This window comes from Leopardus geoffroyi, chromosome D1 (assembly GCF_018350155.1).
Source record: "Leopardus geoffroyi isolate Oge1 chromosome D1, O.geoffroyi_Oge1_pat1.0, whole genome shotgun sequence".
Taxonomy (NCBI): domain Eukaryota; kingdom Metazoa; phylum Chordata; class Mammalia; order Carnivora; family Felidae; genus Leopardus; species Leopardus geoffroyi.
Genome location: NC_059329.1, coordinates 12,187,968 through 12,260,056, shown reverse-complemented (window position 1 = coordinate 12,260,056; position 72,089 = coordinate 12,187,968). Strand labels below are relative to the sequence as shown.

Genomic DNA, 72,089 nt, shown 5'->3' with positions numbered 1-72,089 from the left:
CAGAATCCGAAATAGGCTCCAGGCTCTGAGCTGTCTGCACAGAGCCCGACGCGGGGCTCGAACTCACAGACCGTGAGATCATGACCTGAGCCAGAGTCGGACGCTTAACCGACCGAGCCACCCAGGCGCCCCGAGAACTACATTTTTAAACCAGCCTGAGCAGCCTGCTATATGCATGGATTCACAAAGAAAAAGACAGCTATCATAGAAAAAAACTAACATACAAAACACAAAAATACATACAAAACAAACAAAGACAGGGGCGTCTGGGTGGCTCAGCCCATTAAGTGTCCGACTTCGGCTCAGGTCATGATCTCGTGGTTGGTGAGTTTGAGGCCCGCATCGGGCTCTGTGTTGACAGCTCAGAGCCTGGAGCCTGCTTCGGATTCTGTGTCTCCCTCCCTCTCTGCTCCTCTCCCACTTGCGCTCTGTCTCTGTCTCTGTCTCTCTCTCAAAAATAAATAAATTTTAAACACAAAATTAAAACAAAACAAGCAAACAAAAAAAGACTGTCAAAAGATAACGAAAAAAGGAGCCCAGTAAAATCAAACCAGTGATCTGGAAGTACACACGAATTCAGTCCTTTCCTAAAACCTAAAAAGATAATAAATGCAGAAAACACTTGTAACATTAGAGTTTTCTTCTCTCTAAATTTACTTAGGGGGACTTCCAATTACAAACCCATTTTCCCAATGCCCTGATGCTGGAAAAAGGGATGCCTCAGCACACATTAACAGGGTTATCTCGCTTATTAGAAAAAAAGATCCCAATGTAAACTGACCAGCGTTCAGAATTACACATTAGTCCCTTGGGTGTGTGACCAGAACACTTCCCTTCTTAAGGGACTAGTGGTGCACTGATGAAATCAGATTTCTGGGCCTATAACCCTCAGGAGCCCAGATCTGTGTACCAACTGAGTCATTACTCAAGAGTCTGAGTTGACCAGTTGACCATCATCCCCAGCGATACCCATCTCACTCATGATCACCTTCTTTCACCCTGCAATAAGGGATTTGGTATGCAGTAATGATTTGCCAGAATCGAGGCTATGAAAATCTTACGCTCATTCATTCATTCATTAAGCAAATACTTACAAAAAGAACCTGGAGTATTCCCCTCTCTTTCACCTCACTGAGTTCCATCCAAGCTGACTTTCTGACAGTTTCAGAATACGCTACACCCCTTACTACCCTCAAGGCGATAGTCTCTGTGCCTCCCACAGCCTCCCTCTCAACTTTCTGGACCAGACTAAAATGCTGTGCAATCAAGACAATCTTGCACTAGCCGCCTTATTTAAAGGAGCCCAGGGGCACCTGGGTGGCTGAGTCGGTTAAGCATCTGACTTCCGCTCAGGTCACGATCTCACAGCTCATGAGTTCGAGCCCTGCGTCAGGCTCTGTGCTGAGACTTCTGAGCCTGGAGCCTGCTTCAGATTTTGTCTCCCTCTCTCTCTGACCCTCCCCTCCATGCTCTGTCTCTCTCAAAAATAAAAATAAACATTAAAAAAAATAATAAAGTAAAATAAAAGAGCCCTTCCTCCCCCTTAATCCCCACTATGCTTTGTCCTTACCACAATACCTTTTTATTTAACAGCACAATTATTTATTTATCTAATGTCTGTCTTGCTCACTAAAACATAAACTCCATGAAGGGAGGGAAATGTAAGTTTTGGCTAGATCCCCAATTTTTATTTTATTTTATTTTTTTTAATTTTTTTTTCAACGTTTATTTATTTTTGGGACAGAGAGAGACAGAGCATGAATGGGGGAGGGGCAGAGAGAGAGGGAGACACAGAATCGGAAACAGGCTCCAGGCTCTGAGCCATCAGCCCAGAGCCTGACGCGGGGCTCGAACTCACAGACCGCGAGATCGTGACCTGGCTGAAGTCTGACGCCCAACCGACTGTGCCACCCAGGCGCCCCAGATCCCCAATTTTTAAAAGATGCTCAGTACTGAGGCGGCTGGGGTAACATGGTGGAGTGAGGGGACCAGACTCCTCTTATCCCACAGACACAACTACATCCACAGCAACTAACTCTGAAAGTGACTTGAGCACTAGCAGAACAGATCTTCCACAGCTGGTCGTAGGGAGAAGGCCACAAAGAAGGGGGTAGAAGGGCTGAAGACACAGTTAGGAACCAAATCCCTGGTGCACTCAGAGGGGACAGACTATACACAGGGCACCTCCAGCCCTGGGGACCCACACTGAGAAATGAAGTCTCCCTTACATCCAGCTGTGAAAAACAGCAGGGCTTACCTCCAGGAGACCCAGCAGGTGGGAGGAAACTGAGTCCCCACCCTTAAAGGGCCAGCATACTAAATAACTTAGCCCTGGACACAGCAGATATGGCACTTTGAAAAGTGTCTGGGGTATACGTGAACATTTATTAACCTAGCTTAGAACGTGTGCCAGAGGGACAGAGATCTGCAGGGGCTCTCTCTGGGAACAAAAGTGCCAGTGGGTGCCATTTTTCTTGCCTTCACCCAGCCTGTTCCCCTGCAGACCTGCCCCACCCAACCCACCCACCCCAGCGGGTGCCCCTCCAAAGCAGCTCCTGCCCCACCACACTTCAGGCAGCCCTGGCCAGGATGAGCACCACTCCAAAGAGACTCCTGGGGTGGGAGTGGGGAGGGGTAAGTCAACCTGCCAGCATGCCCACAGTTCCTGTGGGTGAGCCCTTCCATTGGCTGTGCAGGGGGTGAGGCCTGCCACTTGTGGGCCTGAACTGTGGCAGAGGTTAACTACAGGTGGCTAGGCAGAATGCCAGCCCCAGCAACCAATAAGCCCACAGCAGCTACAGCTGGGCCTTCCCACAGCCTGCAGAGCAAACTCCCGCACAGTGTGGCCCGCAGCTGGTGAAGTGTGTCATTGCAGTCAACTGGGCTAAAAGCTAGCCCACTGACAAACATGCCCACACAACAGTGTCTCAGCCAAAACAGAACTTGCAACCCACTGAGGACACTGTGGAGCGCCCAGTCTTGGTGGCCACCAGGGGGCACTGTGCTACAGAGCAACACAGGAGCTCTGCACAATGCCCCCACTTTCAAAAGCAGGGAACAGAGCTGACCCACCTAATACACAGAAACAGAGTTAGACAAAATGAGGAGACAGAGGAGTATGTCCCAAATGAAACAAACAGGACAAAATCACAGAGATAAGCACTATGCCAGATAAACAGCTCAAAGTAATGGTCATAAAAATAAGAGATTTGAGAAAGGAGTGAGCTCAGTAAGAAGTTCAACAAAGAGAAAATATAAAAAAATAACCAGTCAGACCCCAAAGAATACAGTAGCTAAAAAGAAAAATGCACTAGAGGAAATCAAAAGCTGATTAGAGGATGCAGAAAAACAGATCAGAATCTGGAGGACAAAGTAAAGAAGCAGCAGCCAAGCTGAACAACAGCAACAAAAAAGGATTTAAAGCATCACTATCAGGGCACCTGGGTGACTCAGTCGGTTGAACATCCAACTTCGGCTCAGGTCATGATCTCATGGTCCATGAGTTCGAGCCCCGTGTAGGGCTCTGTGCTGACAGCTTGGAGCCTGAGGCCTGCTTCAGATTCTGTGTCTCCCTCCCTCTCTCTGCCCCTCCCACACTCATACTCTGTCTCTGTCAAAAATAAACACTAAAAAAAAAGTTTTTATAGCAGCACTATCAACAATAGCCAAAGTACAGAAAGAGCCCACATGTCCATCAACAGATGAATGGATAAAGATGTGGTTTATATATACAATGGAGTATTACTAGGCAATCAACAAGAATGAAATCTTGCCATTTGCAAGGACATGGAGGGAACTGGAGAGTATTATGCTAAGCGAAATTAGAGAAAGACAGATATCGCATGTTCTCATTCATATGTGGATTTGAGAAATTTAACAGAAGACCATGGCAGAAGGGAAGGGGAAAAAAGTTACAAACTGAGAGGGAGGCAAATCATAAAAGACTTGCAAATACAGAGAACAAACTGAGGGTTGCTGGAGGGGAGGTGGGTGGAGGAGGTGGGTGGGCTAAATGGGTGATGGGCATTAAGGAGGGCACTTGTTGGGAGGAGCACTGGGTGTCATATGTAAGAGATGAATCACTGGGCTCTACTCCTGAAACCAATACTAGACTGTAGGTTAGCCAACTTGAATTTAAATAGTTTTTTAAATAATCAAAAAATAAAATAAATAAAAAAATTTTAAAAAAGAATGATTTAAAAAACTGAGAACATGTTAAAGGACCTCTGTGAAACCACCAAGCATACTAATATTCACATGATAGGGATCCCAGAAAGAGGAGAGAGAAGGGGGCAGACAACTTATTTGAAGAGATAATAGCTTAAAACTTTCCTATTCTGCAGAAAGAAACAGACATCCAAACCCAGGAAGCACAGAGATCCCCAACAAGATGAAGCTGAGGAGGTCTGCAGTAAGATACATAATAAATAAAATGGTAAAAATTAAAAAACAGAGAATCTTAAGAGCAACAAAAGGAGCAAAACAGCTACATACAAGGGAATTCCCCTAAGTTTATCAGCTAATCTTACAGCAAAAACTTTGCAGGCCAAGTGGGAGTGGCATGAAATATTTGAAGTGCTGACAGAAATAAAAAACCTACAACCAAGAATACTCAATATGGCAAGATTATCATGCAGAAATGAGAGAGAAATCAAGAGTTTCCCAGACAAAACCTAAAGGAGTTCATCACCACTAAACCAGCTTTACAAGTAAAGTCAAAGGGAATTTTTTAAATGAGAAAAAAAAAGGGGGGGGGGGGCATGGATGGACATAAGTATAAGAAATTATGAAGAAAAAAAATTTCACAGGTAATGGCAAACATGTAGTAAAGACAGTATCTTAACCACTAACAAAACAAAGCCAGTGTGGAGGTTAAAAAACAAAAGTAGGAAAAGCAATTATATATACAAAAATCAATCAAAATAAATACACAAAATAAAGATATATAAAATATAACATCATACACAAAAAACTTGGAGGGGGAGTATAAATTCAGTGTTTTTACAATGTGTTTGAACTTAAGCAACCATGAAACTAATATGGGACATCATATATGAATCCAGTGGTAACCACAAAACAAAAACCTATAAATAGATATGCAAAAATACATTCAAACAAATCCAAGCACAACACTAAAGACAGGCATCAAACGACAAAGGAAGAGAGTAAAAGAAGAAAGGAACAGAGAAGAACTACAAAAACAACCAAAAAACAATTAACAAAATGAGAAGAAGTTCATAACTATCAATAATTACTTTAAATGTAAATGGACTTAATGCTACAATCAAAAGACACAGAATAACTGAATGGATCTTTAAAATAACCTATTTATATGCCGCACAAAAAAGACTCATTGAAGTCCTACAGACACATAGACTCTGAAAGTGAATGGATGGGAAAAGATATCCCGTGCAAATAGAAGGGGGCGGGGGGGGGGGGGGGGGCGGAACCAGGTAGCAATACTTACATCAGACAAAATAGACTGTAACAAGATACAAAGAAAGAAGGGCAGAACATAGTGATAAAAGGGTCAATCAAACAAGAGAAATTAACAATTACAAATATCTATGCACCCAACACAGAAGCACCTAAATATATAAAGCAAAAATTAACAGACATAAAGGGAGAAACTGACAGTAAAACAACTCTAAGATGGAATTTTAACATCCCACTTGTATCAGTGTATAGATCATCCAGGCAGAAAATCAACAAGACAACAGTGGCTTTGAATAACTTATCAGACTAGATGGACTTAGAAGAGCTACATAGAGAACATCCCAATCAAAACAGAATACACACTCCTTTCAAAGCCACATGAAACATTCTCCAGGGCTTATCATATGGTAGACCACAAAACAAGTCTCAATAAATTTAAGATTGAAATCACATCAAGCATCTTTCCCAACCAAAATAATATGAAATTAGAAATCAATTACAAAGAAAAAAACTAGAAAAAAACAGAGATGTGGAGGTTAAACAACAAGATACTAAACAACCAATGGGTATAAAGCAATTTAAAAAAAAATGAAAAAATACATGAAGACAAATAAAATAGAAACACAATGGTCCAAAATCTTTGGGACAGTGAGAGCAGTTCTAAGAGGCATATATATCGTGATACAAGCCTACCTCAAGCAACAAGAAAAAGCTCAAATAACAAGCTAACCTCACACCTAGGGACCAGAAAAAGGGGAAATAAAACCAATAGAAGGAAAGAAATAATATGGATTAGAGCAGAAACAAATGAAATAAAGACAATAAAATTAGAAAAAAATCAGTGAAGCCATGAGCTAGTTTTTTGAAAAGAGAAACAAACTGGATAAACCTGTAGCCAGTCCCATCAAGAAAAGGAGAGGGTTCAAAATCAGAAAGGAAGGAGGAAAAAAAAAAATGTGGATACAAATACAGAATCACAAAGAATTCTAAGAGAGTACTACAAAAAATTAAATATCAACAAATTGGACAAATCAATTTCTAGAAATATATACTCTTCCAGAACTGAATCAAGAAGGGATATAGAAAATCTGCACAGACTGACTGCTAGTAACAAGATGGAACTGGTGATCAATAACTCCCAACAAACCACAGTACAGGTCTATATGGTTTCACAGGTGAGTTCTAAAAACATTTAAAGAAGAGTTAATACCTATTCTTCTCAAACTATTCCAAAAAATAGAAGAGGAATAAAAACTTCGCAATTCATCCTCGTGAGGCCAGCACTACTCTAATAACCAAAACCAGACAAAAAAAAAAAACAAAACAAAACAACTGTGGGCCAATATCCCTGATGAACATGGATACAAAAATCTTCAACAAGTTATCAGCAAACCACATTCAACAATGTATTAAAGGGGTCATTCACCACAACCAACCTGGATTTATTCCAGGATGTAAGAGTGGTTTCAATTTTGCAAATCCATGTAATACATCATATTAACAAGAAGAAGGATAGAAACCACATGACCATTTCAACAGATGCAGAAAAAGCTTGTGACAAAATATAACATCTGTTCATGATTTAAAAAAAAAAAAACAACTCTCAACAAAGCGGGCTTAGAGAAAATATAACTCAACAAAGACCACATATGAAAAAATCCACATCTAATATCATACTCAATGGTGAAAAACTAAAAGTTTTTCCTCTAAGATCAGGAACAAGACAAGGATGTCCGCTCTCCCCACTTGCATTCCACACTGTACTATAAGACCTAGCTGCAGCAATTAGACAAGAAAAAATAAAAGGCATCCAAACTGGTAATGAAGAAGTAAAATTGTCACTGAGGGCAGATGGCATGATTACACACAGAAAACCCTAAAGACCCCAACAACAACAACAACAACAACAACAACAACAACAACAAAACCCTATCAAAGCAAATTCAGTAAAGTTGCCAGATACAAAATTAATATACAGAAATCTCTTGCATTTCTATATACTAGTAACAAACTAACAGAAAGAGAAATTAAGAAAACAATCCCATTTACAATTGCACAAACACACACACACACACACACACACACACACACACACACCCTAGGAGTAAATTTAACCAAGAAGGTCAAAGACTTGTACTCTGAAAACTCCAAGACATGGATGTAAGGAATTGAAGACAACAAATAAATGGGAAGATATACCATGCTCATGGATTGAAACAAATATCATTAAAATGTCCACATTACCCAAAGCAATCTACAGATTCAGTGAAATCCCTATCAAAATACCAATACCATTTTTCACAGAACTAGAATAATCCCAAAATTTGTATGAAACCACAAAAGATCTTGAACAGCCAGAGCCATCTTGAAAGAGAAGAAAGCTGGAGGAAGCGCAATCCCAGATTTAAAGATATACTGGAAAGTTACAATAATCAAAATAGTTCAGTACTGCACAAAAAAAAAAAAAAAAAAAAACACCACCAACAACAGATGAACAGAACAGGACAGAACGTAGAAATAAACCCACAATCCTAAGGTCATAAGCAGCAAAAAGATGCAAGAGGGAAAAGACAGTCCTTTCCAAAACTGGTATTGGGAAAACTGGGGCAGTTTACACGCGAAAGAATGAAAGTTGAGCACTTTCTTCCATAATTCACAAAAGTAAAACTTAAAAGGAGTTAAAGACCTAAATGGGAGACCTGAAACCATAAAACTAAAGGAAAACAAGGGCAATAATCTCTTGGACATTAGCCTTAGCACCATATTTATGGATCTGTCTCCTCAGCCAAGTGAAATAAAAGCAAAAATATTAGGACTACACCAAAATAAAAAAGCTTTTGCACAGCAAAGGAAACCAACAATAAAATAAAAAGGCAAACTACTGAATGGGAGAAGACATTTGCAAATGATATATCCACTAATGGGTTAATATCCAAAATACATCAAGAATTTATACAACTCAACACCAAAACAAAGAAACAATCCAATTAAAACATGAACAGAGCACCTCAACATACATGTTTCCAAAGAAGACATACAGATGGCCAAGAGACACATGAAAAGATGATCAACATCACTAATCATCAGGGAAATGCCAACCAAAATCATAGAGACATCACCTTACACCTGTCAGAATGGCTAGCAAACAAAAGACAAGAAATAACAAGTGTTGGGGCGCCTGGGTGGCTCAGTCGGTTGAGCGTCTGACTTCAGCCAGGTCACGATCTCGCGGTCCGTGAGTTCGAGCCCCGCATCAGGCTCTGGGCTGATGGCTCAGAGCCTGGAGCCTCTTTCAGATTCTGTGTCTCCCTCTCTCTCTGCCCCTCCCCCGTTCATGCTCTGTCTCTCTCTGTCCCAAAAATAAATAAACATTGAAGAAATAACAAGCGTTGGTGAGAATGTAGAGAAAAGGGAACAGTTGCACAGGGTTGGTGAGAATGCAAATTGGTACAACCACCGTGGGAAACAGTACAGAGGTTCCTCAAAAAATTAAAAGGAAAAATAATACATGACCCAGTAATTCTACCGGATCCCAAAGAAAACATCCCCCCCTCCAAAAAGAAAACACTAATTTTAAAAGATATATGCACCCTTATGTTTACTGCAGCACTGTTTGCAATAGCCAAGATATGGAAGCAGCCCACGTGTCCACTGATAGATGTGTGGATAAACAAGATGTGGTATATACATCCATGACAGAATTATTACTTAGCCATAAAAAAAGAGATCTTGCCATTTGCAACAACATGGATGGAAGTAGAGGGTGTTAGGATGAGTGAAACAGGTTAGAGAAAAACAAACACCGTATGATTTCACTTATATGTGGAATCTAAGACAAATACAGAGAACAAACAGACGGCTGTCAGAGGGGAGTTGGGTAGGAGAATGGGCAAAATAGATGAAGGGGATTAGGAGGTACAAACTTCCGGTTATATAGTAAATAAGGCAGGAGGATGAAACGTACAGCATAGGGAATATAGTGGATAGTACTGTAATGACGTTATGTGGGGGCGGAGGGTGGCTGTACTTAGAGTGAGCACCAAGTAATGTGTTGTGAAGTCACTGTGTTGTATACCTGGCTCTGTAGCCTAACACTCTGTGTGCAAGTATACCTCATAAGGAAACAAACAGCACAATCGGAATCTTCAACACACGTATTGAAACACGTAAAAAATTTTTTTCGTAAAATTGTCATTTTCTCACTAAATAAGAGCTAATTTAATTCTCTAGAACTATGGAGGTATGCTATCACATTTAGGTAGTGGAAGCTGTATATTTCCAGAGAAGAAAACCCCTCCCAAAGCATGGACCATTCTCCCACCTAATTTTAGAACTATTTTTATCAATGATCTGTAACACTGCATATCCGAGGGTCTTACAGAAGCTCAGTATTTAAAAGTAGTTGTCACACTTTTCTCAAAAACCAGTGTTAAACACAGGAAACTCTTATCTATATTCTTCAAACTTAAACTAGATTTGGGATTTACTTTGAGTGAAATTATTTTTTTAGCTTTTGAGGCTTTGTCGGAAACTCAAGTAACTTTAAAACTCGTGCCTGTCCCCACCCGTCTGCAGAAAGTCAGTGTCTGAACATCAAAGACTTTGTAGCTAAAGGTCACACAAAAACAATTTCAGAATGTCAAAACTGGAAAAACAAAGTTTCAAATAACAAAAGAATTCACAGCATTCTGAGAATCACCTGGAAAGACCGTACAAGATCAAGAATAGAATAAAACACATGGACAAAGCCCTTGCTTTGATGTTCTGATCATTAACCCATCCCACAACTTCACCTCAATATAGACCACGGCAAGTCTTTTTGCCTATCTTTCAATTCCTTTCACTTAATAGCTGTCAAAAAAAAAAAAAAAAAAAAGAATTATTTGGGTAGTACAGAATGTACCTTCTTTCTCTCTTCTCTCTTCCAGGAGTGCTTTGGACAGATGTCCCATGCATAAATACACCAGTGACTCCCAAACTCCAATCTGGGAACTGATACAGGCCAAGGATGAAAATGGTGTGTTTTTTTAATCAATCTAAAGTGCAATGAAAACAAGGACACAATTGGATTTTTCACAAAGCTAAATGTATTCCACTTAAAGTACCTGTCCCTTATCCTGAAAGTACGTACCTTTGTTAGGTTTTAAAATGACTTTTCTTTTATGAAATGATGGATAGAAGATGGTATTTTTAACATCCTCATCTGGCAAAATAAAACTTGGCGATCTCTAGAGAGGGTTAAGAATAACTTAACATTTTTACTGTTTATAAAACCAAAACCGTGTAAAACAAACACTGACGGTCTGAGGGAAAAAAACAAGGTTTTCTAGTATGAGCAGGCCCTGGAACATGTAATGCCAACCAGACATTTCTGGAAGCTTCTATTTAACACATAGTTCTAACAGGCGCTCCCTTTGCCCCTATTCCCTTCTAGGGATGGCTAGGAATTCCCTTCACCATGTCTCCAACATTTGTCCTACTTTTCTTCTGAAATTGCTTTCTGCTAGTTGTTAAATGCGAACATAAAATGATGGGGCTACCCTATCGACCTATCTCACGAAGCACGCTAAGGACAGAATAAGGTAGAAGGTAGAATAAAGTGGTTTAGAACCCCTAGAATAGTACACAAGTGTGTAAGAAAAATAAATGAATGACCTGGGCAGACAAAGTACAACCAAGGGAGAATCAAAGTATTTACTGGATACAGTCTCTAATTTAACAGTGAATCCTATTGCCCAGGGCAGAGAGCTGGTGAGGCAGAATGAAAAGTGGAAAAGGTTTCCCTCGGAAGCAAAACAGGCCTGGACGCCAGGGCAGCCTCCGTGAATGCACAGGACGTCCAGCTGACTCAGGAAGCAGAAGCATCTCTCTGCCACCTCATGTGGCGGGAAGAGGGCTGGATGCTCCTAAACAGTATTTGTCAAATTTCCTTTGTCCGTAAATTATAACAGCCATCCCTTATGGCACCTGGATGCACACCTAAGAGAACGCAGCTCCCTAAACTGTCCACTTCCTGCCATTCCAAACCAGGAAAGAAGTTCTTCTTCCCAAGGGGGAACTTTGTCCCCAAGCTCAGCTCCTCCAGGCCGGCTTTCATCCACACATTCGTCCTTAGACAGGATCATTCTGAAAATGGGTTGTGTCAAGCTACTCATCTTTGTGTGTGTGTGTGTGTGTGTGTGTGTGTGTGTGTGTGTGTGTGTGGTAAAATATACCTAAAATTTACCCTTTTTGCCCTAAATGTAGAGAGTTCAGTGACATTAAGTACAGTTGACTCTTGAACAACACATGTCCGCTTATACTGAAATGAATATGTTGGACAATTTTTGGAGATTTGCTACAATTTGAAATAACTCACAAGTGAACTGCATAGCCTACAAATATCAAAAAAATTAAGAAAAAGTTATGTCCCAAATGCGTAAAATATACATAGTTTTCATCCTTTACTACAAAATGTATACAAATCTATTATAAAAAGTTAAAATTGTCAACACCTACACACTTACAGGTTGTACACAGCACCATCCATAGTTGTATGAATGTATTAAATCATAATTGCATAAAACTGTACTACTGTGGTAATTCCACAGCCATCTTGGCTATCGTGGTGAGCTCCAGCATTGCGAGTATCCACGCAGAATGTTGTGTGGCACTCAACATCCCTGCATGAGTTCTGGAACAAAAAGTGACCTCTGGAGATTCTATTAGTAAAGTTGTGGGGCAGTAAAGAGTTATATGCAGATTTTGGCTGGGCAGGGGTTGGCGCCCCCAAGCCCCGTGTTGTTCGAGGGTCAACTGCACATTCATATTGTTATGCAGCCCAAATTGTGCAACTTATCGTGGGTCCCCAAAGATTCCACAGGCTGCCGGTGGCAGGATTTCATTTGCACAGGAACGTGTTTTTAGTTCACACTCCCCAACCTTCCCATTTCCAAGGGCTTATTTCTAAATGACACACTCTTGTTTTCTGTATCATAGAATACCAGTGGTATTACAACTCCTGAGCAAAACTCAACGGATTAAATTATCCTGGAGGCCAAGTCAAGTCTCAGGTCAGATGCACTCAACATGACAAGTCAGTTAGGAAAGCAACTCTTCTGTCTGTCTGCATTCTGGCGGAATGGAGATTTAGAAATCCCTTCTTTTTGGCAGCCTTTTAAACATATACCTATCAGCAACTTTATTAAGATCTCTGACACACAGGAATGATATATTGAAGGGGTACATCTTTGTATTTTTATATATATGTATACATTGTGAAAAAAACACTGTCAAGCTAAATATCCATACACAGTAACCCTTCTGTGTGTGTCGAGTAGACTGAAGATCTGTCCTCCTAGAAAATTTCAAGGATTCCTCTACTCAGTACAAAATACTCAACTAGGGAGAAACTCTTCATTTACATTACCACCACGGCTGTGGAATAAATCAGGAGCCACATAAAATTAAAAGGCTTTGTTCACATAACCAAAACTCAATACTCACAACACACAGCACACATCAAAGTATACAGCATTAGTTTTTGCCTCATCAAAGACATACATTAACAGCTTTTGCTTCCATCAATCTGCTACAAATGGCTTATCCTAAAAATCAATTCTCCACTGTCCCTGCTGCTTATTAATTTTTCAAGATGTAAACACCCGAGTGTACCTAAGACTCTCATGCACTATCACAAGGCAATCAATATATCAAAATTTATTGAACGACAAAATTGCACATGAACATTACAACTAGCTATTCTTTATTTTTTTTTCTTTTAGGCTTACGTATCTGAGAACACCACTTCTCCCAAAGGAAACTATCAATTTCCCCTACGAATTTGTTAGCTGGTTTATTGATAAAGAGATCTACTGTTTTGTAAATGAGGAAGCACAGGTGTCTCAGGCTGCATTCTTATCTCCTATGGCTAAGCCACTGGAAAAAAAGGTGTCTTTCCTGCCCATACACTCACTCTAAGGGCAAGATTACCATGAGCACTCAAGGAATGCTGACTGGAGACTATCACCACTGTACTAATTCATTCACCTCAGGAGTTTAATGCAGGGGATATATACCTGAATAATCCTAAGAATATAGCTTGCAGGGTAATTATAGCACAGCCCCAAGAACCACCAAATGAAAAGCCCTCAGGGGCACTGGAGCAGCAAACTCTGCTCAACAAACATACTGATCATTCTTAAGGCTGTAGATATATTTAAACCAATTTGCATGGCAGTTCATTTCACAGAAATTACTTCATAGCTTCAGGAATCCCCTGTGAAATCAGTTACCAGCAATACAAATTTAAATTTCTTCTTCTTCTTCTTTTTTTTAAAGCCGACTAATAAATAATGAACAAATCACTGAACCATCATGCCTTCATACAGACCTGCAGCAGACCAGATTTGCTCCTCTCCCAGGCTGCCAATTATTTTGCTAAAACTTAACGTGTGCTCGCTCCATTAGGAGGAGACACTGCGACATTATGGAGATAAAGAACAGAGGATTAAATCGGTGAGCAGGGTCACTTACGTGATGGAAGGTTTAAAATGAACACCAGGAGTTAAAATTCTTAAGGAAGCCAAACAGTAGGGCTCAAACCATTAACCTGCTTCCTATGAACGTTGCTCAAGCCCAGTGTTTACATACCCATCCTTGCACTAGAATCTGTAACGTTCCTGAGAGCTGAGTAAGGACAAAGACTCTCTTGCCAAATTTCAGCTGGAAGCCCGAAGACGAGGCAAGGTCACACTGGTAGTGAAACGATCTTCAGCAGCATATAGTCAGTCATAGGTCATTTGAGTGAATACCGATTTACAGTAATGCCCCCAACCACCATAGCTCATCAATCACAGCACCTTCACTCTGCATTAGCTATCACGCGTGCTCCCTGCACACCAAGCACTGAGCCCAGAACAATAAGAGAAGTATTTCATTCTAACATTATTCTTTGAGTTAGGTACCATCATTCTCATTTTATAAATAAAAAAAATTAAGGCTTAGAGAAATGAACCTGGCAGAGCCACTCAGTAAGTCTCAGAGCTCGGGTTTGAAGCCAGAGTTTGATTCAAGAACCCTGTCTTCAACTATCATACAATCCTGTCGTCCAAACCACTGAAGTCGGCACATAGGCTGAAACCCATGCTACTCCAGACCGCAGAAAGAACACTGGTCAGAAAAGTCAGCAGACTTATGTTTTCATCAGCTTACACTTAACTGCACTTATGAGTTTGAGAATTAACTTATTCATTTGGAAAAAGTAACACTAAAGGCTTTCACCACTCATAAGGTTGTTGCAAAGCTCAAACAACTTGGTAAATAAAGTTATGATAATTCTGTTCTACATTCTAGTGATTTCTTTATCTTCAACTTTCACACATTAAGATCACGCTGCTACCTATGTTCACATAATGGCCATAATGGACTTAGAAATGCAATTTGAGTCTGCCATGGAAAGTCGTTCAAGTACAGTGGTTCTCTAGGTCAGGCAGAAATCACCTGTAGGCCTTTCCCAATTCTGATTTCTTGCCTTAAGAGGAGTTTGTCAGAATGAGTTGCGTTCTACAGACAGATGATTCTGATATAGCCTCTGGCTAAGGATTCACCTTAGCATCGTGCTGTATAATAGGCAAATCCAGAGTTAGCATATTCAGACTGAAATCCTTTCTCAAATACTTACTGACCATGAAACCTAGGGCAGTCGACGTTCCACAAAACTAGCAGTGATTGCCTTACACACAGTATCTGTTCAATAAACCTTAGTTATTACTTACAGAATCCCCGTGGGACGACTGACTTGAATTTCTCGGACGCCGTTACAAGTAGCTATTGCAGAGCTCTGTTAGTTTGGTAACTGTAACAATGAAATTTGCTTCTCTGGATCTATCTCCAGTTATTCTAGTCTTGATGTATGAAGCAAGACAGAACAAGTTCACTTCCTGTTTAACATAAGAGAGTTAATCCATTCCTAACGTCATTACGAGAATTGAAACATTAGCCATACCACTTAGCAAACGCCACCACTTTCCAGTAATCAAACTATGAAAGAATAGATGGTACAAAAAGGTTTGCATTTCAATAGAACTAGCTTTATTATTCTTATTATTATTATTATTATTATTTTAAACAAAAGAAATGGTCTAAAAGCAAATGCAGATATGTACCAAGGGATGGACATGACCCGGTACTTACAAAGGAGCTGCTGTGTCATAAATGAAAACAGAGTGTTAGGGGAAAAGTAAGATTTCAGGTGCTGTCTGTTTGGATAATCTGAAGACGCAAGGTAACTGAAAGAAGGCGCTGTACCAAGCAATCAGCAGGAACAGAAAACAAAATGAAACAAAACCGCCAGCAGCTGCTTTTCCAGAGAACTACGTGCTGGCAGTGTGAGAACTGGCATCAACTCACGGTCTTCTCATTTTCCCCATTTTCTATAATTTTCCTCTTCTTCTCATCTGTTTTCTTCTTGAAGATGTTATTGCGGTAAAACTGAAGCTCTTTGATGCTTTCGCTAATGTCATCCAGTGCCCTACAAGCAAACACATCACGCTGAACTGAAATGTCCACGGAGGTTATGAGCAATGGACTAAAGAACTTAAGAACAGGTATTACTGTAAATGCCACTATCTGATATCATTAAGAAGAGGAACATTTCAATAAAGCAAATTTAAGGGCTTCATCTAATAAAAAAATAAGTTTGCTTAAAAATATTTTTCTAGGGGCGCCTGGGTGGCGCAGTCGGTTAAGCGTCCGACTTCAGCCAGGTCACGATCTCGCGGTCCGTGAGTTCGAGCCCCGCGTCAGGCTCTGGGCTGATGGCTCAGAGCCTGGAGCCTGTTTCCGATTCTGTGTCTCCCTCTCTCTCTGCCCCTCCCCCGTTCATGCTCTGTCTCTCTCTGTCCCAAAAATAAATAAACGTTGAAAAAAAAAAAATATTTTTCTAAAATATATCACATGATAAAGTCTCCCAAACTGTCCTAGAAAATGGTGGGGGGTTCCATGGGGAAAAAAGAACTCTGGGGTCAAGTAAGTTTAGTTGAAAATCTAGGTTAAGTATTCCTTGTCTGAACTTCTTTGCAAAGCATTTCATGCACCCACGTGTACCGCGAATTTCCAAAGGGAGGCTGTACTACATACACAGTGTTTCTAAAACTGAATCGGCCACATTTGTGGAACACTCATTAACAGCTCATGGAACAAAGTCTGGGAAACACTGTGCAATACTTAATGACATCCCTACACCAAATATATACTGGCATGCTCAAACATAACTCGTGACTCAGTCATAATGCACATCGATCACCAGACAGCACCTAACCATAAAAGATCTACTTCTCTCTCTGGTGGAGATTTGTGCTCTAACCAGTGGCAGCCTGACTCCATCTAACAGCCTCTCTTCTCCTCCAACATGCTGCTTCTCGTCTGTCGTAGCCTGAGAAATCGGGTAACCGAGATTATTAGAACAGTGTGCAGGTCAATCAGTAAGCCCTGAATGATAAGCCAAGAGCTTCTTCTAGAGAATAACCTGCACGAACGTTAGAGCAGGAGTTTCACAGCGGTTATTGTGGCTAACCTAACAGTTCTGCTTTCTTCCCAGGTCTTGGATATCCAGTGGAGAGCTGAAACCATCAAAAATAAAGCCTCTGACTAAATCAAGGTATACAACATCTTATCCACAACACTTAAGTCCATAAAAGATCTTAAAACCCAAAGTACTTTTATGACTCACTATGTGGCAAAACCTGATTAATCTTGATACAAGGCTATTCATACTCAGTAGTTAGGCTATTTGGTGTGAATATCCCTATGTTTCACTGCAGAAATATCAATGTGTTTGATTAGGGGATGCTTCCTCTGACCTTGTTAGGCATGTTATATAATAGTAACCACTACAGATACACTATTACCTTTCTAAAGCTTGAAAAATTCTGAAATCTGAAAGACATCAAACCCTGTTTCAGATAAGGTATTCTAAACCTGTATTATTGTGCTGTAGCCCATTTAATCCTTCCCCCCAAAAAAACACTAGAACGCCACACTCTCTAGAGCAGGGATTTGGTCTGTTTGCCTAAAACTGGGCGTGGCACATGGTGGGGACTCCGTAAAGGAATGAACCAAATGCTGCCCTTAGAAGCTGCCTGCTAAATCCCCCGTCAAAATTTTATGTTCCTCCTGAATGATGACAAAATTAAAAAAAAACAAACAAAAAAAAAAACCAAACTTTTTTAAAGAGCCAGTAAGTACACGACACTAGACAAACAAGATCTTCAAATTTCTTTGGTTCCGGGGCCTAAGTCTATAGACATAAAAGAAAGGATCTGAAAAACTAAAAAGTATCAAAGTTAGGCTATGTTAATACAACTGTCCACAAAGTGTTGTAATTAATTTCAAATGGCTACAAGTTCATGCTCTTGCTGGGAGGAATATTAATATTGCTCATTACTAGAAAGATTATAGACTGTTTCATCATACCTCCACACTAAGCTATCTAAAAGTTTTAAAACTGCAATAAAGACATACGATGCTACATATCTCAGAATGGAATAACAGAATCCTGAACAGAGCTCCAGATCATCTTAGCAAAAGAAAGTTGTCTTTCTGCTGGTGGACCTTTATTTTTCCCCCAAGAAAACAAGAGCAGAGAACAGACATTATTGTAGGCAGTCAGGAGTTCAAGACTTATGTGCTTGTCAGACAGCCAAGCTCTTGGAAGGACCCAAACTTACCTGTGAGAAGCAGCCTTCTTTGGTGCAAATTCATATTCTTCTGGATACCAGCGTCTATACACAGCAAAAACGGAACTCTCAAAGGAAACTGTCTCAAATATACGGGATAATTACCTCCTTCAAGCAATTTATCAACATGGAAAAAGGCATTTGGGTCAACTATCAAGTTGCCTCCTTGCCCGGGACGCTCTCTTCCACCCACGCTTCACCCTATTCTCTTTAGGCAAGCTCGTCAATGTGTAAGATTCCTAGATTCACGCCATCTCAGCCCTCCCCCAGTTGGTCATGGATAGCCAACCACCTGCTGGACATCACACTTCTAATCAACATATATAAAACCACGCTTATCCTCAAGGCCTTCCTTCTCCCATCCACCAAATCGGCTTTCCCTATCTTCCCCTTTATCTTTGAACGGTTCCATCAACTGCCTAACTGCCCAAACGAGAAACACTAGAATTGCTTTACCGCTCTTCCTTCCCCCACTCCTTCGTTCATTCGATACCGTGCCAACGGATGTTCTCAGGTATTTTATCTCCATACCCTTCTCTGCCACCCAAATGCCATTTCCCTTGCTCATTCTCCTCTCTCCAAGAGGAGGGAAAAGCCTCCTTTCTGATCTCCCTCTTTACTTGCCACCTTCTAATCAGAATGATCTAATTGTTATCACTCATTTCTCTACTTGAACTTTTTTAAAGGAACCCATCCCTTACAATGTTAACCACCTCAGCAAGGCATACAAGCCCTTTGCAAATGGCCTCACCTCCCACCTTTGCCAAACATCATGCTTTGCCCTCCAGCATTAGTGAACTGTTTGTAAGGCCTCAACTATATTTTGCCCGTATCTTCCTGTGCCTCTATTTCTTCATACTTGTGCCCATTCTAAAGAATCTTCCCACCTCACCTAGATGCCTAGAAAACGTCCACTCTTCTTTAAATATCAACTTAAAACTTATTTCCTATGCAAAGCTTTCCCCGACTTCCCATTCCTCAATCCGGTACATTTCAGGGCTCCTTCCCCCTTGTGCCCTCCATATTCTCTATGCACATTTCCACGACAGGAGTCATCATAGAGTATATTTGGAGGGTGTGTGCTTTACACATCTATCACCCCACTAGATTCTAAGCTATTTAAAGGCTTTTCATCTGTATGTTCCCAGCACACAGGCCAACGCGTGGCACAGGATGGGTGCTCAACACGTTTTCTCAACTAACAAAATTTATACAGAAGATTTCTGGCATCATTCCTCGCAATTCTTACCAGTCCAGAATCAATTAAGGAACTGTCCCAGCGAGCGAGGGAAAATGTTGCACACCCACCTGGCACCCTCAAGTTCTAGAGTTCTCTTCAATTACTTTCCACAAATTCTCAATTAAAACATGCTAAATGGGGCAATTCAATGGATCCTAAATATAGCCCTTACCTGCACAGTTCTTTAACAGTGCTCACATCAATTATTCTATAATGAAGATGTTTCATGAACTGGGGCATGTATTTGTCAAGAAACTTCTTATCTGCATGAACTGAATTTCCTAGAAAGACACCAAGCATACCGCATCTGTGTATTTCTAGCAATATACAACAGGATATAAAAACTCATTAACTATTTTTGAAATGGAAAGGATTTTTTTTTTCATTTAAACAATTCCTAAAAGCATCTCAAAATCTCTAAATCAGGTTTGAGGGCATGTGATTAGGTTACAAGTGCAGATTTCTGAGTACTTAGTCAGGCTCAAGGTAAATTTATTAATGGCCTCTCTCCGGAAAAAAAGGATAAATCTACCACTCCACATACTTAACACACACATCTATTCGTTACTTTTTCGGATCATACCAGATGTGCAAATTTTCTCCCGTGTCATGAAATCCACACTACTAATACTAAAAACTTAACTGAATCACATTAAGTAAATAAACCTTTATTCACATTCCAATTTTAACAAATCATATCCATATTCATGTTTCCATACAGTAATTTATATTAAAAACACTAAATTTTAAATACGTACTTTAAAATAGACACCAACGACACTAGCTAGAGGGAGATTACATATACAACATATGCTCTAGTACTTAACGTCAGAACTTTTTAATGAAATTCAAGGAAAGCATAAGCTATGACATCAACTCACATATACAAATACAAACGCATCTCCACAAACCATTAACTGTCCTCTGACAATGGCAGTGCTTTCAAAACCTAGAACTGGCCTGGTCTCTTTAAAAAGTCAATGTCACACGGGGTGGGGGATGAGGGGGGAAGGGTGGGTGGGGAGAAACAGGTAAACTTGTGCATGAGTCTTGATTGAGTCCTGGTTCAAAAACAATTAGACATTTCCACGTGGACTAGATAGCAAATGATGTTACTGAATTCTTTTTAATTACCTTAAATGTGATAATGACATCATGGCTACCGAAGAAAACATCCTTATTCTTAGGAAATACTTAACTGAGAATAAACTGAGAGTTGATGGGGGATGGGAGGGAGGGGAAAGTGGGTGATGGGCATTGAGGAGGGCACCTGTTGGGATGAGCACTGGGTGTTGTATGGAAACCAATGTGACCATCAATTTCATGTTAAAAAAAAAGGAAATGCTTAATGAAGTATTGAGAAATGAGGTTTCAGAATGCCTGCAATTTACTTTCAAATGTCCAAAACATACATGGCACAAGGTTAACCATTATAAATCCCACTTTTCTGCACATATGAAATTTCCCATGGTAAACACAGGAGGGAAAATTTTATTAAGTCCGTGTAGCCTCGATCTCACACTGGGTTTCAGGGTATTTTTCCAATACTCATGTTATAGCGTACACAAGGAAAACAGAACACAAAATTAAGATGTATACTCTAAATCAGGGTAAGTAGAAGGCATGATGGTCTTAGTGGACCTTTCTGGAACTGCGGTCTCTTGAACTACCACAATGGAAGACTATCTACGAGATATACATAGGATCGGATTTTACCTGCAAGCGGACAGAGCCCCGGAGGAGTCTGCTGTCGTACAAAGGACAGAAATTCATACTCTGCCTGTTGCAATGTCATTGTACTCTCCTTCACTGCCTTGGTTAGACCAGACTGCAAGAGAGAATCCCCAGCCCCCACCAGAAACACATCAAGTCAGTTTTCAAAGGCATCCAGAAATGAAACTTCACTTCTAAAATGGGCAAATATAACCACAGATGGACTATTCGTAAAGCTCAAGTTCAAAGTGAAACTGCCATCCTCGCACTGATTTTTTTTTTTTTTTCTTAAAGAATCCAGGCCCAAAAGGCTATGTTCCTGATTGTTAATAGCATTTCCACACAGTCAGAAAAGATGGTGCTCAGAGTCCAAGGATATAAGCTCTGGGAAGAAACAACTATGAACAGGAGAGCAGCATTCCCCCTTTTCTGAGAGTTGACGTCTAACCTTATCCAAAAGACTGACTTGAGCAATACTTGACAATCCGCAATGCGCTCGCGACAGACTGAATGCAGGAGAGGAAAAGAGAGAACATTCAGGAGAAGATGATCTCGACAGCTCCCAAAGATGACAGGTAAACAAGCAAGTGGTCTCCCAGGCTTGCCAAGCAATCTTCCTCTAACCCTTTTTACAATCCCATCCAACAATGGTATAGGATTCAGATGTGGGAGCAACACGCTCGTTACTGATCCCCAAAGCAGCACTCCTGTTATTTGGTAATGTTACCTTCCCATGATGCTCCTTACACCAATCTGACATGCTGTCCAGTAACTCATCTGGCTGTTTTATAATCAGGTTAGGACCCTGTGGATGGGAAAAGCCATTAGTCATCCAGAATCAACAGGGACAACCTTGGTGACTGAGGTAAAGTCTAACCTCACTTTGTGAGGATTAAACACACAGGTAGCAGAGAAAGAGATGAGGGCCCTTTGTTATCTCTGTTAAGTAGTCCTCATTCACACCAGTACTGTGTACAATGGCGAAAAGGAATGCACACACACGTGCGCACGCACACACAAACGCACATACACACACACGCATGCCTCAGATGAGTGAATGCCTAATAAGAAGACAGTAGTTGCCTATCAAAGGTCAGCAAACCCAGCCCTGACCTTTGGCTTTTTTTTCTTTTCTTTTTTTTTTTTTTTTACCAGTGAGCTAAGAATGATTTTTACATCGCGAAGAGTTGTACAACAAACAAACATGTGACAGGTATGTGGCACTCTGAGCCTAAAGTATTTACTATTCAGTCTTTTTTAGCAAAGCTTGCCAACCTTTAATTAGGAGTTCAATTTGGAAAGTGTCTATATTGCCAAGTGAAAGAAGCAAATTGCGCAACAGCAAGTATGTGCACGTGATTTCATTTACGCTGGATAAAAATAAATAAAAATACACACATTTGTATATGCATACAAAGTATCAAGAAAGTACACAGAGTTTGGGAAGTAGGAGGCAGCAGCAGAACGGGGCAAAAAACTAACAGCTGACTAGACATACACTTTAGATAAAGTTACACTGTTGAATTTTAATGGTATTTTTATATCAAAAAGTTAAAAGGGTAACTGGTAACATCTGGGGGAAAAGAAAAACACGTGGCCCTCTAATTCTCCTCTCCATTTAACAGAACATTCAACTTCTGAGAGTCTCAGACACAGTCCCAGCAGAAATAGAAGCCTCACTTGTGGCATTAAAACAGGTCATTTTGGGCGTCGTTTCTCTGTACAATGGAGATAACAAACCGCCCCCCTTCCCTCAAAGGGTTGCTTAACAGGATAAAAGAAATTATAGATATCAATGTTTCTGAAGCTTTTTGGAAGAAAAGTACTCTATGAATCCAAGGTATTATTACAATTAAAGTGGTAAAAATAGTTTGTAATCACTGAGAGAAAAGGCTAGAATTTGACTATTAGACATCTTACAACTAACAAGGACTTTCAGCCAAACAAGAAAACTGGTAAAGGCAATCTCCAAGAAGCAAAAAATTCACTGATTACATATATTAAAACACATACACACAACACACACACACACACAAAACCCTCCTATTGTTTAAAAAAAAAAAAACAAGCATTAAACAAACAAAAAAGCAATTCTAACAAACTCTGATGGGAAAAGCAAACTATTAATCTAAGGCTCTGTAACTTATTCTAGGTCCCGGCTCAGAACCCTGCACTATCTACAGAAAAATTTTCAGGGTAGGATGTTGTTTCCTCTACCAGCATAAAACTTTTTCCTCAGACTCATATACAAAAATAAAACATATTTTCCACAGAAATGACACTTAAGTGCCAATAGTCCATAAGCATTTTTTTTTTTTTTAACATTCTTATCCTCATCTGACTGAGTCTATTTACAAATGCCACAGTCATCTGCAGCTGTGTGAATACAGACCCAAATTTCCTCCAGGGTACATATTAACTGACTGGTCCATTAAACTGTCAGTATTTCACATTATATCAACAGACTAAGGGAAAAACTCTTCTTCAGCCAAGAGTAAGGAGGGCTGACAAAATAAAGACAGTTCGCTTCACTATTCATTTGCAGTAAATTCCAAGTGACCAAAAAAAAAAAAAAAAACACAGAACTGTATTTATATAAAGTTAAAAAAAAAAAAAAAAAAAAAGAGCTAGTTGTTATGATGAGAAACACAAAGTCTCATGATTCTCCTCCAGCTGATGTATCAAGAGGTACTCCAGGACGTGTGCCTGGTACTCCACTAAAGTAGTAATTCATCTATAAATGCCTTCTCCCGTCTCTTACCTACCGAGATAAGTAGAGGTCTTACTGGAGATTTATGAAATGTATCCAATGTCAGTAGCACATCACTACCACCCTCCGGGAACTGACTTTAACAGAACCGCCTTTTCCACAAGCATCCCTACTGTGTTCCTGGAGTTTCTAACTACCTCTGAAACTGCTGACAGTATGAGACCAAGGACCAATTCAAGAGCAGGATTTCACCGTCTACCAATCAGAAGCTCTCTCCCACACTTCTCAAATGCTTCACAAGGGGCCAAAGGGCAACAGGTGTGTTGTTTTGCTTAATGTTTCGGTTAAAAGCAGCATGTGAATCATGCCCAATAAATCAATAGGAGAATATGCCGATTCTGCATCACCAAATTCTAAAATCTGAATATAGATCTAGGTAACCACACATCCTAGTGGAGAAGGCCGAAAGTGGACATACAGATTCAAGTTAAAATTAAGGTGATGATACAAAGATGACAGTTTGGCATGAGGCACTAATCCTGATGAGACAACAGCTGGTTGTCTGGTTGGTTACAAGCCCTTTACTTCAAATGCCTGGGTGAAACTCCTGGCTCCCCCAATAACAAGCCAGGTGGCCTTCGGCAAATTACCCAAGATCCCTGCCAAAATGTCCTCCTCTAGAAAATGAGGGTAATCTCCTACCTCGCAGTCGCCGTGAGGACTGAGAGTACGTACATGTAAAGCAGTTAGAAATGTGCGTGGTGCACAGTAGGGTCTCAGTAAACGAGAGCAATTCCCTTTGCCATTTGGTGCATGGAATATTGAAAACTAAATAGGTTGTGAGAGACTACTTCGGTTCTACAACCAACCCTACCATGACCTAGCATATTACTTTGGAACTTAACCTAAATATGGGCCTCAGGTTTCCTATTTTTCACATAAAGAGATGGGGAAACAACGATTTAGATTTCCAATACACTCCAAATAGTATGACTGTATTACACGGCATCACCTACTTCAGCCAAAATGTTGAGATCAGAGTCGGTTATCAGACACGCCATCTCAATAATCTGGTCCTTCTCAATGTCCAATCCTGTCATCTGCAATCAAAAGTAAATATGTAACACACACAGAACCAACTCTCTATTTTACCCAATTTTATTTAACTGGAATCCCCCCAGACATATTCCATTCATCTCCCATAGCCAGGATAAAAGAGACAATGATGCTTCCCGGGCAAGCCCTCCAGGCACTAAACATGAGTCATTTATTCAATAAATATTTACCAAGGGCCTCCTTTATGTGAGGCACCCCGGTTCTCCTGTAGGACAGATGCAAAGTCAGCAAAATTGAGGGCTGACACCATTCAATTTGGTCAAGAGTTAGGCAACTCACATCGCTACATCTCTGCAGCTTACAAAGTTTTCACATTAATTACACCACTTGATCTTGACCACAATCTAATGGAGAAAGCATGGTTAATAACCACCACTCCCCCCCCCCCCATTTCATATATAAGAAAACTCAGATTCAGCGGAGGGGGGAGTCCTCGGCATGGGTTTGGAAAACCTAAAGGGATCAAAAGTAGGTTCTAGTCCCAAGTGAGACCCTAACAGCATGACCTTGAATGGGACGAACTCTCTCTCTCGGCCTCAGTTTTCTCCTTTATGGAATGAGAGGTAAGGCTGAGTCATCTCCGGAGTCCCGTCCAGCTCGAACAACCTAGGGTCCCATAAGGCTGCGGAAGGGGAGTGTGGAGGCTGGCACAGCCGGCTGCCCCAACCCCCCACCCCGGTGACCCTAAGCCCAGAAGGACCAAAGCGTTAGGGAGGTCACACCCGAGCGGAGTTCGGGGGTTGGGGCGGGGGGAGGGGGCGGGATGCAGCCATATGGATGACTCTTCCCTTTTGAAAAGACACCCCACAAGTCCACCACGGTCCCCAACACCCGCAGGAGTCCAGCCTGCCGACCTGCCCCGCGCAGCCCGCAGCCCGGCGGCGCTCACCTGCCACACCTGAGACCCAGAGACCCGCCGCCGTCCGCGGACAGGCTCAGCTACTCGGTCTCCGCGCCGAACCCCACTCGCCTCCCCTCACCCCCCCCTCCCCCGCCCCGCCGACCGCACTCACCTCCAGGTCCACCCAAACCATCCGCTGAGCCATGCTCTCCCCTGCCGCCATGGCTGCGCCACCTTCGCGGACACCCCGCGCCCCGAACTGCCCGCGGCTCCCACCCACACCTCGCAACAGCCTGGAGCCCAGGGAGCCGCCTAGCATCACCCGGCACGAGCCGCCACGGCCCCAACCTCTCAGCCGGCGCTGGCGCAGGCGCGATGGTCGCTAAACGTCGCAAACCCGCGGGGAGGCGCAGGAGCGAAAACCACAAGTCCCAGCATCCAGGGCGCCGGCTCGCCGTGAGCAGCCCGGCTTAGCTGCCGAATGGGATGATGGTATTTGGAGTCTCGCCTGGTGTTCCGACCGCTTTCCCCACCCCCGCCACGTGTTTTCGGATGTTACTGGACGCGCATGTTTTTCAGAACTAAGTTTATTCGTTTCAGAGTTATTTCCTGAGTTTGGATTAGTTGCGAACCGCCTAGTTGAGAAAGAAGTCTCTTACTTTGTTTGGTCAAGGGAGATATGGTTATCTATTTATACATGTATACATATACTTTTTCAAACAGATCTTTCCTCTTTTTGCCTCTCCCCCTCCCACCCCCAACCTTGTTACTTACCTGCCCCTCCACGCAGGGTGTTTTTCTCGTTGACGTAATGCAGCAAGGCGGTGTGCTATTTTTAGGCCAGAAGGCCAGTTCCACTGTCAAATCCTTTAGAAATCCTTGAGATCTTGTATCAGTGATCACTTAGCATGTATTAGGTGTTCAATAAGACTTCCTTGGCAAAGGGTCGCTCCTTATTCCTTGTGAAGGGAGGTGGTCCGTGTTTCAGGTCAGCTGTGGTGTATCAGTGCTAATGAAGACGTCCTGCTCCACTCTTACAAGTCCCTCCAAGTTTAAATCTTGTCCTTTTATAACGAATCTGCAGCAAATTAAAATGAACTAAAAACGGCTCTGCCTGGTCTGAAATCTGCTTTGGTTTTGATCAAAGTATCTGTTATCTCCTTTGGGCATAGCTACAGTTTCCATCATTTCCAGGAGCAAAGATGGTCACCAACAGGACCTTTCCACCTTGTAGTGTCAAATTGCAGGAAACCCTTAAAGCTTTGCTATACAGTAGCAAATTCGTTGTGCAGAGTGCAATGTTGTCGCAAACACTGATCTCAGCCTGGAATTATACCCTCTACATTTTTTTTTTTTTTCTGAAAGCCATATTGACACTAATTACGGAGCTTGTGGTCCATCGCATAGTAATTCGTACCCGGTGAGCTGGTTTTGTGAGAGAGAAACTTTGTTGCCTCATCAGAGCTGTAAGGATACTGTAGCGTGTTGGATGCCACGTTCAGCCAACCACCCACCTGCTCGGGCATATGGAAACAAAATTGTGTGCACAGATTGTATACTTATAAAGATTTTTATTGTGCACAATGTGTATATATTATAACTGCATTGCCTGATGAGTCACATTGCTTCGCTGTAGCTTTTTATTCATTTGTAGCCTACCTTATAAGAGATAGTCTACATTTCTTCCTCCCGCCCCCTCAGTTTTTACCTTGATTCATAAAAAGTAGAATCAGTTGAAGTACAGAAACTTTTACCAATTGGGCTTTTTATCATCATTCTAAAGTATTATTATTTCTTTAAACTTTCACAGAACACTTGTGTTTTCAAAGTTCCCCGGAACACTGTTCAGTTTTCTTAGAAATTCCAAATTAGAAAATGCTATTTAGATTTAAGAACTTATATTCTGAAAATTTATGACCTTAATTTTAAAACGATGTGTAGTTAAAATTATGCGTGGACATTTTTGAAACTTAAGTTTTTGTAGCAATTTACTTTATAACAAGAAAGACCCATTTTAGGTGATTGGCGCTATAATGTAAGGAGACTTAATAGCTTATTGGGTTTTGTGTGCAATATCATTACATTGGTGGTCTTAAAGATTAGCATCCCAAAAGCAAACGCTCCAAAATCACAAATCCACACCATGTAAATAAGGAGGACAGACATAAGAACATGGGACCCTAATATTTGAAGGCAGCCTCATCCCATAGTGGACTCAATAATTTATTTCTCTTTTCCACACCATTTTGCTCAGAGACTTTGCTTTCTCAGTTCTATTTGGATCCTATAAAAACTGCTTTTGTTAACTAACAACAAGGTTATAGCGCTAAGAAATCTTGTTCTCTGATATCACAGACTATGATAAGCTTTGCTGTGTGAAGTCATTTTAGTGACAATAGACCATGTCTTCTCTGATCCATGTGAGTCAGTGACACAGAAAAGTTGCCTCAATTTCCAACCCAGGGGCAGAGATTCAGATAAAAGGTTGTCAGACACAGCATTCCACATTCATCTTGACTTTTTAGTTTCTAAATGAATAGGGCTCTGAGTCAGCTTCTCAACACTGCTGGTAGCCAGACTATGATGTTTCTAACAGAATCAATGACAATGTTTCTAACAGAACACGGCCAAGGCCACACAAACACTCCCCTCACTGAGAGATCACTACTTCTCTTTTACATGTTTTTTTTACTTTTATTTTCTTCTTGGGATAAAATATGCCAAACATAAAATTTCCCATGTTAACCATTTTTAAGTATGCAGTTCAGTGCATTAGAAACAACCACATCATTATGCAGCCATTACTGCCATCCATCTCCAGAACTTATTCATCTTCCCAAACTGAAACTACATATCCCTTAAACACTAACTCCCCATTCCCAACCTCCCCGGCCCCCTCCCCCAGCCCTCAGCAGCCACCATTCTACTTTCTGCCTCTCTGAATTTGACTACACTAAGTACCTCATGTAAATAGAATCCTACAGTATTTGTCCTTTTGTGTTTGGCTTATTTCACTTAGCATAATGTCCTCAAATTTCATCCATGTCATATAGCATGCATCAGAATTTTCTTCCTTTCTAAGGCTGAATAATATTGCATTACACACACACACACACACACACACACACACACACACACACACACCATCTTGTTTATCCTTGATGGACCCTTAGGTTGTTTCCATCCATTGGTTACTGTGAACACTGACATTATTGTTAATATTATTTTTTAAATTGAGCTTTCTTACCAGGACTTCCCCAGGCCTGCTTTGGTCTCTCACTTTATAAGGAAAGATTACTATGATAATCAATCCAGAGGTGATCCCCACTCCCCCTGGTTCCTCTTTAGAATCATCCCAAATCCTGTCTTTTAAAATGTCCTTTCCTATTACTCCCTCTTAGGAGAGACCCCTGGTTCCTCCTGTTAACTGTAGCAGCGGGTTCATAAAAGTAACATTGTTAAAATTGTGTTCTAGTAAACTTTATCTGCTATGCTCTATCACCATCCTGTTAAAGTAGACTTTCATTTCCAAAATCCATTTATTTTTGTACTTTCATAGGACTAGCATGGAGCCACAGAGTAATGGTGGCCGTAGCAATCAGTGGTCCCCAAAGTAATGAAACTAGTTCACACCTGTAAACTGTCCAACAGCTTATAAAATATTTTTAAACAGGCAGAAGGTCCCTCATGAATACTTAACCGTTGATGATAATATCTCTTCCTTTCCACTGCCTTATGCAACCTTGTCTTGAGAAATATTGACATCAGGTTCACTGCTGATAACTGCAGATAAGTGCTGTTTACTTCCTGCCAGTGGTCTGGGGAGAATGAAAGGATGATAAATCTTTTGCCTTTACCCTTTATCACTGCAGAATAAAGGGGAAAAAAGGTAAAAACAAGGTAAAAATAAAAGCCAAACATAATCTTCAAAATGCACCTTGCACACAATGGACACTTTATAAAGGCTTTCATGAAATTTGAATCGCACTTTATCTCAATTCAGCTCAAAAAACACAAATACTTGGTGTGTATCAGATACTGTGCTAGAATACCAAAGTAAAAACACGCTTATTAAGATAATATTTACTATACCAGAAACTGTAAGTATGTAAGATATTAAGATAGTCTTAGCTCCAAGAATAAGATGATTCATTTTGAGTTTAGTGTTCTTTATTTTGCAAATAAGGAAACAGCTTTAATTTTTCCATCTGTAAGATGGGTCGTATGATGATTAAACCAAAGCATATACAATATCTAATATATAATAAGTACTCACTGATTTCTGTAAGCAAATCAGAGAATGCAAAACTTAATACAAGAGAGTTGTGCCAATGCCTTAAAGAATTATAAATTACTATGGGAATATAGGGGAAAGGGATTCATCTTTTCTGAAGAGATACAGGAGGATGGAAACTGAATTAGATCTTTAAAGAAGGTAACTTTGACAACAAATATTACGGGTAAGCCTATTCCAGATAGAGTAGCTTGGACCTAAGCAACTAGAGTCATGGGTCTCTAAGAGAGAAACCCAAAGGAGAGTCCAAGTGCAAGAAGAACAGGAAAGAGTTCTGTTTTAGAAAGGCTGAAATCTCACTTTGAGAGGGACAATACATGGAGGGACCCAGCAAGCAGATAGGAAGAGTGCAGGGATGGAGACATGAACTTGGAACTCGTCCACACAGAGAGGGTAGATGAAGCAACGGGAGGGAAGAAGGTGGCAGGTTGTCCAAACACTGCACCTATAGGCTCAGGCCAGCCCTAAGGTCTTCAGTTTATGCAAACCTAATTTGTAAACCCGGTTAGCATATAAAGAAGATTCTCAGGGCACCTGGGTGGCTCAGTCGGTTAAGCATCTGACTCTTGATTTTGGCTCAGGTCATGATCTCACAGTTCGTGGGATCAAGCCCCGCATTGGGCTCTGAGCTGACAGTGTGGAACCTACTTCAGATTCTCTCTCTCCATCTCTCTCTGCCCGCGCCCCCTCAATCTTGCTCGCTCTCTCTCAAAATAAGCTTTAAATTAAAAAATAAAAAAGTTCTCAGCTGAATTTGAACGTGTTGGCATACACTGAACAAACTGGTGAGGCAAGCCTACCAGAAGACCATTTCTTGGAAAAGTAAGGAGTATCCTGGGAGAGAAATCAACTAAAGGAAGAAGTTGCCAGAAACAAAGAGCACAGTGCAGAGAAGAAGCTGACCAAGTTAGAAGGAGGGAAAGGGTAATTCTGACAGCACAGCAACTATCATGTAGTACATTTGTCTCCTGGCTTAGTCTCTACCGGATGTGTGTGTAAGGTCCACGGAGAACAGAGCGGCTGCACGTATTCTAAAAGAGCTCTTTCAACGAAAAGTACATATGATAATGGTATGGTACAACACTGCTTGAGTTCTCCACTAGCACAACAAAAAACCAAACAACAACAACAACAACAAACTGAAGCAAGGTAGGAGCAGGGATGGGGAATGAAGAGGAGTATTTCTTCTCACTCCTGACTTCCCTTCCATGTGGAGGATGTACCACAGGCCTAACAGTCCTGGCCTCTTGCACCTGGCCTGTCTTATTTCTCACGAAAACATGAAGTAAAATTTCAAGATTTGGAAAAGGGCCACCCCATGCAAAGGCAGTGTCCCAGGGGGTGGGCTTGTTTAGCACGCCTACAGGTACTTGGGGCCTGAGGCTTTGCAGACCTGAGGTCCTGAGTTACTCAGGTAGAGGGCCCCAGGGTGAAGTGTGAGTCCTTCCTGTGGGTTCCTCATTGGCACCCACAGCTTGTTCAGAGTTAACTACCTCCCTGTGCTACCAATGTACATGGTGGTCTGCAGCTATCTTGATGACAAACTTGAATTGATTAGTAATCGTCATGGCAACCAAATTTAGACAACTCTAGTTCTGAATAGTCCAAGGTACATGCTACTGGAAATTATGACATCCAGTTAGAGCAGTCTAATGAATTTTTGGACAAAAGAATATGGGCATCAATATTCAGCGTGGGCCATGTATAATGAAAAAGACAATAGGCTTTGGAGACAAACGAGCTGAATTCAAACCCTACCTCAGCTAATTTCTGCCTATATTTCCTTAAACAAGTTGACTCTAATCTCTCTGAGACTCCCTTTCCTCATCTTCCAAACACTGAGAGCACTAACTACTTCCTTTGAAGAATTATTGTAAGAGTTTGAGATACTAGGCACAAAGGCAGCACAATACCTGGCATGTGGCAAGTGCTTAATAGGATAAATAAATCATTGTTATTATTATTTAAAAGGCCCACCCCACTCACTATTTATAAATACTGATCACGTCTGGTCACGTAGCCAGCATCTGAGAAAACAGACTGTGGCCGACACTAATCATTAACTATCAAATACATTTCTCTCTTGGGGCACTTGCATGGCTAAGTCAAGTAAGCATCTGACTCTTGATTTCAGCTCAGATCATGATCTCATGGTCGTGGGATCCAGCCTGGTGTCAGGCCCTGCATGGATTGTGGAGCCTGCTTGGGATTCTCTCTCTCCCTCTCTCTCTGCCCCTCCCCCGCATGCATGTGTGCTTGCTCACATTCTCTCTCTCAAAATAAATAAATAAACATTGAAAAAAATACACTTCTTCATGCATAACATATCTCTGAGTTTTAGCAGGCACTTTACCATCCTTGTGGCTAGCTATGGTCATGCAGCTAAGTTCTAGCCAATGATACTATTGGATTTCCACAAGGTTTCTTGATTGGAATTAACTGGGAAGTGTTATTTACCCTTTCTGATACCTGGAATTTTGGCGCAGTGGTCAAAGCCTTAGCACCTGTCCTGGACCATGATGTGATCTTGAGCAGGAATAGTGATGAAAATGGTAAAGCAAAAAGATAGGAGCGATGTTGGTATCTCTATGCATGGTGACTTAGGGGAGTTTCCATATTAGCCGGAAACCTGGGTTAGGTGAAAGAAAAATCCTTACTTTGTTACGACACTATTTTTGAGCCTCTGTTCTTGATAACCTAAAACAATCCCTAACCCCTATAGAACATGCTTTGGAGATTGCCTATATTCAAATGTGAGTGAAGAAAGGAAATCAGAGACAGATAACCATTGGTCAAAACGGTAGGAATGGGAAAAGCGCAAAGAAAATGCAATATTACAGGGGCGCCTGGGTGGGTCAGGTGGTTAAGCGCCAGACTTCGGCTCAGGTCAAGATCTCGCGGTTCGAGGGTTTGAGCCCCATGTTGAGCCCAGAGTGAGCACAGATCCCGCTTCAGATCCTCTATCACCCTCTCTCTCTGCCTCTCCCCTGCTCTCTCTCTTTCAGAAAAAAGAAAGGAAGGAAGGAAGAAGAAAAATAAAATGCGGCACTGCAGAAAATAAAGGAAGAAAAAATTTGAAGGAAGGTGTGAAGTCATGGGTATCAAACTCAGGATGAGGTCAGAAAGATGTCATTGTATTTGGCCATTAGAACACAAAATTCTGCTGCAGCTTGAGAAACAAATCAGAGAATTGCAAGTTAACAAAGAGAGTAATAAAGGTTTTTCCTTGGTGTCTCAGAGAGAATGGAAGAGAAGCAGTCTAGGAGCAAACAAGTTTGTTGAGAAGAAGAACCACATTGCCACCGATAGCAGGAAGCTTGGGAAATAAAGGGAAAGAGGTGGGGAAGAATGAAACTGAGAAAAGGGTATCTGCATGAGGTTCCAGAAGAACAATCAGAAACAGAGTAGCTGGGACAAGTCTTAGGATGATCACTTTAACAAATGAAACCTTCTTTGAATGAACAGTTTTTTTAAATAATTGTATTGTCCTGACAAAATTTTTCAAACATAAGTGCTGACAGCAATAATTCCCTTTCTACGTGGCAAATTAAGTGCCATCCTCAAACACTTGCGTTAAATTTTAAATGAGCATAACAGCACTCAGAATGTAATTTTGAAAGGGGAGAAATCTTGCAACACAGACAAGAAAACTTCATGCGGAAGAAAAGTGATTGTTGGGAAAATTGCATAATTAGCTTAAGTCAAATGGGTTTTCTATACTTTTTAAATTGTCATTAACAGCAAATAAACTAAGAGTAAACTAATACACCAGAAGTGTGTTCATAAAATTAGACTCTCTTCAGAGCTCATCATTTACCTTTGGATGTTAGTCACCTCGTGCCACAGCCCAAGCTTTAATGACCTATTTCTGTTTCATCCAATTGTACATCTCTCCTTTTATTTTATAAAACTTATTATTGATACAGCTAAAGTAAGCATTGCTTTAAAAGCAAACTCTACAAACCCCTTAGGACTCGTTCATTCTTGGAATTTTTTGTATCTATTTTGCTTCCTAGGAAATGCAGTAAGAAATATGCACTTCACTTTAGAGAATACTTTGATGACTAATCCTAACTATTCAAATAGTTAGACCTCTTCCATTTCCTATCGTCTGTTTCTGTGCTGACCTCAAAGTAGCCTTTGAATTCCATCTTGAGAAGAAAAGGTTATGGATGTAAAAGTTATGGACACAAAAAAAACAATCAATTATGCCCCCCCCCTTTTTTTTTTTTTTTTTTGCCCCATTTGTACAGTTATTTCCAAACCATAACACTTCATCTTGGGAGGGTGGCAGAGGGGGATAACTGTGGTACTAGCGTGTCTGAGACCTACATTCAAATTCTGACATACTTGTGGGGCGCCTGGGTGGCTCGGTTGGTTAAGTGTCCAACTTCGGCTCAGGTCATGATCTAACGGTTCGTGAGTTCAAGCCCCGTGTGGGGCCCTGTGCTGACAGCTCAGAACCTAGAGCCTGCTTCAGATTCTGTCTCCTTCTCTCTATGCCCCTCCCCACTTGTGCTCTGTCTGTCTCTCAAAACTAAATAAACATTTTAAAAAATTAAGTAATAGCAACAACTGCTTCCTACAACTATTCCCTTAATTAGGCTAAATGAAATCAGCCAGACAGAAAGGGACATATGATGCATTATTTCACTCATATAAAATATTTAGAAAAGGCAAATTCATAAAGACCGAATGTCTGTGGGCTGAATTGTCAGCGGGGGGGTGGGGGGGTGGTGAGGGGGGAGAGTGGCGGGACCGGGCGGTGTTGGGAAGGACAGCAGAACTGGATGTTACTACTTACTGAGTACAGAGTGGGTTTGGGATGACAAGGAAGTTTTGGAAATACGGTGACGGTTGCCGAGTGTGAATATACTAAATGTTACTGAACTGTACACTTTAAAAGGGCTAAAGTGCCAAATTTAATGTATCTCACCACAAAAAAATTTTAATAGAATTATTCCTTTATGAACAGGAATTAAAATTTTTAATTTAAACTTTACAGATCTCAGGGCACCTGGGTGGCTCAGTCGGTTAAGCGTCCAACTTCGGCTCAGGTCATGATCTCACGGTCCATGGGTTCGAGCCCCGCATCAGTCTCCGTGCTGACAGCTTGGAGCCTGGAGCCTTCTTCGGATTCTGTGTCTCCCTCTTCTCTCTGTCTCTCCCCTGCTCATGCTCTGTCTCTCTCAGTCTCTCAAAAATAAATAAAAGTTAAAAAAAATTTTTTTTAAATAAAGTTTACAGATCACTAAATTTGGAGGGAGGGCCATCTTCTTAAAATAGAAACTAAAGGACATCAAATCTGTGACTTGAATGTGCTTATACTCCAGCAATGAGTCATTTCACATTTAGGCCTGAGTAGCAGTTCTTGCTGTTATCAGTGTAAGACTTCACACAGTTAAAGTCAAAATCATAATTGGATTTTTCTTCCAACTTGAAAAATTATGTGTTCTTGATTATATTTTGAACTCTGAAAAACAGTTAAATAAAAGCATTTGTTTAATAGTGTTGGAAAGGTAGACTAGCAAAAAACTGGTTTGGTCAGAATTTCACACAATACACTGAAAAAAAATTTTTTTTTTTAATTTTTTTTTTTAACGTTTATTTATTTTTGAGACAGAGAGAGACAGAGCATGAAGGGGGGAGGGGCAGAGAGAGAGGGAGACACAGAATCGGAAACAGGCTCCAGGCTCTGAGCCATCAGCCCAGAGCCCGACGCGGGGCTCGAACTCACGGACCGCGAGATCGTGACCTGGCTGAAGTCGGACGCTTAACCGACTGCGCCACCCAGGCGCCCCAACACTGAAAAAAATTTTAAATGGATTAAACACTTAAACATAAAAACAAGGTCACAAAAAAATCCTGAAAAACTATGGCTGTTTTGGGGGTAGGCAAAGAATGCATAAATCTCAAACTAGCAGAAGAAACCACTCAAGAAAAGATAGCTTTCACTTCCTCTGCCCACTTATGTGTACACACACACACACACACACACACACACAATTTACTGTTTATTTCAGTGCTTAAAAAAAACCTCAGAAGCAAAACCACAGCCGTCCTCACTTATCTACAAGAGATATGTCCCAAGAACCCCAGGGGATGTCAGATAGTGCCTAACCCTATATATGTTATGTTTTCCTTTCACAAAACATCTGTGATAAGTTTAATTTGTAACTTAGGCACAGTAAGAGATTAACAATAATAACTAATAAGATAGAACAATCATGATATACTATAATAAAAGTTATGTGCATGTGGTCTCTCTCTTCCTCAAAATATCTTATTTTTCTGTACTCACCTTTCTTCTTGCAATGATGTGAGATGAAAACATGCCTACATGAAGACATAAAGTGAGGGGAATGCCGTAGGCGCTGTGACGTAGCACTAGGCTCTACTCACACATTGTCAGAGAGGACAGTCTGGTTTCTCAACACTAATGGCTGTAGAAAACTGAAACCACAGAAAGAAAAACCACAGATAGAATTGGACTACTGTAATTGGGGAAAACATTTACAAGAGACATTTCAAACAAAGCTCTGATATTCCCATATACGAAGAGTGTTCACAGTTCAATAAGAAGAATCAAAACCCTAGTAGAAAAATGGTCAAAGAATATGAACGTTTCATGAGGAAATATTATTGGCTGATACAAAGAAGCCAAAAATACCCAGTTTCATTCATGGTAAGAGTGATTTAAAATTAGTAATCACTATTTTGATGGAAATACCAACAGACTGGTTTAGAACTAGACAAGCTAAGTTGATACAGAAAAGTTCACAAAGAAAAATAAGCATCCAAGAATAAGCCAGCAAAATTTGGGGGGCGGGGGGGGGGGGCGGAGAAAAACAATTGGTGGGGTGGGCGTGGAAGAAACTAGTCCTGCAATAATTCGGTTCTAGGGTAGGAAGAGCCAGACATTTATAGGTTGTTAGGCCAGAAACAGACAAAACAAAGGGGAAGGTTAGAATCTGGTAATGATACCATTTCTTATAAGTGATGAAAGATGGATTGATAACAAATTGTGTTAGTGACTAGGCAGCTATACCTGAAGAAAAACTTAAATTGGCTCCTGACTTCAAAACTTACACCGAAATAAAATCTAAATGGAGTAAACATTTAAGTGGGAAAATTTTTAAATAAAATAGCTAGAAGAAAACAACAGTAGTTGTGTTTAGTTGTGCTGTTTACCGAATCTAGGTCCTGGAAGAATAGTATGGTAGATTTAGCTTTCAAAAAATGGTCACAACCATGGTTCCTATCCCACATTCTTCTCTTACAATATGATCTTAAAACTCCTCTCATTGATCATTGGGCTCTCGTTGTCCCCTCTCCATGAACCAGGGTGGACCACTGTGACTTTTTTGACCAACAGAATGCAGCAGAAGTGACTTCTCAGGCTAGATTATGAAGTGCTGTGTATTTGCTCTCTTGGGATGCTCACTGCTAGAATGCAGTCACTGTGCTGAAAGGATGCCCAAGCAGACCTGTATGGAGAGGAACAAAACCACCCAGCTCACCACCCCGGCTGAGGTCTCAGCCGATAGTCACCACCAACTTGACAGTTGTATGAGTAATCCAGTCTCAAAGGGGATCATTCAGCCCCAAACTGAGTCACCCCAATGTTGCTAAGCAGAGAAGAGCCATCCCTGTTGAGTCCTGGACAAATGTTTGGGGTTTAACAATGAGTTTTAGGGAAGTTTATTAAACAGCAGTAGAAAACTAGAACAAACGGGATACATGCGTTTTTACCTTCACCAACAGGAATTGAGTCACATTTTTGTGACTCTTTTAGGCAAAGAAATACTAACCAATGCATTTGAGGAACACTGTAATTATTTGTTCTTAAAAAGAAAGTATAATGCACATTGATGTTGAAATAAAGCACATTAATAAGGCGCATAAAAATGATAATAATTCTGTAAATTTCCCAAAGGAGGTTCTTTATCACATCCATGAAAATTTCATTCAAATAATCACAATTCAAGATCTCCACCTTAGGGGCGCCTGGGTGGCTCATTCGGTTAAGCGGCTGCCTTCCGCTCTGGTCATGATCTCGGGGTTCATGGGTTTAAGCCCCACTTCAGGCTCTCTGCGGTCCGTGGGGAGCCTGCTTAGGATCCTCTGTCCCCCTTTCTCTCTGCTCCTTTCCCACTTGTTCTCTGCCTCTCTCCATCTCAAAAATAAATAAATAAAAATTTTAAAAAAGATCTCCAGGTTATATTAGCAACATTAATAAAAACATTTTAAGTAGTACACTAGTATATCTTTGTATTTCAAGTACCAATATCAAGATAAATGTAATCAAGAGCCTATCCAGTTTAGTTTTTCATTAAATGAGAATAAAAGCTATCTACTACTATAACTCTTGTGAAGCAGTTACCCTCCTGGTATCTGCTCTATTATCATTTACAGAAAGATAAAAATACCAAACTTATAAAAATAAGTAATTTCTTATTTTAAGCACAAAATACAAGCATGCCAAACATCAAGCCATAAAAGCAATATGGTCTACCTTTGGTGCTGTCACACATAACTAAAGAAGCATAGGGGCACCTGGGTGGCTTAGTCATTAAGCATCTGACTTCAGCTCAGGTCATGATCTCACAGGTCCATGAGTTTGAGTCCTACATTGGGTAACCTCGTGCCCCGCTTGGGGTGAGCTTGCTTGAGCCCTGCTTCTGGTAAGCCCCACTTCTCTCTCTCTCTGCCCCTCTTGGGATTCTCTCTCTCTCGCTCTGTGTCTGACCCTTGCTCACTTGTGCCCTCTCTCTCTCTCTCTCAAAAAAAAAAAGGAGTGGGGAGGGCACCTGGGTGGCTCAGTCAGTTAGGCATCCGACTTCAGCTCAGGTCGTGATCTCATGGTTCGTGGGTTAGTCGGGCTCTGTGCTGACAGCTCAGAGCCCAGAGCCTGCTTTGGATTCGGTGTCCCCCTTGCTTTCTGCCCTTCCCCCGCTCACGCTCTGTCTCTCCTTCAAAAATAAATAAACATTTAAAAAAAAAAAAAAAAGAAGAAGAAGAAGAATAGTTAAGAGTTAAGAGGTTGACATCTGGAATCAGACTGACTGGATATGAACCAGGTCACCACCACTGTGTAATCTTGGGGATGTTATTAACTTCTGTAAGCCTCAACTCCTTCTTCTGCAAAACAGTCTTAAGTAGCTTTTGACAACCCTTAGCACATAGTAAATACTCACTAAATGCTAGCTGTTTGAAAAAAGTTATTCCCATACCAAGACCCAAACCAAATACGATACACATCATTTTAAATTTGGCAAGGGGCATGTGGGTGGCTCAGTCAGTTAAGTGTCCAACTTCAGCTCAGGTCATGATCTCGTGGCTCGTGAGTCTGAGCCCCGCATCGGGCTCTGTGCTGACATCTCAGAGCCTGGAGCCTGCTTCGGATTCTGTGTCTCCCTCTCTCTCTGCCCCTTCCCCACTCATGCTTGTCTCTCTCTGTCTCCCAGAAATAAATAAAAACATTAAAAACAATTTTTTAAATAAAAATAAAAAATAAATTTGCCAAGTAATGTTGCTTTCTTCTTTAGAAGTATAAGGTAAAAAAAGCTAATTTAATATATTATATAGTATAATAAATAACTTTGTAGTTCTAAAAAGCTATAATATAGTATAATACATAATAAAGAAGTTGAGAAATATGACCTTAGAGAGAAGATAAAATGTTTAAACAGTAATGGCAGTCTGAAACTAAAACCTGAGAGATTGAGCTTGGAAGGTGGTCTGTATGCTCATGGTAGGAGAGACGTGGCAAGGAAAGGGAAAGTGTTCCACAGGTGTTTTCTTGGTGGGGCGCAAGGGGGTCAGGTATCATCCTGTTGTGATGGTTTTGCACTGTGTCAACCAGAATAGCCTCCCCTGTCTAGTTCCATTTAGAGTTGGTGCTCTATAATAAAGATTTCAACTGGCTTCTGTTCCTGGTCCCTGGGAGAGAGCCTCTCCACATCCCTGGAATTCCCCAAGTGAGAAGAGCATCCTTCATATTCATGGTAGGCCCCTAGATAGTCTCAGGATCGGGGCTGTCCATGCTGGAAAGATCAGCCTTGCGACTGGAGTTGAGGCTCTGAGCCAAATTGATACCAGTCCAAACTCCTGGGGGAGAAGAGGGCTGGGACGGAGTTCAATCGCACGGCCAAGGATTTAATCAATCATACCTCTGTCACGAAGCCCCAGTAAAAACTCTGCACACAAAGCTTGGATAAGCTTCCTGCCTGGTAACACACAATGATGTGCCAGGAGGGTGATGTGTTCTGACTCCAGGGGGAGAGGACACGGAAGCCTTATTTGAGACCCTTCCAGACCTCACCCTAGGTGTTTCCTCTTTTGTCTCATTCTGATTTGTATCCTTTTGCTATAATAAAACTGCAACCATAAACATAGCTCTTAGCTGAGTCCTATGAGTCATTCTCATGAATTATCAGTAGTGGGAACCCCTGAATTTGTAGCAGATTGGTCAGGAGTTATGGCCCAGGAATCCCTGAGCTTGTAGCTAGTGTCTGAAGTGAGGACAGTCTCTAGAGAAACAAGCTCTTAGCCTAAGTCCAGGTAGAGAGTGTTCAAATTGCAATGCGGTTTTGACCGCAAGGGAAATTTGCTTGAGACTTGGACCTTGTAAGGAAAACAGCAACCATATTTTCTACATTCCAGAAGATTAGAGGAGGGTGCCAGGCACCGTGGTACCTCATGCACGTTGTTGCTGGTCTCCTGGCTCACCTTGTTGGCGTGGGGCAGCGCCCAGGCTGTGGCTCCTCCAGGTTCTGCCACATGTCCTCCAACTTCTCTGAGTCCTGGGCCAAAGATACGTGCAGTTCTGTGGCCGAGAGTGCCAGCCACACCTGCAGGCATCGTCCAAGTCAACTAAGGCAGGGTAACAAGAGACAGATGCAAGCTCCGTGTTTGTTTTCTACCACTCTCCGGTTTGTCCCTGCTCCTGTTCTTGTTCAGCTTTTCTTCCCAGCTGCTGATCTGGCTGACTTACCGTGACTTCAGGCCCAACACCAGATGCAGGGCAACAGATTTTTCCACCAGCGATCACAGTTGCTTAAGGTTAAATCTCTACAACAAGCCCCTTATACTTTATCACTCTGATTTTACCTTGACTGCTACAACTGTTTCAGCCTGTCTGATAAAAAAAAAAAAAAAAAAAAAAAAAAACAACTATAAACTTTAATATGATTGATGAGAATGTACAGGGATACACTACAGGAATAGAAATAGTGTGACAGTACAGTTTTCAATCCTGACTTTATACCAGACCCTTTTAAAAAATATTGACACCATGCTTCCTCCCTGAGGCTCTGGGGTAAAGTTTGGGCATTAAGTTGTTTTTTTGAAAGGCTCTTAGGTGATGCCAGTGTGTATCCAGAGTTCTTAAATGCTACCCTAGAAGAAAGGGGGTGGGGGGAAAGAAAAGGGGATCAATCCTGGAAACATACCTATGCAAGGAAGTATAGAAGGAAGAAATCAAAACATCCCTTACTATAAGAGGCATGCCTAAAATCAAGTGACACAGAGGTATTCAAAAGTAAGAGTCAAAGACATAGCTGGCTAATACTAAGCAAAATGGAGGTGTGAAATAGCAATATGAACCAGAAGAGAACCCAAAGTTAATAGCATGGGAACGGGTTGAGGATATTTACACTGGTAACAGTTACAGTACACGGTGAAGGAACGTCATGCTTCATTTTGTATCTGGAATAGCTTCAGGATACATACCCACTTCAGGATACATTACTCAGAGAACATCATAAATTAGAATCATCTCTTTCAGAACTAAGAGGTCAAGAAGAGAAAAACATGTAGGATTTGAAACATATAATTAACAGAACTTATCTACCAAATTAGCACATTTCTCTGCTTTGATTCCACTTAACTGAGTTGTTGGATTCACTGGTGCTCCCTATTCTTTCTGTAATAAATGTCTGTGCCCTTGATATGCTGCAGCCTAGGGACTAGTCAGCCACTCCTAGAAGTTCACCCGTGCTTCCTTTTTCCAGTTAAGTTGTTCCAAACCTGCTTAAGTTTAGTGCTCATTAATGCAAATTCTCAACCTAAACATGATATAAACGGATGAATAAGAATATGGATGAATATAAAATACGAATACGAATGTGGAACATAAAAATTTCTAGAAAACTAGTTGAATTACTTTGTAAAGATTCAGGAAGGATAAATCATTGTAAGAACTTGCTGAGATTAAGTGTGAGCAAGACAACTGTTGAGGAGAAACAGAAAACTTGAATCCTTCACCAGTTTCTCTGCAACTGCCTTCCACTATGAGGAAACTCAAGATGGAAATTATAGGCAATGCAACCTGGTAGTGATTTATTCAAGAACAGCCACTAACCTCCAATTAGCATACCTAGATATAAGGAAAGGGCTTTGGCTCCACATCAAAAGATTGGCAAGTGAATGTATACTTATGTGTATTAAATTAATACGCACGCATTTTAATTTTTTTTTAATAACTCCTCATTCTGACATTTTTGATTTACACTTTTTGTCAGGTAAGAGATAATTTTGTCAAGGCAGAGTTTTGAAACAGAGAAAATCATTGTTTTTCACACATGCATGGAACCATTAGAAAAATTGGGAAAGAAACCTTTAGGCGAACACCTGGCGGGTGTCCCAAAGGGCAGGATGGAACTCACAGGCAGAAGGGCCAGCCAAGGAGGACGGGTGTGCCTTCCAAGTTCTCCTCCGCAGCCTTGGGACAGGTGTGCCTGGGCCGTGGGTCAGCCCTGTTAGCTCATTGCCAGGAAACCTAAAAAAAAGCCTGTGATCATCCAGCTAGTGATCGGGTTTTATCTCTACAAGTTTGTTCTATTTGTTTTTTATTTTATCACATTGGCCACGTTCTCTCTCCACAGGCTATAAAAAGTCACAATAGAAGGGAAAAAAATCAATTAGAAATTTAAAAAGGAACTAAATAACTCAAGTTAGAAAAAAAAATCAAACATGAAAATACAGACCATTTAACATGAAGAATGGTGAGTACACTATGTGTCAAAACCCAGGACTTAATTTCCACCTCCAGTCAAGACGCGGTAACAAGGATTGGATTTACCCTCCTGCCTGAACAACCAATACAAAGAAAAAAACACAAAACAGTGGACGTCAGGTGGAAAGGACAGTGATCGTCAAGAGCGGGAGACAGATGAGGTGAGCCTTAAGATTGCCTCAGCTTGCTGCCTTGAGGCAATTTCCAGGCAGCAGTGTGGTTGGGGGCGGGGTAGGCAAAGCCTGGCAAACTCCAGGAGAGTCTCAGGGAACCGAGACAGCTACAACGTCTAGTACACAGGACTGCACACGGTTAAGGTGCCCAGGAGAAAACTCTGACATCTGCCGGTTTCCTCCAGTATTCATGAGAGTAGAGATCAGCATACAGGTTTGAAGAAACTATCTAAGGCTGGGAAAAGAATTGCCCCAGAGAATTAGAGGGACTACTACTCAGCACTCACAGAGGACCAGGAATAGTATCTGTTCCCACTAGATAGACTGAAACATTTCGTAATTCACGAGCATGTGTTACAGTGTTTGCATCTGTTACAGTGTTCGAGATTTGGCTTTGGTAATGGGGGAGTTAATCCTAAATAGTTGTGAAATCCTAACAAATCTTAAATCATGTCCTGGCTACAATGGTTTACAAGTAACTTACGTGTGTTCTGGAAGAAAGCTCAAGAATATTTACAGAAATACAAACTATCAAGTATCCAATGAGGTAAAATCCCTATTGCCCAGCAACCAGTCAAAATTGCAGGGTGTGCAAAAGCAGCAGGAAAACACATCCAATAACGGGAGTGAACCAACAGAAACCAACTGAGAACTGACAAAAATATTAGAAGTAGCAGGCAAGGACATTAAAAATTACTGTAACTGTATTCCAACTGTTGAAAAAATTAAGTAAAGATAGTGAAGATACAAAAAAAAAAAAAAAAAGATCCAAAAGTCATGTGTTAATTTACTCACTGGGGGGACTCTTTCACAATGTGTATCAAATCGTGCTCTGTACTTTAAATAGACTACAATGTTGTCAATTGTACCTCATGAAGCTGAAGACAAAAAAAAAAAAAAAAAACAGAGTACCAATAAGAAGAAAAGCCACGTCAATCAAACTTCTAGAGAGAAAAACTACAACATCTAAGATGAAGATTATATTGGAATTAATTGCTAACTAGCCACTGCAGGGGGGAAAAAAAAAGGAAAAAGTAGTCATGAGGACCTAGTAATAGAACTATCTAAATGAACACACAGAGAAAACAAAATTTAAAAAATACAACACATCAGTGAGCTATGGGATAACATTAAGTAGTCTCGTATTAAGCGTAGTTGAAATTTCCAAAGAGGAAAGTGAGGACAAAAAAATTTTTTTCAAACAATGGCCAAAATTTTCCAATTTTGATTGAAATTATAAACCCGCAGACCCATGAATCTCAAAAAACTCCAAGCAAAAGGAACATGAAGAAAACTGTATTAAGGCACATTATAATCCAATTGCTCAAAGCCAGCCAGACAAAAATGACACATTATGTACTAGCCAGCAGTATTCTTATAGGAAAAAATGCAAGCAGGGGGACAGTAGAGCCACATTTTTAAAATATCAAAAGGGGGAAAAAAACTGTCAAGTTAGAATTCTATACCCAGCAAAAAGATATTTCAAACACAAAGATGAAATATACTTTTCCAGACACAAAAGCTAAAAGAATTCATCACCAGGAAGGCTGCACTACAAGACATATCCCAAAAACTTCCAAGTAGATACCAGATGGATGTACACGGAGGACCAAAGAGCTCCAGAAATGGTTAACTGTCGGAATCATATATAATTTTTACTTCGATCTCTTTAAAAGGGAAGGTTTCAAAAACAGAAACAATGTGGTATGCTGCTTTTACATAAATAAATGCACAATGTATAACAGCACAGTGAGTCTAATGAAGATGTGGGAGGGAAAGTAAAATATATCAGGAACTAAAACAACTATAACTGCAGATAGAATTTAACAAAAATTGTAAGAAATACCATGTACAACTGTCAATTAATTTGGAAAGACAGAGAAAATGGGGTTTTTTTTTTAGAAAGGTATAAATTATTCAGATTGATTCCTGAGAAAGTAGGAAATACGGATAGACTGATAACCAACAAAAAATGGGAGAAAAAACCAGTTACTTCTAAGAAATGAGTTTTACAAAGGAGTTTAACAAGTCTTAAAGAAACAGGTTAATTCCTGTATTTTTCAACTTTCTTTCCAGGGCATAGAACAAGATAAGCTTGCCAACTCATTCTATAAAGCTAGCAGAACCATAATTCCAAAACCAAACCAACATAATAAAACAATTTTTAAAAGAAAACCTCATGAATACAGATCAAAACCTTAACACTTTTGGAAAGCAAATAGAATTCTAGAGTGTATTAAAGGCACAATATATTGTAATACAGAGTTTTTATAACAGCATGCAATGATGGTTCATGGTTAGGAAACCTATTAAAAAAAAAACTACTACTATGATTAAGCCTCCTTTTTTAATTCAATTATCTGACAAACATTCCTTCATTCATTCATCAACAATTTACCAAGTAATTTAATGCCAGGTACTGGATACTGAGAATTCACTGGTAAGATATGGTTCCTGCCTTCATGGAACTTTCTAGAGAGATACAAATAAAAAGAAAATTATAACACAGTATAAGGCTACGACAAGCGAAATACAGGATACTATTGGAATACATAAACTGCTACAGTAGGGTGCTGATAGAATAATCCTGGAAGAGGATGATTGCCCCTTCTAGCATGATAGGCAGTAGGTGTGAGGAATATGGGCCTACACAACAGAACTGGAAAGTGGTACCAAAAATATTGACTGATTTGATAGAGGAGGGTGGGGTCAGATTCTTTAGAGGTCTTAGTATATTAATAGGTGTTATGTACAAAAGGGTAAAATAAGGGTCAAAAAAGTCTGGAATACTAAGTATAAAGATTTCTTTACTGCAGTACTTGTCAGAAGCTTTATGGTGTTGCCACTCCGTAAGAGAGAGTTACACCATGTCAGACAGTACAGAACATTTACCCAACACTTCATTAAAGAACAGAGTGGTATTTCGTGCCACACCCTTGGGGAGAAACCGTGCTCCCACAAAAACACCTCTTCCTTTCTACTGTAGCGCTCAAGCCTGGGTGAAACAAGCTCCCCAACTATGTCCAATTTGTTGGGACCATCTCATTCTGTGCCTTTACCCAGTACATTTATTAGTTTGGTTACTTTCAACTGGGTGGGATTGAAGTGAAAGAGATCCACTGGAACCTCCTAAGGGGTGTGCCCCGTCATTAAAATCATTAAAAAAGATTACCCTGAACCAGGATTACCTATGAATCAATATGAAAGGATCGGACCCAGAGATACCTTGCAATAAAGCAGTACTAATCTTTGTTAATCTCTATAAGCTACCAAATATTCACATAGGTAAGATACTGATGAACAAGCTCACTGCAAACAAATCCTTCTATTAAACTGTGTAAGCAGGGGCGCCTGGGTGGCGCAGTCGGTTAAGCGTCCGACTTCAGCCAGGTCACGATCTCGCGGTCCGTGAGTTCGAGCCCCGCGTCGGGCTCTGGGCTGATGGCTCAGAGCTTGGAGCCTGTTTCCGATTCTGTGTCTCCTCTCTCTCTGCCCCTCCCCCGTTCATGCTCTGTCTCTCTCTGTCCCAAAAATAAATAAACGTTGAAAAAAAAAAATTTAAAAAAATAAATAAATAAAAAATAAACTGTGTAAGCAAACAAACTTTTAATCATGCGGAGTCAATAGTTCCACTTACCGAAAAACGGCATGCATTTACACACAGGGAAGACCTGAGAGTACGTGAACTCCCAGAGACTAAGGAGGGTAACCAGTTCGTAACTGGTAAGAACTATAATCCAGATCACTGAAAATCTGATTCTGAAATATTAATTTCAGTATGTACAAAAGGAGTATTTCAGGATGCTCTAAGAACCAACATTCTTAACACCAGGCCATCACTGAATAAAAGTATGTTGCTAACTTTGTATACATGGTCTCCAAAGTTAGTAATGTCAAAAAAATAAGACACACTCTTTTTTAGGTTTTCAATATATTAAAAAAGAACACAGTATAAATGCTGTGGTTACTAATATTAAAAAGGATCAAAATTTTTCAAGGAATGATTTTTTATAAACAAGTTCTACAATAAATGGGAAACAGCATCTTGATACACAATTTTGTTAAACAAGATTTAAAAATTTTTAAATCAGAAAAAGTTTAAATTGTTTCAAACGTTCAAACAAAAAAGCAATCTGTACAATCTCCACAATAAAACATACCCACGTACACATGTCCTGGGCACTTTGAAAATGTTAAAGTTTTTAAAGTTTTGAGTAACAGAGGCAGCACTTAAACGGTTCATGAACCTTCTTTTTGCAAAAAGAATACTTTCAGTAAAACATTTTACCATTTTACCTCTGCTTTTACATTTTTGTTATTCCTGAAAAGGGGATTTATATTAACACTGTATTTTTTTAACATAAAAAAATACATTTAGAGATATTTAACTTCCTGAGTAACTTCAGTTATACATCAAACATGATTTAATAAGTACATTTTAAAATTTTAGAATAAGACAACATGTATAGATTTACAATTTTATGTTCAATTAGAGTAAAACTCAAATGAGCATGTCACAGAACTTACACTAAAAATTCTCTAAGAAGTCAAATATGATTTATCCCCTTAAAACCCCAATAAGTTTTAAGTAAAATGAGTCACTGAAATTACTTTCTTTTATCAACAAAATACTGACAGTCATTTCAGACTATCAAAACTTGAATGTTTTCTATTATATACACCAAAATCTGATTCACTGACAACAAACTTCTTGCAATACAAAAAGATAACAGATAATTAAAATATCTGCTTTATAATACAACCAATCCATATAACACATCCCTTCGTTAATTGTCTAAAATGATTAGAAACTGTGGCACTTTCTTTTGCATAAAACCCTTTCCTCTTCATAAAACCCTGAGGTGAAAGGTTATTAATGTAATAAAACTGGAACCACAATTCTTATTTCTGTACTAGACTGCAGCTATAGGTTTTAAAAATTTTACAAAGAAATGTGGCAACTTGTAAAGCTGCTCTGTAAAGTTAACAAAACACCTCCAGATCAATTCAGCCAAAGGGACCTAGAGTGACCCTATAAAAACATCGTCCTTTAATACTTGCTAGTGTCGAGACGAACGCCATTTTCCATCTCTACTACTGTCTCTTCTGTTTTCATAATCGTGGCTCCAGCCATCAGGATTCCGATCTTCATGGAAGTAGTCGTCCCTGCCTCCTCTGTAATGATGGTCAGACCCATGATCAGTGTAGCGTTGTTCACGGCTATAATGTCTGTCCAGGACGTAGGGATGAGAATTCTGTCTGATTTTACGTTGTGAGGATGGCGTCTCCTGGCGCCACTGGGAGCTTGAAGACTGGTTAAAAGTAGGATTATGTGACTGAACTGATGGGGAAAATCCTGACTGATCCAGATGTGGAGAACCAAATTTCCCACCATATGACATCTGTCTCAAAATACTGTTCATCTAAGAGAAAAAGAAGGAAATGTTTACAAATATTTTTAGTAGATCCACCTGCCCAGGTAGATCTTAGGTTAAACAAGTCAAAGTTTGTTCATTCCAATGGACAACTACAAGATATTTGTACGTAACTACTATTTTTTTTTAAACGTTTATTTCTGAAAGAGGGAGAGGGAGACAGAGGATCCAAAGCAGACTCTGTGCTGACAGCAGAGAGTTCAATGAGGGGCTTAAACTCACGAAATGAGAGATCATGACCTGAGCTGAAGTCGCAAGCTTAACCAACGAAGCCACCCAGGCACCTGCTCCCCCCCACCTCTACGACTACCCCTACTACTCCCTGCCCTCAAGAACAAAACGTAGAAGGGAAGAGATCATACAAATGATGATAATGTAAATCACTGTCTGATGAACACATAAAGAGTCAAGAACTCAGTATCATTAGGAAAGGCTTCACGAAGGTGGCATAGGACCTGAGTATTAAAAATATGGATAGAATATTTTAAGGGGGAAGTATATCAAGGAAAGGAAATTGCACAAAGATAACAAGGAAACAGAATGTGTTCGCAGAATAGCAAGTAACTCTGAGAGAGGTTACAGACCTCATAAGCACTGATTAATGGACAATTAGGCTAAAAAGCTTTATTGGCACCAGATGATTGGAGTACCTAATAACTAAGCTAGAGACTTCTGACTTTATGTTACAAGATGGAAAGTCAAATTACCAGGAAGATAAGCAAAACAGAGTTACAATAATTTTCAAACAAGTGTGTAAGATGGACCAGTGAGGAGAAAATGGAGACAAGTACGAACTGACTAGACCAGTGGTCCCCCAAATTCTGCCTGCAGATAGCTTATAAGCCAGTGATCATTTTTTTTAAATAGCCTACAGCAAAATGAGAAAAATACGTGGTATGTACATAAAAGTGGACATCTCTTTATACTGAGCTCAATTTTACATTATTTCATTCTTCTGTTTTTATTTTGCAGGCCTGCAAAAGGTCAAGGGGTCATAAGCCATGCTTGTGATTGGGCAGTGAAAAAAAGAAGAAATGAATTCAAGAAAAAGAAACAAATAAAGGACGTGACGACAAAATGAAAAAATGAAGGACTGGACACAAAGATGGAACAGTAAAACATATCAAGGATTTTAAGCCTAGTCTCACAGCTTCATATTACAGAAAAAATGGAAAGCAAGAGGAAGATGGTCTGAAGACTCCAATATATTCAATTACTGTTACAAGCATCAAAGAGAGCATATGCTAATAAGTCCTTCAGCCTAGGTTACAAGAACATCAGAGAATAAATTTCCTGTCTTTTAAACACACCACCCCCACAACAATGGATGAAGAAAAATACAAATGTGAAACACAGCCCTTCCATTTATCTTCAATCTTTTAAATATGTACTTCAGCCCAGTGAAAACTAAAATGAGTAATCAATCTACAAAGATCATGCTAGTCTAACGAAAACTTAGGACATTACTTAAGAATTATTTGAACATTTCAATCTAAGTGTTTTGCTGTGTTTTGTTGTTTTTTGGTTGGTTTGTTTTTTTTTTTTACCAAGTCAAGTTGATCAATCAACCTACCACTGCTTGTCTCTGAAAATTTTCTGGAGAAGAGAAAGACCTCTGAATTATCTGTGCTGATGGAATCATGTTATCCACAGTCCTTTCATGCCTGTGAAAGAAAAACAACATATAATCATTCATTTAACAAATATTTACTACATACTAATCATGAGCAAGACACAGGTCCCAAAGGTAGGAATGAACAAGAAAAACAAGGTATCTGCTCTCATAGATAAGGGGAAGGATTCAGAGAGTAAGACAATTTACCTTGTTCCAAGTGTTATTATGAATAGTCAACTAAAAAGCAAGTAAGGTGAGAGACAGGAGTTCTATTTTAGCTCGCTGGTCAGGGACGGCCTTTCTAAAAAGGAGACATTTGAAGTGAAAACTGAGTAACAAGATCACCTGGAGGCAAAACATTCCAGCTGCAGGAAGAACGAGCACAGGGGTGAGCAAGCTATATAGCCTATGGGCCAATCCAGTTTTTGTAACACTCTTGTGTCTGTATTTTCTATCTATTGTTACGATGGCCTGCAACGACTGAAACATGTATGTGGCCTTTATAGGAGAAAAAAAAAAAAAAAAAAAAACGTCAATCCCGGGACTAGCACAAAGGCTTAGGCTGAAAACTGAAACGAAAAGGATTTGGTTAATTAGATATGACAGATGAAGGGAAAAGAAAAATTAAGGATAAAAACGCAGATTTCTGGCTTGAGCAATTACACACACATTTACTGAGAAAGGGAAGAGGAATAAATCTGGGAGAACAAGGAATTAAGAGTTCTGTAACGTAAATAGGATATTAATTTCAAGGACTTATATCTTATTCCCCACCTCCTAAAAAGGAAGCTTACTCTACAGAAAAACTCACTTAGCAAGTATTTTAAATTTATTTTAAAATATTTAGAATCATATCACTAATTGATTTGCCTCATAGTTTAGATATTTTCATTGTGGTTTTTTTTTTTGGTTTTTTTTGGTTTTTTTTTTTGAGGGAGAGTGAGTCAGAAACATCAAGCATGGGCACGTGTGTGAGCAGGGAGGGACGGAGGGAGATCATCTCAAGCAGGCTCTATGCTCAGTGTGAAGCCTGACACAGGGCTCGATCCCATGACCCTGGGATTAGAACCTGAGGCAAAAGAGTCAGACGCTCAACTGACTGACTGAGCCACCCAGCCACTCCCCATTTTGGGTTTTCTTAAATTAGTTGTATATCCATATGCTAAAGGGGTAAAAAGTATAATTTTCCTTATAAGAAGAGTATAAAAACGATGTATGTTCTAGCCTTAAATTAAAAACAAGTCATTTACTTGCATATTTTTTCCCAAAGAGAATTCTGAGGGAGCTCAAAACTCATTTTTCCTCCACCTGAGATACCTCTGAAGCTTCTACAAAAGTGGTTTGAGAAGCTTCAAGTTCCGGATGTGCTGAGAAGTATTTAAACACAATTTCAGTTAGCAAGAAAGGATGCGAAGACGGCACCCTTTGTACACTATTCTTTCTCGCAACTTTGCTATCTAGTCATCTTGTCATATCGAAGCCACTTTGCCCCAGCTCTTGGCACCGCCCTAATCCAAACCATCAACATCATCCCAGGAACTTCCTTGCTATCTTACAACTAATGCCAATACTTTGCTACCAACAGTTTCCTCATTGGTCTATCTTCAGCCTTGTCCCCCCTAATCTGTTCTCCCACAGCAACCAAACAAATTGTTAAAATACAAACCTATTCCCGTTATTGTCCTACTGAAAACATTTTGGTATCTTTTGACGGTTATTAGGATAACGTTCCCAATTTCTACCTATGGTCTAGAAGAAAGACCCTGTATCGTCTCACCTCTTCTACTGCACCAACACCATCTGCTACTCTCCATTTCTCATTCATTGTGATCTAGGTACGTTGGCCCCTTTTAGTTCCTCATTCGTTTATATCATCTCTCCTTGCTGGATCTTTTCTCCAAGCATGTTCTACTCTTTCTCTAGAGGACTTATCAAACAGGTAGTCACAAAACATACACCTGTCTTCATGAAGACTTGTAAGCTCCATTAGGCAGCCAATCCTAGAGGCTTCGTCACAATGCCCGGGTTTCAATCCCAGTCCACTATTACGAACAGTTCAAACTTGAGCAAGTTAACCTCCAATCCTCATTTTCTTCACATATAAGGTAGAACTAACAATAATCCCTACCTCATAAGACTGCCGTGAGAAACGAGAGCATAAATGCAAAGGAGCTAAAGAACCTGACACATATTTGCTAACTCTTCCTTAAATGAAGCCCATTAGGATTGATAGAATAACTCTGTGGATAATCCAGGAAAAAACTGTCCCTGGTGAAATATCGGCTTTCCTAGCGCAAATAAAATTATTTATGTAAATACGGGATCTTTTCTAACCCTTAGTAACTAGAAGAGGTTCTAGACATCAGTCAACTCAGCTTTTCCTGACAAATGGAAGGACAGGGTCAGAGAAATGACACTATCTCAAGATTATACAATCGGTGGAGGCACACCTAGAATCCCATTCTACAAACGCTTAGTCCACTAGTCTGTTTCCAGACAGTTATTTTTAAACTGCAATTAACAACCAACTGGTGGTCAAAACTAATTTAAATTTTTTAAAGGAAACAGATTAGAAAATAGAGTATACTGAAAATAATAAGGGCTAAGTAATGTTCTGAGAAGTTTTCTTTCAGTTATGTACAAAAATATGTGTGAGTATGTCTTTCCAAATGAACATAGAGTTAACATATGCATCCGTTTTAGGGGTACTATACATACATGTCTGTCTATAATCCCCTTGAAACCTAATTATACCTAATTATAAATCAACATACAAATAATATAGCAGAAGAATGAAGAAGAAGGAGCTTAAAGAAGGAAACAAATCATTCATTGTGCGTTTTGGGATCACTACCTAGGAAAATTTCTGACAAATGAGGGGCGCCTGGGTGGCGCAGTCGGTTAAGCGTCCGACTTCAGCCAGGTCACGATCTCGCGGTCCCTGAGTTCGAGCCCCGCGTCGGGCTCTGGGCTGATGGCTCAGAGCCTGGAGCCTGTTTCCGATTCTGTGTCTCCCTCTCTCTCTGCCCCTCCCCCGTTCATGCTCTGTCTCTCTCTGTCCCAAAAATAAATAAACGTTGAAAAAAAAAAAATTAAAAAAAAAAAAAAAAATTCTGACAAATGATTTTAACAATAGGTGTAAGATATTACCTGCTAGGAGATGTAGAGGTAGGGCTTGAGTTTCCAATATGATGCTGGGGATATGACAAAGTGACATCCTGTGAGGCATGGCTACTTCCTAAAATAAAAAAAAATTGAGAAATTATTGATAGAAAACTTAAGTTGAAATTATGTCTCCCCTACCCCAAATCATGTAGACAGAGGCTACAAAAGAAAACCTCAAATTACAGTAAGACTGCTTTACAATTTCATCAGAGTAAAACTTATGTGTTTAATACCAGATACATCCAAAACAAAGGGTTCCAAACAAGGTATTATCCAATGTATAAATATCCAATCCGGCCATAATATTCTGATCCCCACACTAAATTTTGAGACTGGATACACAGAAAATTTCACCCTCATCAGGATCCAGAATCAAAATTTGTAAATGTGAATTACAAAGCAGCTAGGAAAAGCGTTTTCAGAAAATAATCCTTGCTCCTTTCAGAGCAAGGACCCAAACCCAAGTCATTCTAACAACAAAGTTTACATTCTCTTCACTAACCCAAATTCAATTTTATTTTATTAATTTTTTTTTCAACGTTTTTATTTATTTTTTTTGGGACAGAGAGAGACAGAGCATGAACGGGGGAGGGGCAGAGAGAGAGGGAGACACAGAATCGGAAACAGGCTCCAGGCTCTGAGCGGTCAGCCCAGAGCCTGACGCGGGGCTCGAACTCAGGGACTGCGAGATCATGACCTGGCTGAAGTCGGACGCTTAACCGACTGCGCCACCCAGGCGCCCCCCAAATTCAATTTTAAAATGACAACTTTCAAAAGCCATGTTGTCAATGTTACCTATTTTCAGGGATATATAATTTACTATCCACAAAGTTTGAAGTATTTTCATCTAAAAAGAGGTTCTTTAAAATTGAACAAAATTAAAAACAAAGAACTGAGAAACAAACAAACAAAAACACCCTCTCCCCAAACAATAACACTGAATAGTTACCTGATCTAAACTGAATTTTGATGGGCCTCCCAAACAGTTTGATTCCATTAAGCAGATTCATCGCATAAGGAACGGACACTTCATGTTTGAAATTCACAAATGCAAACTGCTTTGGTTTACCATCCTTATCTTTCGGAATTTTCACTTTTATTACTGGCCCAGCCTATAGACGAAAAGAGAAATCTCGAATTTTGCAAAGATGAAAAACAACAAAAATGTAATCAGAAAGTCTAAAAAATGGACACACAAGAATTTCCACCTCGGTTAAAGATCCTATAGCTACGACCAAACACTTGATTAATTTATGTGGGGGAAGGAAGACCATAAGGAAATGGAAGCAGTCACTCAATTTACATTTCAGAGTACCTTATGACTTTTTAACAGGGCGACCAACATCCATCATTTTCTCACTCCAGGTAACGGTTTATCAAGACTAGTCCGGTTTTCTCGGACTAAAAATTCGCTTTTTTACCGATTAACCAATCGTTACCAGCTGTTAGAGAACAGAACTGGAGAGAAAAGGATACTCTTAATTTTTAACACATTTTAATGCAAATTTTAACACAGAAACACTACAAGTCTGCTTTTCTACAGCGTATTTACGAGTCTGTTTTAAATATTCTAATGCTGCAATTAAAAAAAAAAAAAAAAACTTATGTGGAAAACAGATAATGACCACACCATTAAAATATACTCTACCAATGAGTCACTTGAGCGTGAACTCACCAGGGCTCTTACCATAAAGCGACCCCCCCGCGAGCGCGTCACTTTCCCAGAGTGACCTCCGGCCCCAAGCGGCCCAGCCTTCGGGCGCCGGGACCCACAACCCAGCTTTCGAAAAGAAGGCTGGCCTGGCCGTTGGGCCGAGCCATAAGAGAGCCGGATAAACGAAAGGAGGAGCCGGCTCTCGGCCGCTTACCTGGTGGAAAAGCTCGAAAAGGAGCTCCTCGGTCACTTTCGTTTCAAGGTTGCCCACAAAAAGCGTGCGATCTGCTTCCGCTGCCGCCGCCCCCATCGCAATGTCTCCCCCTCCCTAAAAAGGCCGAAGGGTCGCCGCCGCCGCACTCACTGCGCACTCTCGGAAACCCCACGCCCTCTTCGACCCGGGCGTCACGGACGTAGACGTCATTCACGCTCGCTCTCGGCTGGCGTCGACGTGCGCGGGCGGGCTGCGCATGCTCGAGAGCAGAGCGCCGGTTGAAGGCGGCTCCTCGATCGGCCGCGGCTCGAGTTAATGGCTTCCCTGTAGGCGGGGGTCGCGTTGGAGACCGGCTGGACTGATCTGCGTAGCCGCCAAGAGCCTACCTTGACCGAGGGACGTAACAAACACTGCGGGCAGTGTTTGAAGATGGCCCTGAACTACGTGCCCCTGTCCGCCGGCGATCAAAGGAGCAGGATGGCCTACCGCGCTTCCCACGGCGATCTCAACCCGTCTGCCTTAGCCCTGGCGATGGTCTCTGGAGACAGCTTCCTCGTTGCCAGGCGTGAGGCGATTCTTCCAGGACCCGCTCCTCGTCAGGCCGCCCTGCAGAGCTTTCAGGCCGACAGCCGTCGGGCGACTGGGGTCGGCCGCAGCCCGCCACGCTTTAGAAAGGGAAGGGAAGCTGATGGGCGGAACCGCTCCCGTCAGGCCAGATTCTCACCTTACCCGACCCCCGCGGTCAAACTGGATCTCTTAAGGAGTGTGCTGCAGCAGCGTCTGATTGCAGTTGGGAGTGTTGTCGCAGCCCGTCTTTCGGCTTAATATGAAAACCTCCCGTCAGCCCTCGATCCGCTTGTAAACAAGGCCTCTCTCAAATCCTCTCGTGGTGCCATGGCAGTCTTATTTTTAGAGATGTATTTAAATCTTAATATAAAAACACGTAGGAGTCCTGTTAATAACGGCTTAATACGGAGGAAAGTTTTACTTACTGCTTTATTCCGATGGTTTTAAAGCGGCCGGGATGATTAGATCAGGAAGAAGGTAGAGGAGATTTTTTTTTTCCTTAGTCGCAAAGCTGAGCCACCATTCCCAGAGGTCAGCAACCATTTGTTTCCCCTTGTGCACTCCATCCCAACAAAGGATCCAAATTGCTCTGCCAGTCTTCTCTCCTCTTCCTCGCCAATTGTCCTACTTTGAGATTTGCGATTGGAGCTTCCCTAACCGCCTACCTCTATACCCCAGACTATTCCCATTACCTTTACTTTTGTTGGTGGAAAGGAAATGCTTAGTTTTTATTTACCACCCTGGCTCATCCTTCCGTAGGGCCCAACGCTTAGCCTGTTATCTAGTCCTTAATCCTTTTCCATCTCCCTCCACTTTTTCTTCAGGGATGTCTACAAACTCCAATCTCAATCATACTAAGAACAAAAGCGAACCTAAACCTTGCTGCTCATTCAAATTATTAAGCCAATTTACATTTCTGTTTTTGCCAAAGGCTCCAAAGTGTTTTCACATTTATATTTGTGATTTTATTAGCATTCTTTCCTTGACCTGAGTCTGTTGTCCCCAAATCCAATGATGGAAACCATTAGTCTCACAGTTTCCTTATTAGAAGCTGTTCATCTATTCACTCTAGCATCTTCTTCAAACGTTCTTGTTTGTCTTCACTCATTCAACCGTTCAGCAATATTTGAAGATGTTCCTAGTGGTGAGCACTGTAGACAAACTTAACAGTCAGGCCATCAAAGGGATCAAGGAGTGTGCTCTAGATAGGGAGACTAACCAATAGTAATCACCACACCGGACTCTTCCTTAGGTGCAGCCTTAAGAATAAGCACTAGTAGCAATGACTTTCCATTACACTGTACTATCCTGGTTCTTCTCTTAGCTGGCTGATTGCACCTTATTTTCTGATATTTTTATTCTCTGCATCATCCATTTCCTAAGGTTTAAAGGATAATATTGGGAGACAGTGGGCTTTTTAAGTGCCACCTCTATGTAAGCAGGTAGACTAGCTTTTTCCCAGTGGACTCCTCTGTCATTATGATCAGATAAAGCCAAATTGCCACACGCCATACAGTACTGAGTTGTTAGAACCATGTCTGAAGAAGAATGTTGGTAAATCAGAGCGTGATTAATAGTGAGAGGTCTGGAAACAAGGTCATAGGGAAAATGGCTGCCCTTTATTGAGTGCTATGTGTAAGGCATTGTGCTAGGGGCTTTTAGTCATTTTATTCAGATATTTATTGAGAACTTACTCTCTGCCCGATGCTACCTGTACAAGGCAGTCAGACTAAAGTGGTGAACAAGATCAATAATGTCTCCATTTTGATAGAGCTTTATATATGTCCTTTATTTCTCACAATGGCCCAGAAAGACATTATACTTCATCTTATTGCTGAGAAACCAAGGCACGAAGAGATGAAGTTAAGTGTCCAAGATCATACAGCTAGTGAATGATAGAGGCTTGCAGCTGTTCAACCCAGGTTCCTCATTTGAACCATGCAATACAGAAGAATTATTTCTCAATTCTCCCAAGGATAATGTATATCTGACACTTTTCTACATACCTAAAAAGTTAACTCATAATATATGACGGGTGCCTTCCTTAGACTGGGCATTACAAAAATCTATGGTTGAGAAAAGAATCCCAAGTCTATATTTTACGAGTTTTAGACTGGGGAAGAATAATACAATTAAGACTGAAGGTAAGAAGGTTTTCATAAAACTTACAGATGCCTAATAGTGAAAAATAATACCTCACAAAGTAAGATAAATTCAGCCATAAAGTTCAGATAGAGACTAAGTTCTATCAAGTATGAAACAGGATTAAATGTCTTCCTAGGATCATCCCCATTTAACCTATAATACTGTACTTTACTTTTTTTTTATTTTTAATTTATTTTTATTTTTATTTTTTAATGTTTATTTTTGAGAAGAGCAAGACAGAGCATGAGTGGGGGAGGAGAGAGAAAGAGGGAGGCACAGAATCTGAAACAGGCTCCAGGCTTTGAGCTGTCAGCACAGAGCCCGATGTGGGGCTCGAACTCACAGTCCATGGGACCATGACCTGAGCCGAAGTTGGACGCTTAACCGACTGAGCCACCCAGGTGTCCCTATAATACTGTACTTTAAAAAATAAACATGTCAGGGCACCTGAGTGGCTCAGTTGTTTAAGCGGCCAACTCTAGATCTCAGCTCAGGTGGTGATCTCACAGTTCGTGGTTTCGAGCCCTGTGTTGGGCTCTGTTGACAGTGCAGAACCTGCTTGGGATTCTCTCCCTCCCTCTCTGTCCCTCCCCCAAGGTCTCTCTCTTCCTCTCTCAAAAAAAAAAAAAAAAAAAAAAAACTTAAAAAAACATAAAAATGTTTAAAAAATAAACATTAAAATTGGAAATGAGAAAGGCACCTGAGTGGCTCAGTCAGTTGAGCGTCCAACTTTGTCTGGCTCACGTCATGATCTCCCAGTTCGTGGATTGGAGCCCCTTGTCAGCCACAGAGCCTGACAGGGTGCCTGAACCCACAACCCGCGAGATCTTGACCTCAGCTAAGTTGGACGCTTAACTGACTGAGCCCCAGGTGCCTCTGTAATGACTTTTTAAAAACTTACATAAGTATTGATTTTGTGGACTATTTTTTGTATTACTCTTTTTTTTTTAATGTTTATTTCTGAGAGAGAGGGGGACAGAGGCTCCGAAGCAGGCTCCAAACCGACAGCAGAGAGCCTGACACGAAGCTCAAACTCGCAAACCGCAAGATCATGACGAGCCAAGTCAGACGCTTAACCAACTGAACCACCCACCGCTGAACTGACTTAACCACCCGTTTTTACTCTTAGAAAATGCATCTACTGGGGTGCCCAGGTGGCTCAGTCGGTTAAGCGTCTGACTTTTGATATTGGCTCAGGTCATGACCTCACAATTATGGTTTGTGAATTTGAGCCCTGCATAGGGCTGTGTGCTGACAGCGTGGAGCCTGCTTGGGATTCTCTCTCTCCCTCTTTGCCCCCTTCCCTGCTCATGCACATGCTCTCTCTTAAAATCAATAAATAAACATGAAAAGAAATAAAGGAAGATGCATCTATTTTAGAATAACAACATGCTATACTTAACCACTGTTATTGACTAAAAATTCATTTTGTACACTAACAGTTTTAATGACATGGACTGCTCATGGGAAAACTTTGTCCCTGCTTCTAGATAATCTCATCAACAGAGGTTTATGTTGGTTCTTGTTTCCATAATACAGTCTTTATGACTCTAGGAACACAGTGTGACTTGGACAGTAGTGCAGATGTTAAGAAGGAGAATTTAGATTTTCGTTGGCTCAGATTTAAAATGATGGAACATTTATGTGAACAAGGTTCTCCTCTTGTCAGACAAAACACAGTAAACCACACTATATTCTTCCGCCCCACCCCCCACCCCCTCTGGCACATATGCACCATTATTCAAGCAGAGCCCTACTCCTGATGACCCCACACCTAAACCAACAAATGAAGTCACTCCTTCTGGGTGTTCCTTTTCTCATATGCACTTTCATGCCAGGCTTTTGTTTCTTCATTTACAAATCCCAGCTTTTTCCTGAAGCTAAGAAATATGCTTTAAAGGCATATTTAGCGCTGTACCCCCTCCTATGATTAGATGGTCCAACCCGTCTGCCTGGAACAGTATTTATGCCTGTTACCTCAGCATAAGTGAGAGCACCCTCTTCTATTCTTAGGTATTCTGGTTTGCACAGTAAATATGGTCATTCTATGTATTATACCTCATTTTTCTCTTCTCATCCTATTCTCATTTCCAGTTAAAGGTTTTTTAATGTTTATTTTTGAGAGAGACGGAGTGCGAGTTGGGGAGGGGCAGAGAGCAAGGGAGACACAGAATCCGAAGCAGGCTCTCCCTTTCTCTCTGCCCCTCCCCCGATAATGCTCGCTTTCACTCTCACTCTCTCTCTCTCTCTTTCTCTCTCTCAAAAATAAACATTACGGGGCGCCTGGGTGGCTCAGTTGGTTGAGCGTCCGACTTCGGCTCAGGTCATGATCTCGCGGTTCGTGAATTCAAGCCCCGCGTCCGGCTCTGTGCTGACAGATCAGAGCCTGGAGCCTGCTTCTGATTCTGTGTCCCCTTTCTCTCCACCCCACCCCTGCTTGTGCTCTGTCCCTGTCTTTCAAAAATGAATAAACATTAAAGAAAATTTAAAAATAAATAAATAAATAAATAAACATTAAAAAAAAATTTTAAGCCAGTGTAAACTGCTGTTTTCTATTGTCCCATATTTATTATATCATACTCGGTAACTGACTAGCATGTGTTGAAGTGGAGTCTTATTCGTATACTTACTTCCTCTATCAGCACTAAAACTCTTAAAAAGAATGCTGATTAGGGATATAGAAAATGGAGGCCAAGGAGACTGTTTTCCCTCGGTATCCAGCTTTCATGATAAGCCTCTGTAAGAGGGGTAACTTGGAAAGAAAAGCAAGGTGGGAACAAAGTCCTACAGGAAAGATGAGTAAGTGAACTCGTGATGGTCAGAGAGGCTCAACTGTCGGCAAGCAAAATTGTCTTTCTTTCCTTCAGTGAATCTATCCAGGGGCTGCTAAAGTGCACCTTTGTCTACCAATTTCCATGAAAAGTGCTCTCATTTTCCTATCAACCAAATGTATGTCTGAATACCCATGACTTCATACCACCTATTTCTTGTCCTTATTACCTATGATCGTTCAAAAGCAAAGTCCTGCCCATTTTATCTTCACAATGTATGTTTCTGTAATCACTTTCATCACATGGATTTTATTTACCTGGATATTTAACCTGTTTTCTTTGCCTCTGGCTTTCTACTTCATCCTAAATGTATATAGCCTCAAGGCTGATGAGCCTAAAGCATATCTCTGATCACACAGTTTTTACTTCAGTGTTTCCCAAAGTGTCTTCCACAAAACCTCCACTAGAAATAGTAAGATACTTCATTGTAAAAAGACAAGAGATCCCCTATTACCCAGCGATTGCACTACTAGGCATTTATCCAAGGGATACAGGTGTGCTCTTTCAAAGGGGCATGTGCACCCCCATGTTTATAGCAGCACCATCAACAATAGCCAAAGTATGGAAAGAGCCCAAATGTCCATCGGTGGATGAATGGATAAAGAAGATGTGGTGTATATATACAATGGAGTATTACTCAGCAAGCAGAAAGAATGAAATCTTGCCGTTTGTAGCTATGTGGATGGAATGAGAGGGTATTATGCTAAGCGGAATTCATCAAAGACAAACATCACGTGACTTCACTCATATGAGGACTTTAAGACACAGAACAGATGAACATAAGGGAATGGAAGCAAAAATAATATAACAACAGGGAGGGGGACAAAACAGAAGAGACTCTTAAATACAGAGAACAAACTGAGGGTTGCTGGAGGGATTATGGGTTGTGGGATGGGCTACATGGGTAAGGGGCATTAAGGAAGACATTTGTTGGGATGAGTACTGGGTGTTATACATAGGGGATGAGTCACTGGAATCTACTCCTGAAATCATTATTGCATTATATGCTAACTTAGATGTAAATTAAAAAAAAAAAAAAAAATCAATAGGTGCGCCTGGGTGGCTCAGTCGGTTAAGCATCCGACTTCGGCTCAGGTCATGATCTCATGGTTTGTGAGTTCAAGCCCCGCATCAGGCTCTGTGCTGACAGCTCGGAACCTGGAGCCTGCTTTTGATTCTGTGTCTCCCTCTCTCTGACCCTCCCCCATTCATGCTCTGTCTCTCTCTGTCTCAAAAATAAATAAACGTTAAAAAAATCAATAAATTTGATGAGTGGTGTATGTTTTACCACCTTGTCAGGGAGTCATGATGTATAATCACAGGTTAACTATTCTGATAATTCCTTTACAAAAAAAAAAAAAAAAAAAGGCTGTTTAACTTCATTTTAACCAGTGTTTCAAATTTATTTGTCCATAAAGTTTTAAATTTTTGCATACTACCTATCTTCCCGAGGAGCCTCAGTTCTTTTTTTTTTTTTAATTTTTAAAAATGTTTTTATTTATTTTTGAGAGACAGAGAGAGACAAAGCATGAGTGGGGAAGGGGCAGAGAGAGAGGGAGACAGAATCCGAAGCAGGCTCCAGGCTCTGAGCTGTCAGTACAGAGCCCGACTCAGGGCTCAAACTCATGAACTGCACAAGATCATGACCTGAGCCGAAGTCTGATGCTCAACAGACTGAGCCACCCAGGCACTGCAATGAGGAGCCTCAATTCTACAGAAACATCATTCTATATGCTGCTTCACTTAAGAACTTTCATTGGCTCCCCACTTTGGGTATTAGATATGGATTTTTATGTAATGTAGCAGAATTTAGTAAGTTTCCAGAATGTTATTAGTCAAACTGGTTGGTTTCCCCACTCATGGTTGGATAAGGTTCAACCCCATCTTTATTCCATATGATGACTGACTGGTACCTGCCATGGTCTTTGCTGAGTGGGGTGGGAGGAAGGAAGCAGGCATGAGGCTGCACACTCCCTAGCTACGAGGATCAAGACGGGCGTTGTTACTAAGGAAAAGCATTAGGAACATCCCCTGGGGAATACAGGTAGATGCAATTATCTCTTAAGTATGCTAATAATGTAATATATTTTTTAATGTGATTATTTACAAAAGAAAAAAAATGTAATGACTTACTTGGCTATTACTTCACTGGAGTATGTGAAGGCAGCCTTTCTTAAAAATACACTTCTTCTAGGGGTGCCTGGGTGGCTCAGTCGGTTGAGCATGTGACTTCAGCTCAGGTCATGATCTCACAGTCTGTGAGTTCAAGCCCCGTGTCGGGCTCTGTGCTGACAGCTCAGAGCCTGGAGCCTGCTTCGGATTCTGTGTCTCCCTCTCTCTCTTCCCCTCCCCTGCTCATGCTCTGTCTCTCTCTCTCTGTCTCAAAAATAAATAAAAACATTAAAAATTAAAAAAAAATACACTTCTTCTAAATTGGAGGAGAAAAATACTGCCTTAATAAGCTTCGCAAAGACCTGAGAGTAACTGAAGGAACGCAACTCTTAAAAAACATTGCACACTCCCTACACAGACCTTTAAGACCTTCCATAATCTGAACACGCTACACGGCCAGCCTTCTTTCTTATTCATAATATGCCCTGGTGGTTGCTGCTCTTTTCTGCCTCTGTGTCTGTGCCTATTCCTGTCCCCTTAACTAAAATGTTTGTACTTCTCATTTTCTGCCAGTTAAACGTGTATCCATCTAGATTGGTCAAGTTTCTTTACGTTGCAAAGGACACACCCATTTTAACCAGGTTAAGCAAAACATGGACTGTACTGATGCACAGAGCTGGAAAAGTGTGGTGAATAGCTGATGTCCTGTCTACCTAGCAACTGCTTATCCCCCATCTAACAGCACTTTGGTTTTGCCATTCCTTGGAGCCCCTCCCTCATCCTCCATTCATGTATCTGGGGAGAAACTTCACACCTACCTCCAGAGATAGAGCTATCACCTAGGTCTTACATGCTCTCCCACACCGAAGCTCCGGGAAAGCAGACAAACACGTCCAAATTTATTTTTATATCCATTTGTCTCTGTTATCCAAAGACTAGATATTTAATGAATGCCTGTAAAAGGAATTAATGGATGAACGTCACATAGACTATCTTTCCTTGGAATCAAAACCCAGGAGCATTCCAGGAAGGCAAGGGCAGGAAGTGTAGTCCCTTCAGTCTAAAATTATCCAGTTTGCTGGGCAGGTAAGAGTAGTGTGGCAAGACAAAATAAGCTTTGTTTAAAGGTTTCGCTTCAATATGGAATCAATCTGCCTCCAGAAATATAACCTAAAGATAAATCCTAATCCAAGATGTAGACAAATATTTATGCACATAAATATTTCATGCACTTTAAAATGTCCCTTTTTATAATTTTAAAAACATGGAAAGAGTTTATATGTACAAAACAGATGATGAGTAAAGAAAAAAAAAATGAGTGGTTACTGTATACCAGGTTGCTACTAACCACATTCACAAGGATTATTTTATTTAATCCTTATGATCATTCTATGACAGGAGGTGGCAAACTTTTTGTGTAAAGACCCAGGTAGTAAATATTTCAGACTTTGCAGACCAAGGGACAATTGAGGGTATTTTGTGGGTACTTCTATAGTGAGAGAAAACAAATTTGCACAAAATTTGTACTGATGAATTTCAAAATCTAATAGCTGATACTTTTTTTTTTTTTTTTTGGTGACGTTTATACTACTAAAAAGATGGAATTCTGTTTCCAGGGGTGGGATGCATTTTGCTTTACTGAAGTTCAGAGTGAGTGTTCTCTGTCATCAAAATCAGTAGGAAATGTTCTTCTGTTAATGTTGATTTTTAGTGAGATCTTATATATTTTATCTTTGAAAATGTCTTTGAAAATTTCTTTTCATAGTACTGCCAAATACTGATATCAACCCGTGAGTATATGGTTTTAATTGAGCATATTCATTGCTTGGAAGGCATTTACGCAATTCTGTTAAATTCTTCTCTTGATATTTGCCTTTTAGTGTATCATTATGCTGCAGATTAATTGCTTCCATTTGAAGGTGGAAGCTCTCCTCAATTGCACAGTTGAATGGATTTTGAAATATGGAAATTTTTTTGCATTCACATCCAGGTCCAAAAGATGCTGCTGGAGATGTAGTTTGAACTCAGAAAATGTATCTACTACAAGTTTGTGAGGGTAGGGAGACCTTGCTTCTAAACTTTTTAACAGGAAGTATTGAAACAGCTTGAGGTCACTTGTGATTCAAAGATAATTGTTGACATTATCTCACCACAGTGTTAAGTTTGGTGTGTACGAGCCATTTTGCCTTATAGCTTTAGAGTTAATTCATCGAGAAACATCAAGCCTGCAGCAAAAGCTAATTTCCTAAGCCATTCACGGTTCAGTGACAGTGGTGGAGGGCAGTTCTTCCTACCCCTGAAAAACGTACAAACCATACTTAGGTGGAGGGCTGTGCAAAAATTGGCAAAGGGCTGGATTTGATCTGTGTGCCTTAGTTTGCAGAGAACCTTATTTAGGGCACAGAACTATTGTTATGCCCAGAATTCGTGATCCCCAAAGGCCACCAGCGAACCAAGTCCGATGCAAAAGCAAAGAGCCTTTATTCGAGCTAGCTCGAGCTCAATCCCCTACGTGCACCGACGCAGCAGTGAGGTGCCTGGGAGAGAGAGCGAGTGTCAAAAGCACAAAGGTTTTATAGGGGTCTAGGGGCTGTTGGTGAGGTAATGGCTGTGACCCCAGACGACTGGCTGGGGAAGGGTCGGAGTCCTGTTACGCAGGTCGCCAGGCATGTTTTGATTGGGAAGTTTGAACGGGTGAGCGGGAGGTTACTCAAGGGGAGGAGGCATGGTCTGAGGTTTCTGCGATTTTCCCAGAAAGGGGGCATGTAGGGGACATAGTCACTCAAGGTGGAGGACACAGAACAAGATGGAGTCGGCCGGCGTAGGTCCGCCCTTTCATTCCCCCCTTGTCATGTAGCTTGCGGACCCAATCATGGGACCGGCTGCATTTCTATTTTGTCCTCTTCTGTTATTAGGTGCTCGCACTGAGCACGGAGGACCGTTAGACGGCCCCCATGCGGTCCCCGACAAACCAGACCAGTCTGTTGATTATACAGGGTCCGAGGGTTACTAGTAGGAGCAGGATGGCAAGGGGTCCGGCAAGGGCCGAGATGAGGGCAGTTAACCAGGGAGACCAGTTGAACAAAGACTCCTACCAGGACTGAGATTGTTCTAACTTTTGTTTTTGCCGCCCTTCCCTTATGAGGGCCATAGATTCTTTCACGACCCACGAGTGATCAGCATAGAAGCAACATTCTTCCCCTAGAGCTGCACATAGTCTTCCTTGCTGCAGGAATAATAAGTTTAATCCCCTTCTGTTTTGGAGTCCTACTTCTGATAAGTAAGGGATTCCTGGTTCTGCGCATGGAATCCGGGGGCGTATGGTGACAAGGGGAACAGAGTTTGGAGGTCTACGCAGAGTTCTGGGAATCAAGTGTCCCTGGGGTGGCTCTGGGAGGTCTGATTAAGTATTGTCCCCGAGCTGGTGTCTATGATCTGCCAGGTGATGTTCTGGGGGGCGTGGGGACTTCCGGCAGCATGAGCAGTGACAAGCAGAGCTAACAGAGTTACTAATATTAGGTGGGTCAAATGCTCTGTAGCTTGAGCTTGAGCAGGTTGTGTTGGTCCCGACTGACAGCCCATCGCGTGACGAAGTCCTTCCCGATTGAGGAGGGGTCCGCTGACCGAACGTGGGTGTGATGGACCCAGGTCATGATGCCGTCTACTTTGAGAGCGGTGGGGGTTGTCAGCAGCACGATATAGGGTCCCTTCCAGCGCGGCTCAAGGGTCTCTCGGTGGTGTCTCTTGACGTAGACCCAGTATCCTGGCCTGTACTGATGAGGTATCGGGGTCGGGCCAGACTCGTAGATGGCACAGAGGCGCAGCCAAATGTCCTCCCGTGCCCTCTGGAGCCCTCTCAAGGAAAGAAAAAGTTCTTGATCTTTAAACTCAGCAAGAAGTTCAGCTCAAAGGTTGGGAATAATAGGGGGTGGCCTGCCAAACATGATCTCGTAGGGAGTAAAACCCAAGGTGTAAGGGGTGTTCCTAACCCGGTAAAGGGCATATGGTAGGAGAGTCACCCAGTCCCTGCCAGTCTCCATGGTTAATTTGGTAAGGGTCTCTTTTAGGGTTCTATTCATTCTTTCTACCTGTCCTGAGCTCTGGGGCCTATAAGCACAATGTAATTTCCAGTTTGGCCCCACCGCCTTGGCTACTGCCTGTGTTACCTGCGAGATAAAAGCTGGTCCATTGCCTGATCCTACCATGGCAGGAAAACCATACCTGGGTAAGATGTCTTCTAGTAGCTTCTTAGCCACCGTCTGAGCCGTTTCATGCTTGGTTGGGTATGCCTCCACCCAGCCAGAGAAGGTGTCTGTAAATACTAAAAGATATTTATAACCATACTTTCCTGGTTTGACTTCAGTGAAGTTGACTTCCCATTGGGCTCCCGGTCTGGTGCCTCTGAGCCTGGTTCCTTTTTTATTTGATGTGGCTCTTGCATTGGTGAGTTGGCAGGTCTTGCAGGCAGATACACCTTGCTCTATTTTGGTGTCCTGTTGGTGAATCTTGATTCTGGCTTGTCGGATTAAGTCTTTTAATTTTCGGGCCCCCATGTGAGTAGACCGATGCATGTGCTCTAATATTGAGACTCCGAGCCGGTCTGGCAGCACGAGCTCCTTGTTAGGTGTATACCACCATCCCTTTATCTCCTGGGCCATGGGGAGTTTCTTGATATGCTGTTAACTCCTCCTGGGATTATTTGGGCTGGTCTGATAAAACTGGGTCTCCCAAGTCTGGTAGCTGTTAAGCCGTTTTCTAACCCCCAACATTAGCGCCTTGGTAAGGGCGACGAGCTCTGCTCGCTGGGCTGACTTTCTGGAGGGTAGAGCCTCCGCCCATACGGTGTCCGTTTCGGTGACCACCGCTGCACCGGCATACCCGTGTCCGTCCCGCACAAAGCTGCTGGCATCAGTGAACCAAGTAGCCTCGGCATCGGGGAGGGGCCGGTCGGTCAGGTCCGTCCGGAATCCATGTACTTGTTCCAGGATTCCCACACAGTCATGTAGTGGAGCACCTAGGTCAGGGTTGGGCAGCAGGGTTGCAGGATTGAGGGCTGCACTGGGGTGGAACCGCACTCATGGAGGGTTGAGTAGGAGGCTCTGGTAATGAGTCATACATGTGTTGCTCATCCATCTATCAGGAGGCTGTTTTAGGACCCCTTCAATGGCGTGTGGGGTCGTGATGCAGATCTCCTGTCCTAGGGTCAGTTTGTCTGCATCCTTGACTAGGAGTGCTGTTGCTGCAATAATTCTTGGGCATGGCAGCCCGCCGGCAGCCACTGGGTCTAGTTTCTTGGACAGGTAAGCCACGGGGTGGTTCCAGGGGCCTAAGGCTTGAGTTAGAACCCCTTTTGCTATTCCCTTATGTTCGTCTACAAAGAGGTGGAAGGGCTTCATAATGTCTGGTAGGCCCAGGCTGGGGCACTTAGGAGGGCCTTTGTTAACTGATTAAAGGCAGTTTCTTCTTTTTCAGCCCATTTAAATGTTTTCCCCTCTTTGGTAACTTCATATAGGGGCCTGGTGATCTCAGCAAAACCTGGAACCCAGAGGCGGCAGTAGCCAGCTGATCCTAGGAATTCCCTTACTTCTCTTCGGGAGGTGGGAGTAAGGATCCTTAGGACAGTTTCTTTTCTGGCATCTGATAACCGCCGCTGTCCGCCCTCCAGGATATATCCCAGGTAACTTACCCTCTCCCTGCATATCTGAGCCTTCTTTGCGGATGCCCGATGCCCGGTACCCCAGGCCCCCAGGGTAGCCAGCAGGTCCTGGTTCCCTCGCTCACAGTCTTTGGCCTTGTCGGCAGCAATCAGGATGTCATCTACGTACTGTAGGAGGGTGAGGCCAGGGTGCTCCCTTCGGTACTCACCCAGGTCCTCGTGTAGTGCCTCGTCGAAGATGGTGGGCGAATTTTTGAATCCCTGAGGTAGCCGTGTCCAGGTGAGTTGCCCACTGTAGCCCTCCTCCAGATCATGCCACTCGAAGGCGAACAAGGGTTGGCTCTGGAGTGCCAGCGGCAGACTGAAGAAGGCGTCCTTTAAATCTAGTATAGTATACCAGACCTTGGAGGGCGCCAAGGAGCTCAAGAGAGTATATGGGTTGGGAACAGTTGGGTGTATGTCCGTGACCCTCTTATTTACTTCCCGGAGGTCTTGTACCGGTCGGTAGTCATTTGTGTGAGGCTTTTTGACCGGCAGTAAGGGGGTGTTCCAGGGAGATTGGCAAAGAACTAGTACCCCTAGGCTTCGTAGTCTCCGGATGTGTGGCTGGATCCCCTCCCAGGCCTCCCGAGACATGGGGTATTGTTTGATCCTTACCGGACTCTCTCCTGGCTTGAGCTCTACCAGGCCCGGGGTCCTGTGAGCAGCTAGCCCTATCCGCGGCCCCCCCCCCCCCCCCCGGCGTCTCTGCCCAAACCGAGGGGAATTCTTGTAGCCATCTGTCTATATTATCTCTAAGGGTAACATAGAATTGTTTCACCTGCTTTGAAACAATATAAATGGTGTTATACTCAACATGTTCTATGGCTTGCTTACGTTTGCCTCTTGGTTGTGCTAGCACATTTAAAAATAAAAGTAAATTTGGGGGTGCCTCGGTGGCTCAGTCCCTTAAGCGACCAGCTTCAGCTCAGGTTTGTGAGTTCGAGCCCCGCAGTAGGCTCTGTGCTGACAGCTCCAAGCTTGAAGCCTGCTTTGGATTCAGTGTCTCCTTCTCTCTCTGCCCAGCCCCCCCCCCCCCCAGCTCATACTCTGTCTCTCAAAAATAAAGAAATGTTATAAATAAATAAACAAACAAACTAACTAAATTTGAATGCTTTTTGATGGGATATATATTTCAGTTACTATCACCTCCTATGTCTTACACCCATCCATTTCACATATTTTAATACCCATCAGACCCCTGAAGCCATTTGAGATTGCAGTCCCTGATTTAAGAAGGCATCCTGTGTAGCCATTCATACATAAAGTTTTAATAACATGGGAATTTACATGTGTTATATTGCGTTATAATAACACATGTTCTATTGGACAAAAATGATATAAAATTGTATATATTATGCTCTCACCTATATGAACAAAATATGCATAGAAAGGCTAGAAGTAATTTTGCCAAAATGTTATTTTTGGCTGGTGGCATTTTGTGTGATTTGTGATATGCACTCATCATATTTTTCTGAATTTACAAAATAATTGTTCATTTTTGTCAAAAAAAACATTTTTTAAAAATCTAAACCATCGGGGTGCTTGGGTGACTCAGTCAGGTGAGTGAGTGTCTGACACTTGATTTAAGCTCGGGTCATGATCCTGCGATCAAGCCCTGCATTGTCTGTGCTGAGCCTGGAGCCTGCTTGGGATTCTCTCTCTCTCTTCCTCTGCCCCTCTCCTGCACACGCACACTCCCCCCCACCCCAAATTTAAGTCATCTAAAAAATATTTTAATAGGGCCACTATTGTTTCCCCTTATTCCTTAATCATATCAACTTCAATTAGGTTATGTTGATATTTTTAACTACTTAACATAAACCCATCAATTCTTGCATTGTCCTCTTAGTAGATCACAACACAGCAATCTGGATGAAATATAGGGGTGACAGCCAGGCACAATGTATAGTCTAGATTAAAGAATAAATATATTAGCTCTGCTGACTCATTTGTCTTAAACCCTATCAAACAAAGATTGCATTCACAGAAGGGAGAACGTGTGTGGTATTTCTAAAAAAGCAGTCCAATCAGTAAGAGTTTGCCAGATTTTCTCCTGTCAAAGAAGACGGTGCCCCGATGTGCACGAATACGTAACCTGTAGAGATGGATATGTAGCCAGATAAAAGTGACAAGGGACGATCTGTCAGCTCTTCTTGCTTGGGCTCCAAGCTGACCAAGCAGACACATATTTAGCTTGTCTACCAGCAGCTTGCCTGAGCATTCCAAGTCCCATGATTATTGGCATTCTGCTTTATGTATCCGTTTCTTGTGAGTTTGGTTAGCATGAAAAGAGTCCCAGACAATCTGATTACATTTGGAGGCTCTTACGAAACGTTCCTTGACATATGAAGCCTGAAGATTAGATCCTGGAACACAGCATCCATGTCAACGTACCGCTGTTCTAGAAAGCCTTATCTAGACGGTCCTCTGGTTCAGCATTTCTTAGATCACATCCCCTTCACATCTTCTGTGCTTCACGGGTGCAATGACAATACCTCAATGCCATTTCAGTTTTTTCAACTTATTAACAAGCCTTGCATCGCCAAAGGGAAGACTTGGCAATCGCAGGTGCCAATTTAAGTATTTTCCAATAAAATCCTAACTTTCTCTCAGTTAGCTGGTATATGAGCACAATACACAGGTTTTGTTTTTCGTGTTTTTGTTTTGTTTTGTTTTTTGTTTTTTTGGCCTGGATTCTCTGGTTATGTCTGGCTTCTGACAGTATTCCACATATAAATTATTTTCATAGCCTACTTCATTTTAGGCAAAGCAAAAGATATTGCCACCCCACAGAGAATTTCAAGATTGTTGTGGGGAAACTCTGTAGAACTTGCCAAATGTGGACATGCCAGCAATTTTGAAAATAATCCAGTATGTTGATGTGGGAAGACTGTGCATATAAATTCTTTAATTATCTCTCCTTTTGGCTAAATTTTAGCTCTGTGATGTGAGAGTGGGTCTGAATTTTGCACCGCTGACATAATATTTGATGGCAGTTCCACCTGGCTCCATTCTCGGCCCGAGTTCAGAGCAATACGGCAGTTCTGTGATGTGGACACAGTTTCTATGCTAAAGCCATCCATTTTAATAAAGTAAAGGTCTAGCCCATTGAGCCTCGTTGAATACAGCTATTGCATTGATCTCTTCTGATGCCACAGCCGTTGAGTTCATTTCCTTAATCACATTTTCCATACGGGTGAGAGCATGAAACTGCTTGGTATCTTCCAGAGTGCATGCATTCTAATTTCAGAATTTAATCAAATGGAACTGGCTTCCTGACAGAGTAAACAGACCAAAATACTGTATCCAGACCAGCTGCCAACCTAGCAGCCTGAATTTATTTTTCTTTGCTTTGCTAAATGCATCTTGAATTTTTGAAAACATAGTCCAGGTTCA

The 72,089-nt window shown here is 41.3% G+C and overlaps 3 protein-coding genes across 3 annotated transcripts; 1 reads left to right on the top strand and 2 right to left on the bottom strand.

Moving 5' to 3' along the window:
• Positions 1-15,484: 15,484 nt before the first annotated feature.
• REXO2 (RNA exonuclease 2) lies at positions 15,485-26,168 on the bottom strand. Its single transcript, XM_045482878.1, has 7 exons — positions 25,945-26,168; positions 24,832-24,915; positions 21,833-21,910; positions 21,109-21,220; positions 19,565-19,673; positions 18,144-18,197; positions 15,485-15,946 (listed from the first exon to the last, which is right to left on the bottom strand). The coding sequence occupies exons 1-7, from the start codon at positions 26,089-26,091 to the stop codon at positions 15,817-15,819; spliced, it is 714 nt and encodes a 237-aa protein (XP_045338834.1). The 5' UTR covers positions 26,092-26,168; the 3' UTR covers positions 15,485-15,816.
• Positions 26,169-38,101: 11,933 nt separating this feature from the next.
• CD1H11orf71 (chromosome D1 C11orf71 homolog) lies at positions 38,102-56,222 on the top strand. The gene is made up of 2 exons (XM_045482877.1): positions 38,102-38,113; positions 55,625-56,222. Exon 2 carries the CDS (start codon positions 55,770-55,772, stop codon positions 56,163-56,165), a length of 396 nt encoding a protein of 131 aa, XP_045338833.1. The 5' UTR covers positions 38,102-38,113; positions 55,625-55,769; the 3' UTR covers positions 56,166-56,222.
• Positions 46,845-55,631, bottom strand: RBM7 (RNA binding motif protein 7). The gene is made up of 5 exons (XM_045482876.1): positions 55,341-55,631; positions 54,422-54,584; positions 53,458-53,545; positions 50,266-50,356; positions 46,845-48,680 (listed from the first exon to the last, which is right to left on the bottom strand). Exons 1-5 carry the CDS (start codon positions 55,434-55,436, stop codon positions 48,318-48,320), a joined length of 801 nt encoding a protein of 266 aa, XP_045338832.1. The 5' UTR covers positions 55,437-55,631; the 3' UTR covers positions 46,845-48,317.
• Positions 56,223-72,089: the final 15,867 nt, after the last annotated feature.

What these genes read in the sequence shown, in the direction of transcription:
- CD1H11orf71 (XM_045482877.1), top strand. Translation starts at nt 55,770, where the DNA reads ATGGCCCTGAACTACGTGCCCCTGTCCGCCGGCGATCAAAGGAGCAGG.
- RBM7 (XM_045482876.1), bottom strand. Translation starts at nt 55,436, where the DNA reads ATGGGGGCGGCGGCAGCGGAAGCAGATCGCACGCTTTTTGTGGGCAAC. An exon ending in CAAAATTCAGTTTAGATCAG is followed by an intron (nt 53,546 to 54,421) that starts GTAACTATTCAG and finishes TTTTTATTTTAG; the next exon opens with GAAGTAGCCATGCCTCACAG. An exon ending in ATTTTCAGAGACAAGCAGTG is followed by an intron (nt 48,681 to 50,265) that starts GTAGGTTGATTG and finishes TTTTTCTCTTAG; the next exon opens with ATGAACAGTATTTTGAGACA.
- REXO2 (XM_045482878.1), bottom strand. Translation starts at nt 26,091, where the DNA reads ATGCTAGGCGGCTCCCTGGGCTCCAGGCTGTTGCGAGGTGTGGGTGGG. An exon ending in ATCTCAACATTTTGGCTGAA is followed by an intron (nt 21,911 to 24,831) that starts GTAGGTGATGCC and finishes TCCCATCCACAG; the next exon opens with GGTCCTAACCTGATTATAAA. An exon ending in GGGGCTCTGTCCGCTTGCAG is followed by an intron (nt 19,674 to 21,108) that starts GTAAAATCCGAT and finishes GTGTCTTTCTAG; the next exon opens with GAAATTCAGTTCATGCAGAT.